This window comes from Pteropus vampyrus, unplaced genomic scaffold (genome assembly GCF_000151845.1).
Source record: "Pteropus vampyrus isolate Shadow unplaced genomic scaffold, Pvam_2.0 Scaffold113, whole genome shotgun sequence".
Lineage (NCBI taxonomy): Eukaryota > Metazoa > Chordata > Mammalia > Chiroptera > Pteropodidae > Pteropus > Pteropus vampyrus.
In genome coordinates, this window is record NW_011888894.1 from 2,261,789 (window position 1) to 2,329,678 (window position 67,890).

At 43.6% G+C, this 67,890-nt stretch overlaps 2 protein-coding genes, 1 long non-coding RNA gene and 1 pseudogene across 5 annotated transcripts in view; 2 read left to right on the forward strand and 2 right to left on the reverse strand.

Moving 5' to 3' along the window:
- LOC105295765 overlaps positions 1-11,443 on the forward strand; it is a 113,069-nt gene extending 101,626 nt beyond the window's left edge. The window contains exons 9-10 of the long non-coding RNA XR_002781678.1: positions 8,656-8,844; positions 9,765-11,443. This is a non-coding gene — a long non-coding RNA (uncharacterized LOC105295765). The remainder of the gene's footprint in view (positions 1-8,655; positions 8,845-9,764) is intronic.
- Positions 11,444-11,666: 223 nt separating this feature from the next.
- ASPRV1 (aspartic peptidase retroviral like 1) lies at positions 11,667-19,945 on the forward strand. Its single transcript, XM_023533854.1, is given in 4 exon segments — positions 11,667-11,696; positions 14,231-14,385; positions 18,936-18,978; positions 18,980-19,945. Coding segments are annotated over 4 exon segments (1,194 nt in total).
- A 14,605-nt stretch (positions 19,946-34,550) lies between these two features.
- On the reverse strand, positions 34,551-34,668 carry LOC111743427 (annotated as a pseudogene).
- A 192-nt stretch (positions 34,669-34,860) lies between these two features.
- On the reverse strand, positions 34,861-60,219 carry MXD1 (MAX dimerization protein 1). 3 transcript variants are annotated; one of them, XM_011365577.2, is made up of 6 exons: positions 59,907-60,219; positions 59,070-59,169; positions 54,416-54,445; positions 41,708-41,822; positions 39,817-39,976; positions 34,861-39,558 (listed from the first exon to the last, which is right to left on the reverse strand). In XM_011365577.2, exons 1-6 carry the CDS (start codon positions 59,977-59,979, stop codon positions 39,371-39,373), a joined length of 666 nt encoding a protein of 221 aa, XP_011363879.1. In that variant the 5' UTR covers positions 59,980-60,219; the 3' UTR covers positions 34,861-39,370. The 3 variants fall into 3 exon arrangements, with proteins under 3 accessions (XP_011363879.1, XP_023389597.1, XP_023389598.1); XM_023533829.1 differs by having other exon boundaries at positions 54,416-54,448; XM_023533830.1 differs by lacking the exon at positions 54,416-54,445.
- Between the last annotated feature and the right edge of the window lie 7,671 nt (positions 60,220-67,890).

A 67,890-nucleotide genomic window follows, 5' to 3' on the forward strand; every position in this document is an offset into this window, starting at 1 on the left:
GGGAAAAGCTTCTGTCTGGTCCTAGAACTCAAAGAGGACAGAGCCAAGACCTTCCTGGAATGGGAAGGAAGGGAAAAATGCAACCATCTAAACACAAATTGATATCTGAGAAAATAATCTGGCCACACAGAAAAATTGGAAGATATGTCCTCTTGTCCAAATACTGTCACAGACCTGCAGGGTGGCCTCAGAAACATCAGCCATTGTCTCTGAGCCTGTTTCCTCAGTTGTGCAATGAGGGGTTGGGTTCCATAACCCCGAAAGCAGCCCTAGACCCTTCTAGTCCTAGAGTTGGCCACTTTAAGATTTTATGTTATTTTGCAGTTCCTGGCCTTTTCCAGTCATGTGACCTGACAGGAAGACAGATTTTTAATGAGGCTTATAGTTGGCTTAATCCATGAGAGTGTTTTTGTAGCTCTGTGTAATCGTCTTGGTAAAGACGAGCGAGCTCTGGTCTGGACTGAGTGAAGCGCTGTCTGTGCATTATCTCCTTTAATCCGCACAACTGCTTGTTGGGTTGATCCTATTGTCTTCATCTGGTGAAGAGGAAAGACAGGCCAGGTAGCTTTTTCACAGCCATGGTAGGTGAGGGGTGAAGCTGGTCTGACTCTGAAGCTGAGCTTTCCAGCCCACCTGGTTGTGTCCCCTCAGAGGATCACAGGGAATTGGAAGGCAAATGTTCTGGGATGAGAATGTGACCATCCTCAGAATCAATTTGGGAAAAGACTCCCAGGTTCTTGTGCCCCTGAGTCCTGAAGAGATGGAGAGAGATTGCTGGGAGGAGCATAAGAACTCTGTGGGGACGAAATTCTCTTGGCGGGTGAGAACAAGCATTTCTCAGAGTTTTTGGGTGACTGCCTGGGTATAAGGCCCAGGATCCTGCCCATATGTCCCCCATGCAGAGAGCTGTCCTCCTTTCTCCATTGGCTAAGACAGGCACGTGGCCAGTTGTGTTCATGCAAAGACGGTCCAAAAGCACCTCAGCCTGCTTCCTGACTGGGAAGCGATGTCTGGTTTTCATCCAGTCTCTGAGCAGACACATGCCACTGTCATCACGTACCACCCAAGGGCTAGGACCCACAGCAGGGGCTTATCACCTGGAGATGGATCCAAGACAGCCTGGGATGGTTCAGCTCAGAGTGATGCCAACAAGCTTCCCCCTCTCAGTGATTCTGTCACACCAGTCCCTCTACCACCCCGGCAGAGTTACTCCTACTTCTATGTTCCACTTCTCTCTCCTTCACCCCAGGGGCTCAAAATTGATTGTGGCAAAAGAAAATTCCAAGACCTTGTGGCCTCCTAAAGATGCAGTCTATCCAACTTTCCTGATGAACTTTTTGAGAAATGGTACCTTACTTATCCAAATCTTAACTAAATCCAGGTTTGGAGTTGTATTGATTTAAAAATCATGTTGGAAAAAGAAAAAATCATGTTGGGCCATTTCTTTCCAATTGTACTTATCAGACATTTCCCAGGCAGTACTGGGCCAGGCCCTGTGAGTACTGTAGAAATCTAAGACAGAAGTTCTAAAGGCCATCCTTCATTTTGTCGTTGGAAACAGGACAGCCCAGAGATGCTAAGGAGTTCGCTCAAGGTCACACAGCAACTTGGGGGCCATTGTGGGTTTAGAACTTGAGGTTCCTGCCTTTCGGCTCTGTGCTCTTTCGACAGCATCTTACACAACTTACAGTATGTTCGGAGGAGCAGGAATGACACCGCTGAAACAATTACAGAACTCTTAGAGGGGGAGCAGGGTTCCCCTCACTGGTGATTTCCCACCAGCAATGGGCTTGCTGCCAGTGTCTTTATGTTGTTTACTTATATATGTTTGTCTGCGAGTTGTAATTTTCTTTTGAGACACTGGAAAATCCCGTAATTAAAAATATATGATTAGGCGAAATTGAATTTTTACATTTTTGCCCAGTTTGTGCTGCATCTGTGTATGTGTGTGTGGCGGGGGGCTTTCTAGCACTTTCTATCCTCAGTTTTACACAGGTTGATCTGGGTTAGGGCTCTCCCCATGTTCTTAGCACGGGGCACAATGACAGAGACAGAGGAGAGTGGGGATGAAGCATGGGGAGGAGGTGACTGGTGCCCATGTGGAGAGGAGACATCATACCATGACTGGGATACTCTGAACCTGGAGGGAGAAGGGGGGTCCACCCTGGTTGACCATGGAGTCCCTGGGTGAAAGGAAAAAGGCTAGAAAAAGGCTTTCTTGACCCAGAAATGTACAGGTTTTGAAGGCTCCTGACTCAGTGTCATTGTCATTCATTCATTCACTCAAATAATTCTGTACAGCATTCAACAAATAATGATCTAAAATCATCTCTAGTTTGGAGCATTTGAGATCTTGCTCCCAGGCATCTGTCATCAGTTTTGGCTCAAGTAAACTCTTACAAAAATTTAAAAATAAATTAATAAATAAAGTCACCTCTGGGCAAGGGCCCTGTGTCAGGTTCCAGGAAGGATGTGTTTTATATCCAGAAGTGTGTCTTTGTGATATCTCTCCTACATAGGAGAGACTCAGTCCCCTTGGGGTCCCATGGCCTGCCTGAAGGCTTCCACTCAAACTCAGGGCTCTGGAGTTGACCTGGGGTGGCCCCCTGTGGTTAGGTGTGGAGTGAAGGCTGCCTGTCCACATTGCTGCCTCACCAAGATCGGATTGGAGTGAGTGAGGCACTGTGGGATTGGACCTGGCTTCCAAGGAAAGCCGCCACCATAAGTCCTCTGAGAAGCTAGTGACTGAGAGCAGGGGCTGGGGGATCATGGGTTTCCACTCCTTCCTTATTTACACCCAACTTTTTGTCAGAGAAGAGGAAAACAACTGAGCTCACCATCCAGAAATGAAACCAGATTTGGATCTCACGAGAGATCAGAATATGGTCTCAAAATGGAAGTCTGGAGACATTAGTGCAAAAGGGGCACAGGCCACAGAGGTCACCCATCCTGGGTTGGGGCCTCCCCAGGCCACCCAGTGGGGAGAAATAGGGCAGGGAGGGGCAATGCTGCAGTTGGGTCACACTTCTAACTCCTGTTTCTTTGGAACTATGAGTCGGACAGATTTTATCTTGCTTGTTTTGACCCTCCATGAAGCAACAGCCAGGGTGTAGGGGAGAGAACACAGAGCAGCAAGCACGCTGGTTCTTCTTTTGGCCCATTTAGCAATTTCCCGTCAATTTTGAGTAAGGACAGGTATTTCCCTTTGTGCCCTGAGGTGTGTAGTCTTCAGCATATGCCTGTGGTCCCAAGGCCATGTAAATTTGCTTTTCGCTCAGCCAGAAAGCAAATTCATCAACTTCATCAACTATGGGGAAAGGGTGGGGGGACATTAAATAGGCATTAAACTTGGCCAGGCCGGGCCTTTACATTCAGCCAACCCTTCATTCTATAAATAGTTTTTGGGCACCTACTTAGTGACTGGCACAGTGAGAGGCATTCTGGCTCGTGTCTCCTTCACGATCCACTCCTTTTCCCTTTGTCACTCAGCAAGGCCTGCATTTTACCAATGAAAACGTGGAATCAGGGAGAACACCATGGACTTGGCCTCTGTCTCTAAGTGTGTGAAGTTGGTAGAAAAAGTTTCTTGGCAAATTCAAATGTACCTGTTGTAAACAATCTTAAATTTTTTTTTTAAATTAGTTTCAGTTGTACAGTACATTGGTTAGATATTTATATAGTTTATGAAGTGATCCCCTGATTAGTCTATCACCCGTCTGGCTCTACACATAACCATTACTATACTATTAACTTTATTCCCTGTCCTGTACTCTATGTCCCCATGACTATTTTGTAACTACTAATTTGTACTTCTTCATTTCTTCACCTTTTTCACCCAGCACCCCAACCTGCTTTCCCTCTGGCAGTTACTAGATTGTCCTCTGTATCTGTGAGTCTGTTTTCATTTAGCTTGCTCCTTTTGTTCCTTAGATTCCACATACAAATGAAATCATATGGTATTTATCTTTCCCTGACTTATTTTACTCAGCATAATAACCTCTAGGCCCATCCGTGTTGTTGCAAATGATAGGATTTCTTTTCTTTTTTTTTTTTATAATTGAGTAATATTCCATTGTATATACGAACTATAACTTCTTTATCCAATTGTCTGTCAATGGGCATTTAGGTCGCTTCCATATCTTGGTTATTGTGAATAGCGCTGCCATGAACATAGGGGTGCATAGATCTTTACAAATTAGTGTTTTGGTTTTCTTTGGATAAATACCCAAAAGTGCAGTTGCTGGTTCATATTTTCATTTTTTTTGAGGAAACTCCAGACTGTTTTCCATAGTGGCTGTACTATTTTGCAATCCCAACAACAGTGCATGAAGGTTCTCTTTTCTCTGCATTCTCGCCAACACTTGTTTTTTGATTTACTGATGATAACCATTCTGACAGGTATGAAGTAATTTCTCATTGTGGTTTTAATTTGCATTTCTCTGATGATTAATGACCTTGAGCATCTTTTCATATGTCTATTGACCATCTGTATTTCCTCTTTGGAGAAGTACCTATTCAGGTCTTCTGCCCATTTTTTAATTGGATTGTTTTTGTTGTTGTTGTTGAGTTGTATGAGTTCTTTATAAATTTTGGATATTAACCCCTTATCAGATGTATCATAGGTAAATATCTTCTCCTATTTGGTTGGTTGTCTTTTCGTTATAAACAATCTTTTCCTCAAGTAATTTTGGGTGCTTTCCACATTTACCCATTTTCTAAAGGATGGGGGAGCTACAAGGCATGTGACCAGGGCCTGCTCTGTGCCCAAGGACCAGCCCTGCCCCCAAGAGTTCTGGGCACCGTCAGACACAGGGATGTAGGACAGCTAGCTGACAGGGGATATGACAGGAATATAAACATGCCATCAGCCCATATCCCCATATCCTGGGAACAGCCAGGCTTTGGCTTGATGGCTCCATGCCCTCCTCAGCCACCAATGTTGTCATTACCCAGAACTGTTCTACTTCTGCTCTAAAACAATTCCTGAATCTCCACTCTCTAATAGCAGCCTTTTCCCTTCCAGAGTTTTCATCTACAATTCTCACCATCCCTACCCTCAACCTCATAGGATTCCCCTGCGCCCTTCCCTTTTCACCTGTCCTCCCTCTCCTGAAGGCCCAGACCCTTTCCCTCACATCAGACACATCTTCCCCAAACCTACCAACCTCTCTCTCCTCTATCATCCCACTGCTCCTGACCAGGCTGGGGCACCCAGCTCTGGGTCAGGTCAACCTCCCGCTGCCCTCATCTCCCCAGTGAGGTGATTGGAGCTCCTACAAACTCCAGGCCTCCAGTCGCAACCAAACAGCCAGTGTTTGCCTCTCCTCTATCCCTAGAATTGTTCTAAACCTTCCCTGTTGTCCTCTACCCTATAACCTCTCCACCATACTTGGGACAAACAACCCAAATCCCATTTCTCTGCTCAGTTCTTCCTGCCAGAGGGAAATTGAGGGTTTGGGGAGAAGCTCACACGCCCCAGCTGCAGCCAGCGGTGATTGGTGATTGAGCGTGGCAGGGGTGGGAGGACCCAGCCACTTCTCCCCAAGTCTGAGGCTCTGCCTGCGCTCTGTTTGAAGGCCTTCTCTGCCTCCTCCTGCTCCCTCCTTCTCTCTTTCACAGGAGTTACCCCCACTAAATCTCTTACACTTCTAACTCCATTAGGCATCTGCTTCCCAGAGAATTTGACTGACACCCGCCTTCCTGGCTAGTTCATCTGAATATTCACCTACCTTGGTTCCACCCTTGTGCCTTCTTGCACATCATGAAAGGCAGTTCTGCTGCCGGCCCAAGGCTAATCCTTTCAGCTGGGCTGTGGATCCGCCCCCTTGTTTGTCTCCCTCGGGACCTGCAGCCCTGGTAGCCATCATCTCAGCTTCCCGACCTTCTCCTTCCCTTTGCTGCCTTGCATTTCACCAGCCACTCTTCTTTCACCCAGTGTCACCAGGGCCACCAATGAACCCCAAATTGCTAAAATCTGGTACTTCTCAATGTTCGCCACACTTGATCTGTACTAAGCGCCCTCTCCTCCCTGAACCACTCTCCTCTCCTGTCTTCTGGGACTCCATTCTGCTCTCTGCCTCCTTCCTCTCTCACTGCCTCTCACCCTCCTCATCCGTGCTGGCCCCTTTAATGACAGTGTTCTACAGGGTTTGTGTAGGATACTCACCGCCTCTCAGTCGGCTCTCTCCCTCCATGGATGCGGGAGATAATTCCCAAATGCTGACTTGCTGATGACTACCAAATTCCATCTTTCAATCAGAAAATTTTCCTGAAGTTCAGATTCCAGCAGCCAACTGGTGATTGGTGATTGAGCGTGGCAGGGGTGGGAGGACCCAGCCACTTCTCCATTGGCTCTACTGTGTGTACCTCAAACCCAGCAAGTCCCAGGATGAACTCATAGTCACTCCAGAGAGTGCCACCATCATCCTGCGAGTCACCCAGGCCAGAAACAAGACAGCCCCTGCAGCCCTCCCTTCCAGGTGGTCACCAGGTGCTACCAGTTCTCCACCTATACTCCCTCCTGATCTGTCTGCCCCTTTCCTCAGCACAGCCACTGAACGTGGCCTTCAGCATTTCTTAACTGCACTGCTGATCTCTCAACCCAGAGTCTCGACTCTCACTCTGTCTCTCTATTATAGTTCTCAAATTGAGCTTTCCAAAAGGCCTGTAATTCGGGACCAGGAAGACTTCTGTTGCTCCCATTGTCTTTACCACTATTAGCATCACCATTTATCAAGCTTTCTCCATGTGCCAATTAAAACACTCTGGATCTGGTCTTGCCTTCCTCTTGACCCTCAAGGGCTAGCCTGATGAATCACCTGACACCTCCTGCAGGATCATGCCTCGGGGCTTTTGAGCCTTCCTCCCTCTGCCTGGAGCACTCTCCCCATTTCCTTTCTTGGCTAACTCCTACCCATCCATCAAACCTCAGATCAAAGGCTACGATCGCCAGGCACCTAAGTAAGGGTATCCCCCTGCCGCTCTTCCCTAGCATCCTCACAAAGCCCTGTCTACCAGGGGACTGATTGCCCTAGTTCTGTTTCCCCCAGTACCTAGCACGGACTCCGGCACATAGCACTAAACAAATATTAGTAATGAAGTAATGTGCGAATGAACAAATAAATGAATTCTGCTTGGGTTGGGTGTGTTCACTAGAGTGCTAATATTTGAGGTGAGTCCAAAAGAATGACTAAGAATTTGTGAAGCAAGAATTTGAATGGACAGTGACTGGCACGTGCAAGGCATGGAGGTTTGGGAGACTGGGGTGTATTAGGGAAACTGTAGCTAGTTCTGCAGCTGGAGCAGAGGTTGAGTGTGTAAGACATGCCAGAGATGGCTCAGGAGAAATGGGACAAGGGACAGCGACTATTGGGCTCTGGGAAGACTGACTTTGCCAAGTATACAACAGGGCAGGACATAATGAGTGCTTTAGATGCCATCAGGATGGCAGGCAGTGCCAGGCCATGGGGAGACTTGGGGAGCAGGTGATGGGGGTGTGAACTTGAGCAGGCCAGGGGACAGAGAGCAGGGGCAGAATTGAGAGGGGTTTAGATGGCAATGACCTGGGGCCAGATGGGATGTGAAGGTTGCAGGATGGTGACGCTGTGGTCTCACTAGGAGTCCCAGGTGGATGGTCAAGCCCTTCATCAAGACAGCAGATGGAGAGGGACAAGTTTGAGAGCAGGAAAATGAGTTCAGTTTTGTTTATAAGATAAGCCCTGAAAAGTGTACATTGGAAAGGGCCATCAGGTTTGAAGAGCCTTTTGAGGGCCCCATTCAAGGCAGAACTAGAGGGAGGGGGTTGGATCCAGGTGTGCTCAGATCACACTAGCTCTTGAGAGCTGATTGTTAAATTTTCAGGAATTTTGTGAGGCAGTAGTTAAGCCTAGCTGTTATTTAAAAAATTAAATTATATAAAATTATAATTAGACAAAGATACATATTCAAAACTCACCACTTCCTAAGAATGTTATAATATTGTATCGTTTATGTTTTTAAGATTGTTTACATGTTATGTCTGTGGAAATACTATATAATATGTTAGTGTGCTTTTCCCACCTCTGAATTCAGTGATATCATATTGATAGATTGAAATTGGCCATAGTGGGAATATTTACATCATGGAAGTTGGCAAACCCCACAAATTGGAGCTTGATTTATTGTTTTGTTGACTGCCTAGACTTAAGAGTTATAGAGAAAAAGTTAATAATGCACATTAAACTTAAATGTATTTGTGCCTGCAGCCATTACATTGTGAATGGCGTGGAAAAATTGAGTATAAGTTCTTCCAGTGTTCAAAAACTATTATCTGGTTGGGTAAAGAAGCTGCTTATATCATTGGCAAATGATATAAATGAGTGAAATTCCAACATTGTATCATCTTTGTTTCACTTTTTCTTACTAGTGGCACAAACAAAAACATCAACCAGCTTTCACGTAGGAACTACACTCATTTGTCAATTATAATTATAGGTTGGTTATGGATTTGGCAGGTTGGTAAAAATCAGCGAAAGCATTTGTAAGACTCAATTTGCTCCATGCAATTTACAATAAAGAGTACCATATATTTTATTATTATTTGTAAATTGCTAAACATCCTGCATGTCAATAAAATTTTAGTACACTTACGTATGCACTATTTTCTCTGCCACATAGGATGCCAGCCATATTCTGAGAGTGAGAGGCAGAGAAGAAGCAAGGAGCTGAGGTGGGTGAGGAGCAAAGAGAAGCGACCTGCGAGAACAAGGCTGAATCGGAAAGACAGGAGACAACAATAGCAGAATCATAACTGTGAGAGCTGGAAGGTGGGGTCAACCAGGTTCTGGCTCTGGGCCCGGCTACGAGGTAAGGATTTGCTTTATTACTCTCCCGGGACAATCCTAGGAGGAAACTGAGGCTTGGAGATGTTAAGTCCTCTATCTTTGGCCACAGCTGAGTCAGGATGCAAACTCAGGCAGCCAGGCTCTGCAGACACAAGGTAGGAGCCTGCAGAGCAGCCCCTTCCTTCTTAGCAAAGCTTCTCAGACTGTGCATATTGGAATTGCTCCAAGACAGAGATTGGCAGGGCACGTGTGGCCACATGTCGAAGACTTGAGGGCATCAAACGGACTGGCAAAGCTGCCTCATGCCTCTAGCTCCGATTCGGTGTCCACCTCCTAATATGTTCCTGCCACCACTCCACAGTGTCTATGGAAGCTAATAATATGAGTCAGGGCTTGCATTTTTAAAAATCTGCCATTATTTTTTCTAATAATTCATTCTTATTGTACTTTTAAAAAGTAAAATACATAACAGATTGGAAATTTATAAAATTGGTGCTTCACCTTAGAACATTTGAGAAGCACTGTCCCAACTCACCCTTCTAATCACATTGCTCCCCTGCTGGAAGCCCTTGGTGATCCCCACGGGCTATAGCAGAGGCTTCAAATGGTAGGTGGGGACCAGTTTGTGATTTGGGAGCTTAATTTACTGTATCATTATCAGCATTAAAAGAAGAAAAAGAAATGAAGTAGAAAATATCAGAGTATATTGCATGTAGTAAATACATTTTGTTTCAGCTATGTATATAAATAAATATACGATATTAAATGTGACATATAATTATTATATATCATATGCTAATATTAAATATATAAATATGTATTATATAATATATTAATATATATACTTTTATTTATTTATAGATAAGTATATATGTTTAATGTTATAATGCACGTGTATACTGGAGTATAATTAAAAAAAAGTCTTTCCTATTATGATCACAGTAAAAAAAAATTCAGATGTCACTGGTCTACCACATAAAGACAGCACTACCAGGCCTGACATTCAAAGCCATTGAGGAGAGAGCGATTGCTCAGGAAGAGCAGGCACTGCTTCCCAGGAAAAGAGCTTGGAGGATGTCCAGGTTATGGATGAGCAGAGGGAACGACATGAGTGAAGAGCTAGAAAGACCACAGCTGTCACGCCTCGATTGTGTCGGTGCTCCAACCCAGAGTGGATCTGGACCTGGCCTCAGGGATTTTTCAGGTGGCATGAAGATTGCAGTCCCTGTGATGACAGCTTATAGGAGGGAGCCCCTTAATTTGCTGGAGAAATCAAAGGAGACTTCCTGGAGGTGGTAACACCTTAGCTGACTTCTGAGGGAAGAGTTGGGGTTCGCCATTGGAACTGGAGTGTGGGGAAGGCTTGCCTGGCCAAGTGAGTGGCTTGTGAAAAGACACAAGAAAAGCCGGTCATGTTTGGGGAACTATGAGCTATTTAGCATAGGTGGAGCGTGAACTAAGGAGGGGGACTTCACGTGCCATCTTGAGAGTCAGGATTTTATTTTGAGATGAGGAGCCACGGAGGAATGTTAAGCAGAAGAATGGCATGAGTAGACTTACATCTCAGGATTCCGGCAGCCCTGAGGAGACTGGATTAATGGGGAGGGGACAGGAGGCAGGGAGACCTGCAGGAAGACTGTTGCAATAGTTGGGCCTGAACTAGGGCAGTGCAGGCAGAGAGGGAAGGCAGGAGGAGGAGCCAACAGAAGGTGGCCACCCATCAATCATAGATTGAAGCAGGAAGAAGAGGCAGTTGGCGAGGGTGACTCCTGTGGTGCTGACTAGGGAACTGGCTAGATGGTGGTGCCTTTTGCCCAGATAAAGAACACAGGAGGCAGAGTGGGTCTAGGGAGAAGATAATGCATTCAGTGCTGAAAGTGACACTTGTAGTTGGACATGGCAGTGGGCAGCTAGAGGAGAGGAGTGAGGTTAGGCCAGGGAGACAGACTGCAGAGAGTGCAGAATGAGAAAGGGCTGTTGAAGGAAGCCCACAAAAGACTGAGTGGAGTGGTCTTTGAGGCACAAGATCCAGAAACTTGGATCACAGGAGCCAACTGGGCTGAAAAGACCTATGAGTAACAGCAGCAATGAAAACGCTTCAGAGAATCAAATTCCTAAAGGGGCCATCGGATGTGGCCGTTGGGAAGCCACCGATGCCCTTGGCAAGGTTGCATTGGAGGGTAGTAGGGCAGGAGCCAGCGGCTTTGGGAGTGAGTGGAGATGACACACTGAGGCAGAGAAGAAGCCAGGCGACACTTAGACCATATGGAACCTTTGTGTGAGTTAGAAAGGGGCGCCTCTTCCTCCAGGCAGATCAGCCCCTCATCATAGCACACTGGCCTGGCGAGAGGGTTGCAGTCTGGCCTTCAGCCCCCTCATGCTCCACAGTGCGGCATCTGCCTGCTATGGCCCTATGAGTGCAGACCAGCCCTTCTGGAAATTGATTGGGAAGGAAGAAGAGAAGTAGTCATTGACCAAGAGGGATACGGGACTGTGAGAGGGGTTTATTTTCTAAGCTGTGAGAGGCTAGTGCATGCTGACTCAGATGAGAGAGGGGAACCCATAAAGAAAAAGAGAGTTGAGGACAGGGAGACCTGCAATGAGAAGCTGAGTGGGAGCCCAGGTGGGAGGGGGCGTACCTCTGGAGCGCTGGGAGCAGGGGCAAGGCTGGTACCACTTCCATGGGTGGTTGGGGGTGGAGGCGGAGGCTTGTGCGCTTACCTGGAGCTGGACCCAGTGTGCAGCCTAGTGCTGCAGGTCACTTAGCTGAGAATCTCTGTGATGGAGCATGGGAATGGACACTGAGCAGGGACATTGAGACGTGGCTGAGACTGCCCGTTCAAGATGACCAGCAGTTCTGGTGCCCAAGAGTGGGTGATAAGCTGACTGCTTGGGCAGCAGGCCTAGAACTGGGCAGGCCAGGTTGGGAGGGTCTTATTATTTTACTATCTACTATGGTAAATTTATAGACTCAAAAGTTGTGGGAAACTCAAATAAATGTTCCTCGTATACCTATCATTTAGCTTTGACAATTATTACTATCGTCGATGTTATTTGATGACATCCCCCTTTAAGTACCTTTTTTGAAAACTTTAAAAATTTTTTAATGGGATTCACTCTTTAGAGCAGTTTTAGGTTCATGGCAAAATTGAGCTGAAGATACAGAGATTTCTCGTATACCTGCAGTTAAAAACTTTTTTATTTGGAAATAACTTTAAGCTTAAAGAAAATTACAAGAACAATTTACTTTTAAATGTTTTTCTGATTAGAGAATATATTCTCAGAGTGTATATAGAAGAAAATCGAGATCATTCATGATTTTCACCACCGAAAAATAAGTACCATCATTGTTTTGGTATATTTCCTTTCGGCTTTTTTTCTATGCTTATATACATATTTTTAATTGGACTGTTTTATCCAGAGACTAACCCCATCCCGCAGAGCCCTCCTGTCTGGTGTGTTCACACAGGCCGTTCCATGACCTCCACCCCTAAATCCCTCCACAGAGAGTCTGCTCTGCAAGCAGCAGTCGGTCCCCGTGTGTGGTTTGTGGGTGTCCTCTTTTCTTGGTTTCAGTGCTAATGCAGGTTTCCCCTTTAACATTTTTTTTTTTCATTTTTGTTTCTCTTGGGCAATATTGACTGACTTCCGGTGGGACAAGTTGCCCCATGCTCCTTTGGGCCACAGTCTTGCCCAAATCTCACATTCATTTCCCTGCGTCTGAGTCTGACTCCCCAACTCACCTGAGCGCTCTGTGAGGGGAGGGCTCAGGGCTGACTCATCACTCAATGTGAGGCAGAGTTGGCCTTAAGAAATATGTATGGAATTGAATCAACCCACTTATTTGGCATTGCCCATCTCTATCTATGCTGCAGGCTTTCGGAGTGACTTACACTAATTTATGGTCACTAGCATGGTTTCTGGCACACAGTGGCTGCTCAATAAATGTTTGTTACTGCTGCTACCAATAATTTGGATATGTGCACACATAGTAGGGCTCAGCTGTTCTCTCTTCTGCCCCTTCCTGCATCCCCCTCCTTCTGGATGGTAACGTGGAGAGAGACCACTTTGACATGCCAGAGGGAAGGTGCCCCCATTTTGTCCCCCATCTTTTATAAGTTAGGAATAAAGCTAAGCTGGCAATAGATTCAAAAGAAACAGTTCCCTGTGCTGAGGCTAGTTTATATGTTTGCATTGCTCACAATACCAGTTATCATTAACAGCAATTAAAACTATTTCAGGACCAGTTCAAAGCTGCCTTTGAGGAATTTTAAGTTGAACAAAAGTCTTCCATGTGTCTAGCTCTGAGCCAAGTTCCCTGGTGTCATTAGAAGCCCACTTGTATTTGGAGTCTGTATATTTTGATTGCCTGGACATTTCATAAATTTCAGAAGTGTTTGTCAGAAGTGGGCTAATGGTGCCACAGCTGTTTGAATTGTCTTACAAGGTTGCACTCTCAGCCTCAGTTAAGTGGAGGGGACCGTGAGATGGGAGAGGAGGAGGGGGATCTGCATAGAGTCTTCCCTTAGAGCCAGTCCCTCTAGCCACACAGAGCACCTAGGCCTCTGTGGCCTGGAGGAAGGGTGGCCGAAACCCGAGTAGAAAGGGATGAGAACTTGGTCTAGGGTGGGGGCATCAGGAATTGGGAAGAAGGTAGGAATCCAATTTGCAGGGCCAGGCTGTGAGGAGGGGAGTAGGGAGGCCTTCAGAACACCTTAAGTAACCTTCAGATTTGATTGAAAGATAAAAACAGAGAAAGAACTGGTCTTGACATATTGGACTGCTCGAGAGTTAGTCAGCAACTTGCTCTGACCAAGTCTTTATTGGCCCTGGCCCTGACCCTGGGCCTGGACAGCTGGTAATGGCTTTGGAGCCCGGGATCACTGTTCCCTAAACACCCCCCGGATCCTCTAGGGCCTCATTTGGCACCAGGCATCGCTGCCTGCTGACGGAGGGGGTCCAGCTGGTGGGTTGAACTGGATGGCTTCCAGGTGGAAGAGTTCTGAACTGGGTGATAAGGAAGGGTGAAGGGTGACCCAAACGGGAGGAAGAGATTCTGGAACAGTGGAGAACCGAGGAATGGCCCTGCCGGCAGGAGTGCCCTGTCCCTCAGTGGCAACACGAACCTGTTCAGCGAGGGCTGCGACAGACCGAGAAGGGGGACCAGTCAAGGCAAAGCTGTCCTGCCCAAGTGTCTTTGGCTGTGACTGACGTGACTGCTGGGTTGTTTCTGTTTGGGAACTGTGCCGTTGGTCATCTGAGGGCTTGTGGTTTGGGAAAAAGGAAACTGCTGCCGCCTTAGGTTCCCCACACGCTTTGCTCAGAGCCCACCCAGACTCCCTAGGACTCTGATCTTCCTCCCCAACTAGATTTTTGTGCACAATTCACCTCTTTGCCCCTTTTTTCAGCTTGAGGTCCTGATGCCATATCCCACTGAAGCAGAATGCTGGAAGCAGCTGTGGCCCCTGCTCCTAGGAGTTGTGCCATCAACCCCACGCAGCCACACACTCACACCAGCTCTGAGACCAGGGCCGCAGGGTGGACTGGGGCTGGAGGTGAGCAGGTAAACAGGACCTTGCTCGTGGCAGCAAGTACTCAGAGGAGGGATGAATGAAGAGAATCATGTCCTTGGCCCCACAGTGTGGACAGGGGACAGAAGGTAGTATGACCCACTTTCATAGCAGCGTGGCTGTGATGGGCTGCTTCAAGTGGTGGGCCTGCACATACACGTTGGTCTTAAACTCTTTCAAAACTGTGTGGTTAAACAGCTGTATCCTGTTTTCATTAGCTTGTAAGCCACGGTGATAGAGACCTACCTAGTTTTCTGAGCCAGCAAGTGTGCCTAGTGGCTAATAAACAGCAGGTGCATCCAATAAATATGATTTTAATACTCAAAGTAAATGTGTGTGCACATAAATACATGAAACGAAAGGTGGGAGCTGAATTCTATATGCCACTTACAGAATTTCTTAGCTGTTTTGAACTGAGAACTATAGTGTGACTGCGTGTATAGTGTGTATTTTACATGTGCACGATGTATGTACAGTGTGTTTTTGCAGAACCTATATATGAGTTGTGTGTGGTAAGGAGAGTGTGTGTCTATGTGTATATGTTTGTGTTGTGTGTGTGTATGTGTGTGTGTGTGAAGGGAAGTCCCCATCAGATTGGTTGGAGAAAAAAAACAGCTACATAATTTACAGAGCCTTGTGCAAAATGAAAGTGTGGGGCCCCTTATTCAAAATTATTGGGAATTTCAAGACGGCAACAGCAGAGCATCAAACCAAGCTCGGGCCTTTCTGAGTGAGAGCCCCTTGTGACTTCGCAGGTCAAAGGCTCATGAAGCCGACCCTCGTTGGAGAAATTGCGCCTCCTGTCCCCTCAATCTTCTTTTGCTGCCTTGAAAAGTCATTGAATCCCCCTTTGCTCCCTCCCCATCCAGCTGCCAGGGTGACCTTGACCTTGGGAGTGTCAGGAGCTTGCAGCCTGAAGAGGAGCTGCCGCAGCTGGCCTGTGTGCTGTGGGGCTGGTCTGCACCTTTCCTGACTCTTTTCAGTCTGAGCCTCACCAGGGCACCCAGATCTATAAGGTGTCTCTCGGCTCTGCTCAAAACTATCTGAGAACCTTCAGATCCCCTCTTAGCCCACCCTTTATCATGGGATTCTGCCCTCTACCCTTAGGACTTGAAGGCTTCAGGCTCCTCCCCAGTGTGATGTGCTCCCAGAAGTCATCAGGCCCCAGAAACAGTACAGAGGAGGAGACACGTGGTTTCCGGTTGCATACCCACTGCTCGCTAAGGGCTTTAGTTCTCAGGGGTCCTAATGGGCCCTGCCCTGGGGAGAAGAAATGGCAAAGGGGAGCTGGGGCCACTTCGGGCTGGCAGAGTTCAGAGCCCCGAAATCTCAGTGAGGGGGTGTGGCGGGTGGGGACTGCCTCAGTCCTTCCTGTTTACTGCCCTGATTTGCCTCCTCTTGGGTTAAGTACCATGTGCCTGCTTTAGAACACACTCAGGAGATGCTAATGGGTAATAATGAGGGTGTTCCCACCCCAATACCTATACTTGTCAATAATTAGCCACGATTTCTGAGGTTCTGGGAGGAGGTACCTGCCCCAGCTGGTTTAGCTCAATTGGTGTACCAATAGCATAGCAGTTTTGAGGTTCCTGAGTGGTTCTGGGATGTTCTGTGTGTGGGCATCTCCCAAAGGTTAAGGGAACTTGAGAACTTGCCTCACCATGTTCCTGATCCTAGCCAGAGACTGGTCCCGAAACTCAATCCCTTCCAGCTCTCCTAGTAACCACCAGAGCTGTGTGTGCTTCAGTCTTAGGGATCCTAGATGGGACTGTGAACAGCTAGCCTGGAGGGCCTCCCTGAGGAGGGCTGCCTGCTTCAAGCCAAAGGACCCACAAGTGTAAAGGTTCTGGGGGAGCATGGGGCACGGCAGGCTACAGAGGGTATTTGGGACAGGTGGTCAGGCAGCGGTGGAGATCGCTATAAACTTGTTAATCATAGGTCATTGGCTTAATTTGCCCCAGAGAGAGTGACCAAGGTCCGCATGCAGGGGTGTGATGATAATTGGGTTTCCAGAGGAAATAAAAGTCCTGATTTAGAATTTTCCAGTTTCTGTGGTGTAAATACTTCCACAAAATCCAATTCCAAGCTACCAGTTGAACAACCAGCTCACAAAATTCTTGAATATTTAACAATCAGCTCTTGCTCACTGCCTATTAGATTGCTGTCCCCATTAGAGGCCACCAATAGCACAAGCCCCCAGGCCCTATCTGTGCACCTCCCTAAGCCCAGTTTGCCCACTCCCTGACTTTATTTGCAAAATGCCCTTCTCCATGCATTGGACAGCTTGGGGCCTGAAGCAAGCCATCCAGCCATTCAAGCTCCTTGTGCTTCAAATCCTAGAGTGGAATGGGCTGGTCTGCCTCGAAGGTTGTCATGATGATCACTGAAGTGATAGATGTGAAATGACTTTGCCAAGTGTATACCAAACCCAATCAAGTGAAGTGCCACCACCCGAGTTCCAGCGACCACCCGTTTCTAGTTCAGAGCAATGGTGAGATCTGACTTCAGTGTCTACCACAGTGGTTCAAAGAGCCACAGCTTGGGGCATCTAGCAGTCCTAGTTTGCCAGCTGATGAGTCACTTTGCCTCTCACCTCCCTCGGTCACATGCCAGCCTCCTCAAGCATTCTCACTTCCAAGGGACCAGGTGTGTGGGGTGATGAATACCAGGGAGCCAGGAAGCCACTAGGTCAGGTTGCTGGGTCACAGAACAAAACCTATCCCAGGGCCGGGAGTCTATCCGCAGAAGTCCACTTGTAGAAGAGGCTTCCCGGTCTTGCGGGTGGCAGGGACAATTCTCTGGGGGCAGGTTTTCTTATTATGCAATCTTCTTGGAGACCCATCTGCCCTTAACACCTTCCCAGTGACTCCATTTCCCCATCCCCTGGGCTCCTGGAATGGTACGATGGCCCCACCTTAGCCTGGCAGCTGTGATGAGAGGTGTTGACCCGGCTGCCTCTCTGCTGGCTCACTGTGTCAGGTGCAAGGGGCTGAGACGGCAGCAGGGACTGAGGGCCTCTTGGCATGGTTGGGGACTTTGGACCGTCCAGAGGGAGGACTGGGGCCAGGGTCTTCTGGGATTCAACCAGGCACTGAATGATGAATGGTACAGGGGGTGAGTGAGGAACAGGCTTTAGGCCAGGAAAAACAGCCCAGAGCCACAGGTGTGCTACCGGTTCTTGCTCTTCTCCTGTCTTAATCTCACCTGTTTGGTGACAGTGCTCAAACAGGCCTGGTGCCCAGCAGAGAGCACCTACCGCCCTCAGTAAGTTTCTATAGGGGCTGGAGACAGTCACGCATGCCTGATATGTGTGAGCTTCATGTCCCGGTTCATCGCAGGAGACAGACTGATGAACAAAGCAGCACAACACACGCAACATGTGCTCGCCTAGGGGTAGGTAGGGTAGAGGGCTCCATGGATGGGGCGACATTTGTATGAAGTCATAAAAGTGGGGCCCCTCCAACAACCCCAGTTTCCCCGCACAGGCCCGAGTCGGGCTCCTGCCCTAGGGCTCACAGATCTGCCTCCTGGGCAACCGTGGGGTGGGCCAGGGCAGCCCCGCATCCCCGTGCCCCAGCAGGAGTTCATACATCCAGCCTCCTCCAGCCAAAGCCTAACAGAACCTCACTGCTGGCTTCACCAACACTGCAGACATTTCCCCCTTTCAGAACCAAAGGGAGTGAAATTTCCTGGATGCTCTTTTCTTAAATGATCAGATGTGTGTGTGGGAGGGAGGGAGGGGGCTGCGGTCCTGGTGAAGGTGCTCTCGGAAGGTTCCTGGAAGGTGAGGGGGGCCATCAGGGGAGGAGACGACACATGTAGAGTGCCCAGAGGTGAAGCTGGAGCTGGCTTCCGGCATCCACTCCCAGTTCGAGTTCTGCACCAGGCCACTTCAGGGCCTTAATGAGGGCACAAGGGCCTAGCCCAGAAAAGTGTTGACTCTGAATTAGGTGTGATCGATGAGGGAAAATTACTGCAGCAGTCGAATTCATGGAAAATGCTTGTGTGTGTATGTCTGTCGTTTAAAACCTTTTCTGTGCATTCTTGATTCTGGGACCTTCCTCTATCTCCCTCTCTGGGGACTCTTATGGGATTCTACACTTGGTTCAGAAGGTAAGAGAAACACCTACCCTGTGCCTCACGCATAGTAGGGGCGCAATAAATATAAGCTCCTTTCTTTAACCACTCGAAGTGGTTAAAGGGGCCGAGGGCAAAGGGCTTCCCCAGTCCAGAGGTTGATGAGCCTCTGGTTCCTACCTTCCCCTTCCTTCTCTAGCTGGTGACAAACACGTGGATGTCATAACATCCTCCATGTCTTTATCTGTTATTCTGGGGCACAAGCTGAGGAGGGTACCTGAGTACGTCCCCTGTGACTGAGGCTGGCTTTTCTTGCAACGTGGGCTTGCCTGTGGCAGTCCCATGGATGGATGCAGAAGGGAGAGGCACTGATCCTGCTCGTTGGGCAGGATGCTGGCAGGAGGGCGGGACTATCAGGGGGTGGAGCTTCCAGAACAAAGGAGAATGGGGAGCCCTGAGGGCCCAGGATAGGCATCAAAAAGGCTCTGCAGAGTGAGCTGGCCACAGCAGCTGCCCGCCTCTGCGCCCAGCAGTTGGTCAGACAACCAACTCCCGCCTGGTCCCTTCTCCCTGCCCCAGGCCGGGTGCATAAGCAACACTCTGCTTCGAGAGGCCCTGCTCTCCAGCGTGATTGCGCCGGCACTGCTCTGTGGCTTTCTCTACTTGGCGTGGGTCGCCGCTGCGGTTCCAGAGAGAAGGATGGCCGGGAGCGGAGCTAGGAGCCAGGAAGGCGGCCGAGAGCATGCCTTCATCCCAGAGCCTTTTGATGGAGCCAATGTAGCCCCCCACCTCTGGCTGCACCGCTTTGAGGTCATCAACGACCTCAACCATTGGGACCACATCACCCAGCTAAGGTTCCTGAAAGAGTCCCTCAGGGGGAATGCCCTGGAGGTTTACGGTGGACTCAGCCCGGAGGACCAGGAGGACTATGGGGCTGTGAAAGAAAGCCTGTTGAAAGCGTTTGGGGTGGCGGGGGCCGCCCACAGCCACCTGCCCAAGGAGATCGTCTTTGCCAACAGCATGGGTAAGGGCTACTATCTCAAGGGGAAAATCGGCAAAGTGCCCGTGAGGTTCCTGGTGGACTCCGGGGCCCAGGTCTCTGTGGTCCACCCGAGCTTGTGGGAGGAGGTCACTGATGGTGACTTGGATACCCTGAGGCCCTTTGAGAATGTGGTAAAAGTGGCCAATGGGGCGGAAATGAAGATCCTGGGCGTCTGGGATACAGTGGTGTCGCTGGGCAAACTGAAGCTCAAGGCAGAGTTCCTAGTGGCCAATGCCAGCGCTGAAGAAGCCATCATTGGTACCGATGTGCTCCAGGACCACAACGCCGTCCTGGACTTCGAGCATCGCACCTGCACCCTGAAAGGGAAGAAGTTCCGTCTTCTGCCTGTTGGAGGGTCCCTGGAAGATGAGTTCGACCTGGAGCTCATCGAGGAGGAGGCCCCGGAGGAGGGCGGGCAGCAGCTCTCCTATTGAAAAGTCCCCATTTCCTTATCCCCCCGCCAAAATTGGCAGAAGACCCATCCCGTGGAGGGGGAAGGCATAGGTCCTGAGGGAGTCACGGGCTTGGCCCAGCCTCTAAAACTAGCTCTTGCCCTCCTCCTCCTCCCTCTGCAGGGGCCTTACTCTGCCCCTGGTGGGGGAGGCTTCCATTTGAAAAGGCACAGGTGAGGGAGAGCAGGCTGGCTTTCTTAGAGGGAGAGAGGGTCCTCATGGTTGTCAAGCTAGCAAAGACTTGAAGGCTGGAAGAAGGTTGCAAGAAGGCTAGAAATGATTGTCTTTGAGAGACGATTAGGGAGCCTCTTTAATCCCCTGAGACATGACTCAGTCACCTTCAGGTCTGTGCAGCCTGAATCAGCGTTGAGTGCTGGCTGCAGAGTCCACACGAGCAAGACCCAGCTCTCTTGGCTGAGGGTCACAGCTACTTGGGGATTCTTCTTTGTTGGGGCTTCCCACCTGCACCATGTATGTTTACTTCTGTCATTTGCTTTGAAACCCATGGAGCTTTGTGCCAATAATTCATTACTTCTAAAATCAATAAAAAATTGACTCATAGCAAAACCATGTAATGTGTTGATTGGAGATGAATAGGATGGATGTGAGAGGGTGAGGAAGACGGAGTAAATGTCAAAGAGAAGGAAGATTCCAATACTTACTGAGTGACTAGCCCAGATATAGGAGGATATATGTATAGACTGCATATCTTAGATTTTATAACAGCCTCGATTTCAAATATTATGACTCTATATTTCCTCTATAATTCCTGCCATTATTTCTAATTCACTCATAATTCCTCTAATCATTTCAAATTACAATATTTTAGCATTCGGATTGCCCCTTACACCCCGAAGTGACCCTAAAGTTATTTGTGAGATGTCTTGATTGGAGATTGAAAAATTATGGATATTGTAAATAAATGGGAAAGTACCTGCTTGGCAAATATGTTCTTACAGCTGCCTGGGAGCCAGGGCTTGGAGGCAGAAAGCGAGGCCAGGGGACAAGTGTTGACCTGCACGGGCCAGTCCAAGGGAGTTCTGCAGGACAGAGGAGGTGGCGGTGGCTGGGGACTCTGCCAGGGACGGATTCTTCCTGGAGGGACTTGAAATGAGCCTGAAACTAGAGAGGCGGGATGGAGTGGGGGGACATTCTCAGATCTGGGAATGGGGTGCCCAGCTCTTTTAGGGTCTTCCTCATATTTGTTTCCAAATGCCTGCCTCTCTCTCTGAAACTCAGCAGGGCCAGGAATCTGAAAACCCCTAACCAAAAGGGGCACTGAGGGTACAAACCTTTAAGAGCTTTTGATAGGAGGTGGGAAGGGCCACCTTCCCATGATGGTGGAACGAGCCTTTTCTGGTTGTTTTGACCTGTACATCCCAGAGGAAGAAACAAACAGCTTGCCGGAAGCCTCTGGGGACTTGCCCCTGGACGTCTCTAAGCTGATCTGTGCCGAGAGCGGCTGCTCCCTCCTTGAATGCCAGTTCTGATTCTCCTGGAACTGAGGCAGCTGCCCGCCACTTAGCCTCCTGATTACTGAAGCCCCAGCCCTGGGCAACCTAACATCTTCACGGGGATTAGCTCATCAGCTCCAGGGAATTTGGGGCAATAGGCGGAGCTAAGTCAGGAGGAAGTCTTTTCCCAAGAAAGTGAGGCCTGGGGAAGAGGTGAGTCCAGCAAGAGGCCTGGCAGTTGAGGTAGGAGAACCAGAGGAGGAGATGGGAGAACTGGGGAAAGAGGTGGTCTCCTTGTGTCCCCCAAGTCTCTCATCCCCCTTTTCAAATGTGGTTTTCAACCCCTTACAAAAGGTGCTTCTCTCCTAGGCCAAACCTTCCTGAGGGGACAACACAGGTGGCACCTCCCCGTGGTCTATTTCCTCTGGATTCTTCACCTAGCCACATACTGGCCTGAAGGCAGGAGGGTGAGGAGCGGGTGAGTGGGCAGGCGGGTAGGGGAACGGGGAATTGGGTGCCAGGCTAGAATTCCAGGACACCACCCAAGTTGTCCCCTCGCTGCCCTTCTCTATGCATAGCAGGCTGGTGAAAAAGAATGGATGACTTGTGTCTCAGCTGTGGTGACCTTTCCTCCCATGTTCTGAGAGAGGAGAGCTGCTCGGAGCCAGCAGGCTCTCAACCAGATCTCCCGGAGGAAAGTGAGCACCCAGGGTGGGCTCCATGAGAGGAGGAGTCTATGACATCTGCAGCACAGGCCCCCATGGAGGAAGAAACTAAATGGTGGTTCTTACCTGGAGCACCTTAAGTCTAAGTCTCACTTACCCAAGTGAGACTTAAGCCAGGTGTTGCATGTGTGTGAGGTTGTTACCAATGCAAATGTGTGGAGGTGGAACCTGGGCTGCAGGATGGAGACCGCTGTTCTCCGTGGGAGCAGAGTATCGAGGGGACTCCTGGAGAGCAGCCAGGGAGTGGGTTGTAGCCACATTGCAGAGGGCTTGATGCCTGAATAAGGAGCTTGCACTTGACTTGCATGCAAGTATTTGAATGGTGGAGGACCAGGAAGATATATCTGGCTTCTAGGCGTAGGATGGAGTAAAGCAGCAGCAGCAGCAGCAAAAGCAAAGAATCCAATTTGAAAGCTATGGCAGATTTAGGGTCTGAGTTTGAGATTGCGGAAAGGAGGTGACAGAGGCAGGCATTGATGTAAAGACCTAATCCTGGCTACATGTTAGAATCACCTGGGAAGATCAATTAAAGCTGGTTCTTCCCGTGTTCCTAACGAGCAGCCAGGCTCAAGAACCCCTGGCCTAAATCCCAGCTGTATTTACCCTGTTGCGACCCAAAGGGTGATCCTCGGAGCAGCCAAAAGGCAGCATGAGTATCAGCTGGGAGCTGGTTAGAAATGCAGAATCTCATCCCTTCCCAGACCTGTGCTAGAATCTGCATTGAACTAGATCTCCAGGTGATTCTCCTGCACAAGAACGTCTGAAAAGCCCTGGCCTAGGACATTCTGATCCCACTAGTTAAGGGGCAACTCATGGTCCCCACAGGACCCCTCTTCTCTAGTAACAACCACCACACAACGCCTACTGGTTTCCTCGACAGTGCTCGATACTGCCTCATGCTTTTGTCAAGCAAACATTTGTTTTTAATCTTTTGTTTTGAATAACTGTGGACTTACAGAAAAGTTGCAAGAGTAATACAGAGAATTTCCATATGTTTTACCTAGTTTCCCCAAATATTAACATTTTATCAATTAACATTATTCAGTCTCACTCTCATTCTCTTTATATGTATCCATATGCACATGAACTGTTTGAAAATTGCAAATATACATTTATTTCTAACTTGTTTATTTACTAAAAAAACAAGAAATTCACTTAGATGAGCACAATATAATGATAAAAATCAGAAAATTAACGTTGGTGTAACACTATTACTATCTAATCTGTAGAATTTTATAGCAAAGAAAACAATTATTTTCTGGTCCAGGATCCAATTCAGCAACACATTGCATTTAGTCGTCATGTCTCTTTCGTCTCCTTTAATCTGAACAAATCCTCAGTCTGTCTTTGTCTTTCATGACCTTGACATTTCAAAAGAGACCTGGTCACTTATTGTGTAGAAAGTGAATCTACATTTGGGTAACTGATATTTTCTTATGATCAGATTCAGGTTAGGCATTTTTGGCAGGAATACCCAGAAGTGATGTGTTCTCAGTACATCATATCAGGCCAATATGTTCCATTACTGGTGATGTTAACTTAATCAACTGGTCAACTTGGTGTCCGCCAGATTTTTCCACTGTAAGCTATTTTTCCCCTGTGTAATTAATGGGTGTCTTCTGGATTGATACTATGAGGAATATAGTATATATTACTTATGATATATATAAATCACCTGTTTCTCAGTAGACTGGCACCCACTAGATCCACTGATGATCCTAAACAAAGGCTTTCCCTTCCTGTTTATTTATTTATTGATATCATTGTAGACTTATAGACTCTTACTTTATTCAATCAGTTATACTCTGTTACTATCGTTGTTTATTTTGATACTCAAATTTTTTTAGGTTTGGCCTCGGGAGCCTCTTCAAACTCGCTCCTGTCCTCTTGGGACATGTCCTGATCATAACCTGAGCCCTTATTTTTTGTCACAAGATGTTCCAGGTTCATCTTGTATCTTCCCTGTGCCAGCCCTAGAATCAGTCATTTCTCCTAGGAGCGCTGGTTCCTTTTGGTGGAGTCTGGTATGCAAAAAACGGGATCTGGGTGTTAGGTGTGCTCATTGCTGCTAGAGTGTCATCCGTATATGTTTCTATATCTATTGCTCTCTATATTAAAATTTTGAGTTCCTACTGATACCTCCTATTTCAGCCCAGCACCATGGGGCTTATTCTAACCCTCCCCCTTTCTATATTTGTAACTTCTTTCTCCAACAATGAGAAACCTGGCTCCAGGTTACTTATTTGCTCAATCTTAGAATACCCAGAAAGTAATTTCAGAATTGCCAACCCATATGCCTATGAAAAACCAACCAAGAAGCAACCAGTTATTAATCACCTACTCAGTGCCAGGTGTGGGTTGTCCTTGGCAGCAAACAAAGATAAATTATGAAATCAGACTGCAGTCATCCTAAAGTTTTTAGGTGCTAGTCTGAAGGTATTGGTTTATCTTGAGGACACAATGTGTCCATCAAGAGAGCAGCTGGAGTCAGAGACCAAACACTACAAGTCTTCTTGTGAAGCCAAGGGAGTGGCCAGCCTCCACGGCCCAGAGAGGTGACCTGGCCTGCCCACCTGGTCTTCAGCTACTGAGGACACACTGAGGCAGCTGTCAGAGCTGACGCCACCACACATTCCAGTCCCATCAGTCACTGTCCTATCCAGAGTCCCCTGTTGCCAAGCAACCCCTGGTAATAAACACAGCTCTCCTGGCTGGGCTGCAAGGAGGGCAAATTCTGGTCAGGCCACTCTGACCATCAACTCCACCCAGCTGTTCTGTCCCTCATTGTGGGTTCATAAATTGGTTCTCAAGTTCTGACTGCTCAGATATTGTGGGCCAGTCTTCCCCAAGCATGAACTGGAGTGAATTCTCCAAGGCATATGTTGCCTATGGGACTTGCCTAGGGCCAGCCTTGCCCTGCCCTGTCTCTCTGAGCCCCCGTTAGAGCGGCTTCCTGCCTGGGAGGTGTGTGAAGTGGGCCCGGCCCTCTGGGGATTTACAGTCTGAAGAGGATGGCAGCCAGGCCCTAGGCCGTGTCCCTTCCCATCTGTGCAGGGGCACAGGGAGTGTCACATGGTGGGGGTCAGGACAGGCTCCACAGAAGAGATCTTTAAGCTGAGCCTTGAAAGACAAGGAGTCTTTTTTTTCAAAGAAGAGGCGGGAGAGAAAGAGAAGAAAGGGAGCAAAGACCAGCAGGGCTGGTGTTGACAGTGGGGTGACTGCGAGGGTGGGGAGACAGAGGGCCAGGTGTGGAGGATCCTGTATGACCTTTGAGGAAACTCCAGAAGGCTAGGGATAGCTGATGTTGCATTTTTTTAACTCTAAGATGCACTCAATTAAAAAGCACATTATAGATTTAAATTTTTTTTTTGGAGAAAAAAATCCTCTAACATAAATGTAAGTACCTATGGTATATCCTGACTTAAACAGTAAAATGTGTAGGGGGTAGTGATGGGTGTGTGTCCTAAAGTAGAGAAAATACTTGCCTTCGTCTCAAGTACCAAGTCAGACCCAGGCAGCTGCTTGGCAGGTGGTTCTGTGAAGGACTCTGGGACTGTGTTCAGACACAGCCAGAAGGATGCCATAGTAGATTAGTGATGTCTGCCCTGGGAGCAGCTTGGAGAGAGAGCGCCTTCTTCCGCTGCTGTGTAATCAGGGCCTTCATCCTTAAGTAATGGGGAGCCGTGGAAGGATCATAGCCTGGGAAGTGATATGGTGACATCTGCATTTGTAACACATCTGAGCCACAGTTCACAGTGAGAAATGTCATTTAAAAATGTTTTTCTGAAATTAAAGTTAATTATGTCCAACTCTGAGTCCTCATTCATCCAGACTGTTGGGACAGTCACTCTTATATTTTGGAGGCACTCCCTGTTCTGGATTAGGGAAAGGTCCCAGAATCTTATATAGCACAAGTGTCGGGGGAAGAGGGAATGTAAGTTATAGGATGCCCATGGGCGCTGTTACCTCAGAGAGGCCCATGTTCCCATCTACATGATCTCTTGAGGCCATGTGGCTGTGCTGCTTTGGGTGGAGGGAGTATTAGAAGCCAGGATCTCAGGTCCTCCCTTCCTAGGGACACCAGGCAGCTCCTCCCTGTGATGTCCTGCTATGTCTTTAGGTTGAGGCCACTGAGTGACATGTGGGTGCCTATTCTCTTCAGGATTGACTACCATCAATCCCATCTCATAGGATCTGTCCTCATCTCCTCTTACACATCCTGGGGCCAAGCCACACCTCCCCGTACAAGGCACTCCAACAGATTCTCATCCATTGTTTTAGGCAAGTACAAAAGGTGGGAAAGAAAGTACCATATAGGCAATACTGGCTTTTGCCCCAGTAACATAAGATAGTCCCTAAAAGGTCAGGCTATTTAACGAATGGAAGAATTGGGAGCAAAAGCAACACATTAGTATTGTCATGCTCCACAGCCCAGGAAGGGGACACAGGGAATAAGACTGGATGGAGGGAACTTGTCTGATGGGGATTCTGTGCTGGCCCAGGTGCAGGCTGAAGAGGCTCCATAGGGAAGGGGAACCAATTTCCTAGATAGCTGGAGGTGAGCAAACAGGACCTGGGGGCATCAGTTATGGGATGTGATAAACAAGTCTAAGGCAGAGGTTCTCACTGGGGGCACTTTTGTCCCCAGGGTACATTTGGGATGTCTAGAGACAATTTCGGTTCTCACAGCTGGGGGTAGGGGGCAGTGTTACTGGCATCTAGTCGGTAGAGGCCAGGGATGCTGCCAACTCTCCCACAATGCACAGGATGGCCCCCCAACACAGAATTCTCCAGCCCCCAATATCAGTAGTACCGAGGCTAAGAAACTGACCTGAGGTGACTCACAGGTTGCCGATTTGGCAATTTCTCACAAAACCCCTGCAATATTGGTATTATCCGCATTTAACAAATAGGGAAACAAACTGGGAAGAAGTTAGCCTGCCCAACAGTCAGTTGCCAAATTGCCAGTGCTGAACCGAGGTTGGAGTTTAAGCCGGCCTGACTTAGAATGTTCAATTCAGTCTGCTGGAGCAGTTTGGATAAAGATTTTGTCAAAATGAATTTAGATTGTTTTCATCTATTATAAATAGAGCAAGGCAAGACAAAGTGGGTAGAAATGAATTTGAAAGGCTGAAGTGTTCAACACATAGGTCTTGGTTAACTAAACAGTGTAAAAAGTATTTATGAAACTCATGAACCTGGAAACATTCATTGTTTTTTGTTTTTTTTTTTTTAGTCAATTTAAAACTAAAAATTCATAAAAATCACCAAACAAGTGGAGGAGATATAATTGGCTGAAAATAAACTGGGAGGACAAAAATCTCCTAAAACCTCCACAAAATTCTAGATCTTTTTCTTTGATCGTTACTTATTATTGCTTGGTTAATTTTTTCATCGTTTAAATCCCTTTTAGTGCTTTGCTGTTTTTATTTTTCCTACAAAAGCAATGAGTGCTCATTATGTGAAAACCAGAAAACGAGGTCAATCCAAAAAAATATATAGAGGAACTTCATGCGGAACCTTGTACCCACTCACCCTCCTTAGGTCACACATGGCATATTTTTCCAGATCTTTCTCTTTAGACATTTATACGAATGTATTTTCCTTTATTCTTTCTCTCATCCTCATTTTTTCTTCCTTTTCTTTTTAAAAAAAAATTTACTTTCTGTTTTGTAAACATCCATACTTGATTGAACCAATCCCCTATTTTCGGACATTCAGATTATTTCCACCATTTAACTGTTAGAAACCTCACAGTACAGTAATGAAAAGGAATGTTCTGCAGCCACGTACAACACACACAAATCTCACAGTTGTGTTGAGAGTAGCCAGCCAGACACAGACATGTGCAGTGTGATTCCATTTATATAATATTCTAAAACAAATAGACAAAACTAAACCACAGTGCATAGAAATGTACATTTAGGAGGTAAAATTATGAAGACAAGAAAGAGAGTGGTTATGGCAGAAGCAGGGCAGCCGAGGTGTTGTGTTAAGAAGGGCATTTGGGGATACCTGGGGGCCAGCAGTGTCTTCATTCTAGATGGTGTGGTTTATGTGGGTTTTTGTAATAATTCACTAAGCAGCACATTTATGTACTTTTAACTATGTGCATAACATTTCACAATAAATTTTAAAGAAATGAACAGAATTAAAATAGACTGACTATTGACTAGAAACTTAAAGCAGAGGGTAAAACCATTCTGAAATTTAAGTAAAATACTTAAAAAGGTGCAAACGATGCACTTCACTTTCATGCTACATTAAAATCCCAATTTTTGAAAAATAATGTGGAGTATACTTTTAGACCAAATTGTCCTTTTGGCTGAATTGTTTTTCCCCAAACTGTTCTCAACCAGGTTGTTTTCTATCAAATTTCTTTTGTTTTTGAGCAAGTCATCTGGATTATGTTAAAACCCCAGTATTTCATGTGGCTCTCACTGAGCTGTCTTTGTACAGTTCTGATGGTGATGAAGTTCTTAATTTGCAGTTAAAACCTCACCCTCTGTGGTTCACCATCTGCCCTTGGGGCATGTGACATTGGAAGGGCAGATGACTATTGTCCTGCCTCAGCTCTGAGCCTGAAGTTTGTCTCTGTCTCTCACCCACCCATCCACCCACCCACCCATCTACCTACCTACCTACCTACCTGTCCACTCACCCACCCACAAGTGTGTATCTCTGAGCACCTGCTGTGTACCGGGCACTGTTCTAGGTGCTGGGATAGAGCCACAGTGAAGAGTTCTGTCTCTGCTCTGGCAGAGCCCTATTTTTACATCAGACAGACAAAACTATGTCATCTGTAATAAGACATAAATCAGGGTAAGGGAGATAGTGAATAGAAAGTGATGAGGAATGTGCAGTGTTATACAAAAGAGGTTGTGGTGACCTTTGTGCAGAGACCTGAGTGAAGTGAAGGAACGAGCCACGAAGGTGTCGGGAAGGGCATTCCGTGCAGAAGGAGTAATGAGTACAGAGACCCTGGGTGTTCTGGAACAGCCCACGGGCCCGGGCAGGTGGGGCAGAGTGCATGAGGGGTAGGGCAGTAGGACATGACATCAATGAGCAAGGGCGGCCAAGGCCAGATCAGATGGGGACTTGCCACTGAAGAGACGTGGATGTTCAGCTCAGTGGGATGAAGTTCCACAGGAAGGTTTTCGCATCCTTGAAAAAGGCTGAGACCTGATGTCTGTTTTAAAAGGAACTTGGGGAGTGTGGGGAGAGCCGTGGAGTGGTGTAGGGGAAGCAGAACCAGGGAGAAAACAGGGAGACCAGCTCCGGCTTTGCCGAGCCCTCTCTGGCGGCCCTTCCTTAGCTCTGGTTTGCTCTCTGGTCTCTGCATGTGACCAAGAGGCCTCACACTGTGGGCCTTCACTCTGGAGACTGGGCATTGAGCCCCCTTTTCTCTTTGACCCGCCGGTGGTATACAGTGCTCCCCTCTATGACTGGCACGTTCATGGCCAAGTACAGGAGGCTGCACTTATCTCTTAAAACGCATCTTGTTCAAGACACTCCCTCACTTCAGCCTTTCAAACACGTTTTGGGTTCTGATTCTGTCAGGCAAACTGGGTGCCACATTGCTACCTCAGGGTCACCCCAGATCTGGGGAATATGCCATCCATACCCGACTCCAAATTATTGTATTCATGTCAAATGGGACAGGGCTGGGGACAGTGTGAATGGGTTCACACCACTGGACACCTTCTTGCAGGTGGAACTGCATCTACTAATTTAACTTCATTGGGGTCATGGGTAATTTGTTAACCAAAGACTGAGATTTGCAAGTCATTAAAAAAAAAAATGCAACAGAGCAGATTCTAGGCTAGACCTGTAAAAAACATTATTCTCATTTACTTGCAATTTAGTGAACTTTCCTGAGTTGAGAAAGGGTGATGTTCCTTTTGCTTTTGACAGGTGACTCAGACCCAGGTCTACTCTGTGGCTGCCTCCGGCCTCCGTGGAAAACAGCAGGGAGCCCCAGTTCCTCTAGACCAGTCAGGGTTACCTTTAGCCCTGAGGCAGCTCCCTTCTATTCTTTGGCAAGTTTATTTCCAGTACTTAAAAAAAAAAAAAAAACCCACACTCATCTTCCTTCTCCACACATTCTGCTCCATTAACCTTACTCTTGCTTAGTCAACCTCACTTCCCTCTGCAAAAGAAGAGAACATTTTTTATTATACACAGGCAGCGCTCTTATACAACCATATTTTCCTCATTCTCTACAAAGGTGGATTTGAAATGACTTCCTGAATTATATATATTAAAGTAGGAAAAAATTTAAATAAAAATCAAAGTCAGGGAAAAGACTAGGGGGAATTTAGGACACAAATATACAAATCACAGGGTCTCACGTAATTACTGAAAGTGAGGTGTGACATAGGTTCTGAGCTTCCTGGCAGCCAAAGCAAGAAAAGAAAGATGATCCATTTAATGATTCACTGTTTCCTGAGGAAACACACACCCATTCTTCAGCGAAAGCCGTGGGATTCCTGACTGAATTCTGAAAGGTGGTTGTCTGAGCCACCCCTACACTGCCTGGTTCCTCCTGAGAGTCTCTGAGCTGCCCTGCAGGGCTGGAGGGGTTTTAGGGTTCATTTTGACTTTCTGAACAGACCTAGGTGAGGTACCACCTGAAACATGCCCCTACTCCCCACCGTTGGCCACATTCTGTCCCTGAGTCACCCTCTCCTCTGCTCCCCCTTTCAGTTTAACCACTTCCTGCCCACTATTTGTTGTCTAAATAGCACAGTCAGAATGACATTTTAATACTCCCCTACCATCATCTAATGTAATTTTCCCTTCCGAGTTGATTTTTCTGAATGTTGAAATTTTGTCTTCTGAAAATCTAAGTTACTTCTCTGACAGTGCTCCAGCTTTTCTCTTGGTTAGTAAAATAATCATAATTGCTCATATGGACTGATGCTTTCTGAATGTCAGGCACTAGGGTAGGCTCTTTTTAATTCTTTATCTCACTGAATCCCCCCAAAAGCCCTGAGAAGTAAGTACCATTAGCCCTCCTTGTCTGTGGGTTTTACATACATCAACTTAACTGATACAAAAAATATTCTAAAAAAAAAAAAAATCCTAAGTTCTATGAAGCAAAACTTAAATTTGCCACATGCTGAGCATTACACGGTATCCACACAAAGTGATGTGTAGGCATACCCTGTTGTCGCCTATACGCAAATACTGTGTCATTTTACATAAGAAACTTGGGCATTCTTGGATTTTAGTGTCGGGAGGAAGTGTCCTGGAACCTATCCTCCTGCGATACTGAGGGACAACTGTGCTATCCTCACTTTACAGACCGGGAAAATAGAGGCCAAGACACTTGCCCAGGCTACCTGAGTGCAAAGGGTCCTTGGATCCATTTGACTAGAGTCTGTGCGCTAGACCATCACCCAGGACCCCCTTCCCAGGTATCTAAGGAGCGTGGCAAGCATGGCCATCACCCACCCCAGCATCTCACATTCCACTTGGCCAGCTCGCTCATCTTTGTTGGTCAGATCAGAATGAGCTCTGGTGCTTTATAGCAATAGCATATTCTACCTTCTGGGTGATGGGAATATCAGGCATGCTAGTCAAGAGTTTGTCAGATATGCGATTTTTAACTAAATGGCCTTTATAATAGATGTATCAATTGGATCTCCCATCCCCACTGGCCACTGTGCAGGACTGGGGACTGCCCCCAGGTATTACCCAGCCTGGCCATCTGGGTGACCAACAGGGTTAGTGGGGCTGATGTGCTTCTCCCTGGGCCCTCTCAGGTGTGTTCTCTCCTAGGCCCATGGATTCCATGAAGGTAGATGTATTCCTGACACAGAGCTCCCTACCTTGACTGTCATCACTCACCTCTGCCTTTAGGCACAGTCAGGAACATCCTATAAAAGGCTCTTGCCCCGGGGCCTCAGTGAACCTCTCCAGACCCCCAGTTCTGTCCTGACCTTGAGGCCACGCCCTCTGCTTCTGTGCTGGCTCTTGCCTCAGTTGTCCCACTAAACCCTGAGCCTGTCTGCATCAGAGATGCTGCCTTCATGCAAATGGAGGGAGGCCCCCAGACGCTGCAGCCTGGCAGAGCCTGCCCTCCATTCTGCTGAAAAGAGTCTCTCTCTCCCTGCATTCAGCTTCCTTTTCCTCTGGGCACTATGGTCACCCCTAGTCAGCAGTCAGCAGACCCATCTACCTTGTCTGGTCTCACAAGAACATTCCAGAAATTCCCCGTGGGACTGAGTGGGCAGAGAGCTTCCATCCAATCAGTGCCAAGCCCTGAACAATGCTTCCTGTGGAGCGCTTGCCCGTGGGGGCCTCAGCCACTGGGAGCTGAATGTCCCTAACTAATGGGAAGGCCCAAGAGAGCAATGAGAACAAGGAGCTGATAGTCTGGAGTCTCTTGGCAAAGAGCCTTGGTAAGTCCTTCCTTGTCTAGGTCACAGTGACGTTTAAGAGGTCAACCAAGGTGGCACTTGATAACGGGGAATCCAAGGCCTAGGAGGAAGTTGTGTTTAGTAAATACTGAATACATTGAAAAAGTAAAATGATGTCATGGAGTTCACCACCAAAAAGATGGTATAGAAAGAATATCTTCAAGTCTTGGATGGGATGTCTTCCTCCAGCAGCATGCTGGGTGATTGCCACAAGACCCCCAGGTGGTTCAGGAGTTGATGTTACTCCTCATGACAGGTGGAAAGGGAAGTAAAGATGGAGGGGAGCGTGGCAACTTGGCAGTGATGATCCACAACTGTCTTGTGCATTCCCAATTTCTACACCTAAGGCACCTCCACGGAAAATGGGTAGCTGCATTCCGAGATTTAAAAAGAAGAGTTGCTTTATGTGGAAAATTGATTACAGTTGGACACAGCTCTTGTAAAAATGGAGGCAAGGGAGTGGAGCTCTGGAGTCAGCTCACTAGCTCTGTGGACGTGGAACAGAATGCCTTGCCTCTCCCTGCTTCCTCATCTGTGGCGTGGGGATCATGACGGCACTCACCTCCCAGGGCCAATGAGAGAGGTCACGGAGGCAACAGGAGGCAACATAGCAGAGCACTCAGTGCTTAGTAAGCACTCAGTACATGTGAGGTGACCATTATTGTGACATGGACTCACATAGCATAACAAAGGACAATTTTCATCAGGCTACTGTGGACAAACAAAGTCAGGAAACCTTGGAAATAAGATTTGTCATCTTGTGGGGGAGGCTATCTCTATGTGAGAGCTGTCTTCATAGTTATCTGCAGGTCAAAGCTTCCTCTCCTCAGCCACAGTAAACAGGGACCCTGACACTGTGGTAGAATATAGCTTTCTTCAGTGCTGCCGACAATCCACTTTTTGGTGGGTTCAATTTAAAGCCTGTCCAGAGAGATGGATCCTAGAATCACACATCCTAGACAGGCCCAGCACGCGGCCCCTGTTTTTTGGAGAAAGCAGGGGCAGCGTGCCGGGCTGACTGCAGACTGCATGCCATCATGGTTAACTCTGAGGGCAACATAAAAAACTTTCAAAAATTTTAGGTTTTTAGAGTAAGAAATAACTAGTCAAGGAGATAGACACTTTTCCTTCCTCTTGACTCTGAACAAATGCTCTCTTGGAGGCAGAGCGAGAAGCTGGTCAGGACGGTACACTCAGCTCAGCAAGCTTGCCAGTCCAAGAACTGGAGCTCCAAAGGCAGTCACACTAGAAAGGCAGCTCCAGGGGGCAGGGTTTTGTGTTTTGTTCATTGGTGTGTCTTCAGCTCTGTGACAGAGCCCAACACAGAGCAGGTGTGCAATTCCTATTTGTTAAAAGAATGAATAAATGTAAACTTACCAAATGGGTTAATATGTAAAATCACTAACCTAAACAAGGTGCCCTTCCTCCTCTCAGTGACTTGTGCAATACATGAGGTCTTTCACAGTATGGCATCCTCCCTGCACGTGTCCCATCACCTGCCATGTGCTCCCAGCCTCCAGGCCATAACTGAGCCCCATGGAGTTATTCCCTTCCCCAAACACCTGCCTCATTGCAATGGATGTCCTCTTTCCTTGCAAGGCGCCTTTTCTAGCAAACATCCACTCTTTCTCCAGGGCCCAACTTGAATGCCACCACCTCGGTGATTTCTCATAGCACATCCACGTACAACTTTATTCCACAACTAACTACACCGGCATTATTTTTCCCACCAGCCCATGGGCTACTGGAAAGATGAGGAAGTCTTGTTTGTCGTGCAATCCCAGCATGCCGCCTGCATCAGAGGTGTCTCAATGAAGAGAGAGCCAAGAGCAAGTACGAAGGCAGGCGAAATGGGTAAGCGGAGCAGCCGGCGCTCTTACTAATTCTTTTATTTTTTTATTTTTTAGGCGTGGCAACCCTTGGTTGACCACACAGATTGCAAGGACCTTGTCAGCTTACAATCCCTTATTTTTTAATTTTTTTACGCCTACAGCACCTGGTCTTCCTAGGTGGCCTCCCATCCGAGTACTAACCAGGCCCCACCCTGCTTAGCTTCCGAGATCAGACGGGTCAAGCTTGTTCAGGGTAGCATGGCCGTAGACTTTTACTAATTCTGATTAAAAAAATGGGCTCAACCGGGGCCACACAATGGAAACTCTAAGGGCTTAAAACTTTTAGCCAGTGAATTTTCCACAAAATTAAAAGAAAATAAAATGGATTAACTCGGTTTTGTAAGTAAAAACCATGAGAGAGGTTAAACTGGGGTACAAAACATCAGGAAAGACGGAGATTCATTTAATAATGAAATAATTTATTATTTGTTAAATGGTTGAACAATACAGAAGTTTACATATACACAGCAAAGATTCTCTAAAACATGTAGTCATTCTAAAAATGCATGTGCTAACTGTAGTAAAAAGCACCATTCTCTATATCTTGACACAGGATTTACATTGGCGTTGTATTTACATAAAGAAACATCTGGAAACAGAATTGCATACTCTCTCATCTGCTCTCCCTGTTTAGGCCGTGTTTACCATTAGGAAGGTGGCCCCAACGTTGATGGGTCACAGCAACATTCCCAGAGCACCAATTCTAGGTACAAGGGGTAAAGGCAAGTTTGGTTCTCAGGTAAAAGCTAAAATGAAGAATGCCCCCTTGAGCCCCCAGCACTCCCTAGAGAGAATGAGAAATCAAAATAAAAAATCTGGATGAATCTTAGAATTGGGTGCCTTACTAATTCTCACTTTATGATTTTTGAGAGAAGATAAAGATACTCTTAATTTCTTCAGCCATTCAATAGCTGACTCTAGCAGTGCCAGACAATAATTTCTTCTTTCAGAAGAATAAAGTATAAGAAAATCACCCATGTAATATTAATGAAAAAAGTCATGATAAGTCATATATTGGACCCTGCCCCCTTCCCCCCCACCCCCAATCCTCAGTTATCTTCAAAAACAGAGATCTGATCATGTAGAGTGAGAAACACCACCTCATCTAAAGGGTGCCTTCTCCCAGGAAGGATTTTTTACATCAGGAGTAGCCAGCTACCTAAATATACTGCATCTAAGAGTTAGACAAAGAAAAATAATAGATTGCCATGCAGGAAATTGCCTTGCAGCCTTTGACTTCCTGGTGCTCAACACACAGGGCAGGTAAAGCGGGAAGACAAAGAAACTTGGGGGAAACAAGTAAAGACTGAGGTTTGGGGGAATAAATAGATTATAAAGCACAATGAAAGTGGTATTCTTGCCAATACAGTATGGTGTAAAACCCTAAATAATAATGTGTATGTATATGCTTTGCAAAAATAAGGTTTCTCTTTAAAGGATGGAGAAGAGGCAAGAAAAAAGCCCATAAAAAATCCATTAGCAAGCTCCAAGATATTGCCAGACAGTTATTTTGAGCATCACAATCCTACGTACTTTACACTTTTTTTTTTTTTTTACACCCTAGAATTTGCTTTTGGCCACTTCAGGGATGGAGACGAGAGGCCCATTGGGAACCCAGGTAAGGTCCCTTTTCTTTCTTTTGAAGAAAGTAAAGGTTAAAGGAAAACGTCTACCTTAAAAAAAGCCCAAACCACCCAAGTGGCTGGTCTTAGGGTCAGGGCCTGCTCAGTTCTCAGTTCTGAATGGACACTGAAATGGTTTTAGTCTTGGGTGGACAGAAAGAAGAATCTAGGTCCTGCTCAAAAATGTGATGCTCTTTGAATCACTAACTAGCACTAATTGGGTCTGGGACTAGAGAAAGGTGTCAGCAGTCGCTATCAGCACCTTGAATTTAAGATCTCAGCTTAGCAAAAGAAAACCCAAACAAAACTACCCTGGGTGCTCGGCCCACCATTCTAAACCAACAGGCATGGACAACTACGTTTTCTGGGATGTTAACAGAAGCACACACATAAATGTTCTCACTGCATAAAATTAAATTGGACTACATACTCTTATTTTCCCATTTGCATTGCAATGGTAGCTATGAGTGTAGCTTAGATTTAGTTTTTTAAAATCAATTTTCACATAAAAATATGCACGTGCCTATATTTATACACATCTCTATTTACGTACAATTGTCAAAGTCTTAAAGGCTGGGGTTTATATCTTCGCCTATCCCCTCCCCACAACAACCCTAATAGAAAGGTTTTTCATTTTGCTTTAAAAAACCCAAAACAACCCAAAAGACTATATAGCTCTGAAGTCACGCTGGTGGATCAGTGAATGAGGACAGATTGGCAAATCAGGGCTGCCGATTAGCCACGTGGGGAAGGGGATTAGCTGCCTTGGGCTGAGTTTGCTGGTCCTGAAGGTTACAGTTTTGGTCAGAGAGACGCCTGGCTAGCATGCTGATTCGGTTTACCTTGAGCTTTGAAAGTAATATTTAACCCTGGTGTCAGTTTATCACAAGTGAACTGAAAATACAGCGATCTATCAAGTTCCACATTTCTATGCAGTCAAATTGAAAAGGACCAGACAAACAGTGCAAAGGTCAAATAATTACTGTTTTATATTGGGACAGTACATTTCATATTTCAACCAAAAGACAAAAATGCAGTTTAACTCAAAGGCACAACAATTAAAACACAGAAAATGGCATCTCGCAGATGCCTATTTCTAAATTAAATACACAGATTTCGTTCCCTTCCCTCCCCCAATGCAAGCCCACAAGCTTTTCCCAAAGTCTTGAGTTTTCGATGCCATCCAGCATCGTGGACTTGAGGCGCTTGAACGTAGCAATTAAACAAAATGCTTGCGAGGTCGAGCGAATGGCATTCGAAAGGGACCTCAAAGTGCAGATATATCTTTTTCAAACATGTTACAGGCTGAGCTGGCTCTTTGAACACTATCACTCTGCTTAAATTCAGGAAGCAGGCTTTAAAAATGCAAAAGGCATACAAGTTGTATTTCAGTGCAAATCTTCAGCTGGTAATTGGAAAAGATTCCAATAATAATAAAAAAAAAATCCTTTGTGTCATCTGCCCCTCCCCCCCCACCCAAAGCTGAAATGAAGGAAAAACCAGAACAAATCAAAAACAAGAGTTACACATGACTTTAGGATCATTTAGCAATCCACTACTTCCAATTAAAAATTTAAAAAATACATTAAAGAATCGTTAAAAAGAAAAACAAAAGTAATCTTGCTTTGTTTACACTGCTCTTCACGTCTGGAATGAGCTTCCGTGTAGAGTGCGTTGGAACGTGTGGTTGTGTGGAAGGTGGTGGCGTCGAGCGGAGGCTGTGGCGTGCGAGACCGCAGGCCAGCCGGGAGCAGGGGCGGCAGCCCGCCACCGGCTCAGCCGTTGAGCCCTTAGGTTGCAGTGCGTCTGTGGATTTTAGGAATGTTCTCATCACTTTGTGACACACACTCTGTTTCAGCGTCACAGATTTTACAAATGGTTCAAATTCAATGAAAAAGATTTGCCAGAGGCTGAAAACACCAAGACCTCAAAAATATGAATGCAAAAATATTAAGGGGAATGAACCAGTTTGGTAGGTACCTACATACAAAGTTTCTAGAACATCTATAAAAGCACAAAGTCATAAGAATTTATTTTCCATTACATTAGTTTATATAAAATGAATAAATAGTATTTATAGATTTAATGTGTCTTATGTACATATACATGTGCTCTGTTTTAGCTTAAATAAAAATGCTACAAAGTGGGAGACCACTTAAGGGAGAAATAACCAAAAAAGAAAAATCAGCCTTTTAAACTATCAACCCAAAAGTCTCCATAAAGAAGTTTCTGGGTGTGTCCAAAAATAATGAGAGGAATTCTAGTAACACTGTACCATCCCCTCCTGTTCACCTGCGACATAGAGTAGAAATATGGATTTTTCCTTTCACTGATGATGGACACTAGCTCAACTAGTGCCAAAGCTCAGTTATTGCTGAAAGTTAAATAGGAAAATAGATTAGAATTGGACCAAATGTCACTTATTCGGGGGGAAAAAGGCATAATCACTGTGTTAAGTGGGAAATGGAGATCTCATTTATCTCTGAGGTAGGAAAAAAAAATGTTCCAGAGACAAGTAGCATAACAAACTTTGAGGGGACATGTGCCTTGGGGGTAGCAGTACACAGTGCGGTCCCAAGAACAGCACACAAAAACAGATTGTGCCGTTTTGTTTGTGAGAACAAACAATATCAGAACTTTTATGAGCTGTGCAACCCCAAAGACATGCTCTCCAGGTGTCCGCTTTAGAGTGAGAAATACTGCTCCCATCCACACGCGGGTCGGGGGGTGAGCGCGGGGTGTGTGTGGGGGTGCTTTCTGGAGGTATTTCGGGCTCCTCACTGCCGTGAGGTCCATGGTGAAGTGCTCTTAAATGCTGCTTTCAAAGCTTACTTTGGAGTTCTGAGATCAGGATCTCAACTTCAGAAGTTTGTTTCCTTCAGTTTCCTAAGCACAAGACACAGTCGTACATTTCTGCTAGGCAAGTAACACAGTAAGCCAGAAAACTTTAAGAAAGGTCTGGTAGGCTACATAGGGACAGTAAATAAGAGGGCAAAATTGCTGAGATGTGAAAGTTGCTTATTCCGTCTAAGGATTCTTGGGTGCTTCAAATTGATTGGAATGTACAGTCTCTCAGAGACGAATTTTTATGGAGAGAAAGAGAAGCTAGTAGATGCAATCAGAAACCCACAATCCTAAGCACTTCCTTGAAAACGTTTACAAAGCTGATTTTGGTGAAGGTGGTACACTGAAATTTACGTGCAAGGGAATTGTGGGCAGGTCCAATACACTACCTAATCAGATCCGACAGGGAGAACCATCCGGGGGGCAGCCGAAGCGACCGCTCTCTCTTATAGACCAAGACACGTCTTGTGATTGTCCTGGAGCTTTATTCTCTTGATGCTGGAGCTGGAGTAGCCCTCGTCACTGCCGAGGCTCTGCATGCTTCCCCGCTCGTCAGAATCACTCACGCTGCTGCTGCTCCAGTCCAACTCACCCGTGAGATAGTCTGTGCTTTCAACGTCCACATCGATTTCTTCTGTGGGAGGACGAGAGAGAGGCAGTGGTGAAGGCATGCATTAGAAAACTCAGGCTGGAAGTCAAAACGACTCCAGTCAAGCCCTTCTTTGGAGGCTGGTGCCTAACTGCTAAAAAGAAAGAGGGACTGGTTACTGGAGGTCATACTATTCGACTTCTCTAAATCACAAGCAGGTTCCTAGTTCCCTCTCTGCTCTGCCTCTGGCAGGTGGGAGGAAAAGGGGTAGGGGTGGTTGAGGACGCAGGGAGAGGAGCTCACCCCTGTCGGAGTCTGAGCGCTCCGAGGAGACCGTGGAGCCGATGCTGTCCATCCGTATCCTCTCGATGCCCAGTTTCTCCAGCTGCCTCTTCAGGTGTCGCTGCTCTCGCTGAAGCTGGTCTATTTGGTGAATGGCTTTTCTGTCACAATCTTCAAGTTTCTGTAAGTCAGAGGGGTAACTGTTGGAGCTAGCAGGCAGATTTCAAAGTTGGCAATGACCCTGTATCTTCCTCTAGCAGTGAAATGTGCCAGTACTCCTCAGAAGCCATCTGGCGTGTCACTTGTCTAGCTTCTCACAGAGACAGGAAGTTGACTGGCCAGTGATTCCTGTCTTGGCCTAGTGCCTTCAGCATTAACCATGCGGAGAACACCTGTACTGTCACAGGGATTCTAGGGGTGAGCTCTGACACTTCAGCGTCCTGATACCCCTCAATTTTGATCCTGAAAAGAATGCAGGCAGGAACCCCCAACCTGGTCTCCCTTGTCCACGATGCTACCCTGAACTAATCTCTGAACTAGCGCACTGCATGTGATGGGAGCTTAAGAAACAGACTTCCATTAAACGTGTGTTTATTCAAGTATATGTCCCAGTTACACAAGTACTTTTTTCTGTCATGCCAAATCTCAACTTCTGTTTGTTAGGAGCAAGTAACAGTTCCCCCCTTTGAAGTTTGGATTCTAAATTGTTCAGCGTAAGAGCTTAAAAACATTTCCATAGACCACTTCTTTTTACAAATCTGTCCTCTAGCCTGTCATATTCTTCAGATAATTAAGAAGTTTAATTTTGGTTGTTTTGCTCTAAACAGAGATTCTCTTTCTCCCAGAATTTTCACGTATGCAGGCTACTAACCATAATTAAAGTGACATTTATCCAATCACGACTATAAAAACATACTGCACAGTGATTTGGGCTGTGGTTTTCAGGAATCTGAATACAACTTGCTCCGCCTTTGCTATTCAAACTACATACCGAGGCTGACTCTGTGCCAGACCCTGCAAGAGGTGCTGGGGATACAAGGTGAACACAAAGACCTAGTCTCCTCCGTTGCGGATTCTACATTTGAAGGATGGAGACAACCAAATAGTCACATAAACCACTGTTGGATGTTAACTGTGACAAGTGCTGAGAAAGACAGAGACACCCAGTTATAGGACACCCGTCACAGGAAGGTTTCCCTGAGCCAGTGCTTTCTGAGGCTGAGATCTGAAGGATGACAAGCAGTTAACTAGGTGAAGAAAGGAAGGGAAAGCATATCAAGCAGAGGAAACACCACGTGCAAAGACCCTGCGGTCAGAGAGCATGACAAGTGCTAGGGACTGAAAGAAGGGCTGGAGCAGAGAGGGTAATGTCATGGCACAAGAAGACGCTGAACACAGGTGAGGGGTAGGTCAGGCGGAGCATGGGGTGGGCCTGGTGATAGTATATCCGAAGCCACAGAAGAGTTCTAAACAAGGTGACATGTTGATTTGAGCTTTGGAAGCACTGTTTTTGGGAAGCATGGAAATCAGCTCAGGGAGAAGTCGTGAGTTTATAGTAGATGATGATGAGGTGAAAATGGAAGGAGACAAGGCTATGAAATGTTTAGGTCTTGGAGACTTAGGTATATATAGCTAAAGAGCAAGAGCTAACAAGGGTGACCCTGAGTTTCTGGCTTGTATAATCAGATGGGCAGTTGGATGGACCGCTTAACTTCTGGTGCCTAGGGGTGAGAAATACTCAGTTGGGTCTGGACATGTTGAGTTTGGGATGCCTGGGATTCATCCCTGAGGCAAAATGAGAGAGCTCACAGGGGAGGACTATCCTGGAGATATACATTTGCTGTCCTCATAACAACAAAGAGACCGTTATTGGACAGGTAAAGATAAAAAGGCATCTCAAGCATACACTTACCTTTATGTGCAATTTGGCTTTTGTTAATAAACTCAGTGTAGTGTGTCGATTTGATTCGGGCCCAAGCGGCACTAGCCCCTTCAGCTTCTCCAGGCACAAGCGAAGATGGGCCCGTCTACAAAAGCAAGATCACAGTAGCATTTGAGAATTTCATGGTGGGCCAGAAAGCACCCCTAAAGAACAAGTTCTAAAAGAGTATGAAGTTGCCCAGGCCCACTGAGGGCAAATGCCACCAATGACCACTTGCCAAATAAACATCTTTTGAAACCAGACAACTCTGGTGAAAACCAAAGAGAAGCAAAATCCAAGATTTTCTACAGTTAAGTCTATTTATAAGTGTCAGAGTAGGGACAAATATCTGCTATTATTAGGCACACTTATCAGGTTATATTTAGATTTCTGGGTAATGATGTGACCCACAGAGAAAATCCAAATTCAGAAAATAATGACATGCCAGGGTGAGAATCCTTTTAAACCGTACTTTCCCCATTCAGGACCACTAAATCACTATCTCATTGCTGTAGATAGTATTTACACATGAGAATGACACGTGTACGGTTATTCATTACAGCTTTATTTGAAATAGCAAAGGCTGAAATAACCCAAATGACCATCAGTAGGGACCTGGTTAAATAGATTATACTATATCCACACAGTGGAGTACTATGCAGCTATGAGAAGAGAATGTGCCCTATGTGCTATTAGGAAAGAACTTTCAGATATAAAGTAAAGAAAAGCAAGACATTGAACTGCATATAACATGCTATCTTTGGGTAAAAATGGAGGAAAAACTATATTTGTGTTTTCTTGTATGGACATAAAGTCTAGAGTGATACATCGGAAATCAGTAACAGCAGCTGGTCAGAGGGAAGTCAAGGAATAGTCAGACTGGGACAAAAGAAGGGGGGCAATTTTTACTGAATAATTTTTTTATGCTTTTTGGTTTTCCAATGATGTAAAGAATTGCTATTCAAAAAGTTAAATATATATATGTTTTTAAATGAAAAAGGACATCATTGGTATTGCTACACTAACAAGAATGATGAACAGCTGGGGATAACCATGTGCATGTCCTGGAGCATGGCAGAACACTGCAATGGGACAGAGTGGGAGAGAGAGGCTGGATGAGGTAGAAGCCAGTGACCTACTGAAGGGAGAGCCCTTAGTCACAGACTGACCAGGGCGCAAGAGTTCTTAAAATTTTGGAAAACGATTTACTACTTCATTGAAACCTTGGTTTTGGGGCTTTATTCTAGAACCTAGCAGATCCTATGAATGTGAGAAACGGCCAAGATTCAAAGTTTTTGCTCGGCCTACCACCTCCTTAATGCCTTCACAGGTCATTCCAGCCCATAGTGATGCCTCCATTTTCTGAGTACTTATTTGTTTATATTATTCACTGGGAAGCTGACTGACTGTTCTTCCTGAATTGTTTGGCATTGTTACTTAATCATTCACTGCAAACAAACTCCTTAGAATGTTGGGACTATAGCTTAATCATTGCTGTGTTGCCACAGTGCCTCCCACATGCTTAATAAATGTTTGCTGAATAGATTATGCCATCTAATCAACTAGACTTTAAGCTTCTTGAGGACAGAGTCTCTCTCTACTACATCTTTGCACCTTCAGCAGTGCTCAAGGTCCTGGGGTTTTAGACACAGGCCACTCTCCACACACAACAACCTGGAGCAGAGCTCCTGCGAGCCTGGAAGGCTACCTTCAGCTGAACTGAGAGAAAATCTTAAAGCTTAGTTTGTCCTTTTTCTCTCTCTTAAAATTTTTTACTGCATTAATAAAAGTTGGGAATGCAGACCAAAAGAAAAAAAACTGCTTCAGAAAGCTCTAAGACAGGTCACTATGCATGGTATTGACCAAGGAAGTGAATTCATACCCTTGTATCAAGACTTTGGGATGTTCCCCCAAGGCAGATCTAACAGGTGGTGCATTAGACACCCTTCTGAGCCCCTGCCTCGTCTGCTTCTCAGCCTTCTTCCTCATCTGGATCTGGAAGGCACTGTTCTAGACTCTCCAAAGGCACTCTAAGCCTCGACAAGCTCGAGGAGAACAACATTCATTCCTGAGCTAGGAAGATTTTATGGTACAAATGCCTCACTACTTTATAAGATTTCTACTTGACCTGAAAACATGTCCATGTGTTGACTCACATTAGAGGTTTGTTCTTTCCAATATTGCATGGGGGGTGGGGAAAGAAAAGGGGAACTTGTACAATATACTTGTTCACCTTGGATGATGATATTCTTTGAAAAGAGCTATGAAAACGGATCATGTACTAGAAACACCATGAGAAAGTATAATCCACTCACTCATACAGTTATCCAACTTATTTCATACTACAAAGTTTATAGACTAACTGTAGAGTTAGGAAAAACACTCAAAAATTACAATTAGACATTTTTAAGCCTGCTTGTTAATTGCAAAGACTGCATGATTCAGAACAGTGTCATATTGGTTTTTTATTATGTGGGTTTATCTACAGATGAGTATGTAAATTTTTCAGGAAGTTTGTCTACTGATAAAAATATAAAGTCATCTTTCTCTGCATCGTCATTTTTAGTTATACAGGGAGTCTAACCCAGAAAGTACGGTTTTCACTACCCAAATGTGGGTTTCCAAAGAACACTCCCAGTTGTGAGACTGGAAATAAGCGATTGACTAATTCGAGCTGAGGATAATCCATGTTCACTCAGTGTTTTCTGGCCTCATTCTGTGAAAATAGCACTGAAACGCTTTCTGGATTTCGTAGAGATCCAGAGCCAGCCTCTGTCTTTGGCAGTGCCAGCCGTGGCCTTCTCCAGCACCTCACTGTTCCCGCCTGATGGCTGCTCTGCCCACCTGCACACATGTCCCCAGGTCCGTGCCCAGGCTAACCACAAGAAGGGATGAGGTATATGAAGCAGGCTCAGTTCCATCACACAGTAATGAAATTCAATTCCTGAACCAGATGCAAAAGCAAATAGACCTCTCAGTGACAGCTCCCACTGAGGATCCTCAACTTGGAGACACCCAGACACACACACACTCCACGCTGGGATCTGAACCACTTTGGCTAGCCCAAGCACCCATGGAGCTCCCAGATCCAAAACAAGCAGAACAGGCACTGGTCTCAGCTCTCCCTCCTTAGTCCTGACTAGTACCTTGCCAAGGCTCTGATCTTCTAGGAGGGGCCTAGTGTCCCATTTTCAACCAGGTCCCATTTTGAACGTGGCCACTCCCCTTTGGGGAACTAGCGGGGGTTTTGCCAATATCCTCAACAGGAAGCCACTTGATACCTTGATCTGACTCGTCCTTGGATCTCCTCCCATCATATCTTCTTCAGACAGTCCTCCTTCTGTTGCCAAGAGCTGCCTCCCAGCTCCCCACCCCCGCAGAAAAGGGTTGTGTCAAACCCTGGCTCCCTCCTGTCCTTGACTGTCTTCTTTTTGCAGTGATCCAACTACTTTGTACCTAGGTTATGAACTTTGATACACTTCACCTGCTGACTCTTCAGAAATGTCAATTTAGTTATTCTGAATGGGCTTTATATACCTTTGGGCTACAGTAGCATAATATAACCAATCTTTGAGCTATCATCGGTAATGCTCAGAATCGAGCATGACCTATAAATTAGATACAAGCTATAGCTCCTCTTCAATAAGTTTTTAAAGTATCTCAGATTTTCTTTCTGTTTTTAATTTTAATTCTGAATCTGGCACTCACTGTGCAACCAAATATTATTGTTGTGATTAAGAGTAAAAATTTGGGATCCTAGCTTTGCCACTTACTCCCTGTGTGACCTGGAGCAAATTTCTTAACTCCGCGTAGCATCCATGTTTCCTCAGCAGTAGGAGGAGGATGACAACGCCTACACGAGGGCCACTGTATTACTGAGAAAAGGTAAAGAAGCACCTGGGCCAGGGTCTGATATGGAGTGCTCCATATATGGTAGCAGTTATTCTTTCAATCCTAGCTTCCTTTGTAGAAGGATAATTACTGGGAGCAAACAGAGATAATTATAGCACTATAATATTCCTTTTAAATCAGTAGAGAACTCCAAGTATCTCACTAGGTAAATAGAGGCTATCTGGTAAAATCCAATTCAATAAACTCTTCCTTAAAGAAAACAGGCATCTTTTGTCATTAAAAGATTTCATGAAAAATCTAATCCATTTTCTATAGAAACACAGGTCTTGCTTACACTAAAGGTACTATTTTTTACATTTAAAAATTAGCAAGGATTTTATAAAGCTATTTCATGCAAAAGGAAAAGACTCCGTGGCCACCCATATCATATAAAGGCAGGGGAAGAAGGAAGTCCAAGGTTGGGAGGAAAGCATCTGAAATGCCCTGGGCCTGCTTCCTACATCTCTACTGTGATGGCCAAAGGAAAATAAAAATTGGGACAAAAAGTACTGATCTTGGAAATCCAAGCACATCTCTGGATGTGTAGCCATGTCCAGAAACTCTAAACTATTTCATCTACAATAGCAAGAAGAAAAGATAGCATATTTAAAAACAAACTTAAAACAGTTTGGGAAGGATTTCTAAGAAAACTATAAAACTTTGCTGAGAGACATAAGAAAATCTAAATAAATGGAAAGAATAGCACATTCCCGTATACGAACCCTCAAAATAAAAATGGCAATGTTACTAAGTTTGTCTACAAATTTAACATAATTCCCCTTCCCCACCAAAAAAATCCAACAGTAGTCTTTTTAATGCTGGGAAATGAGTCTAAACTTCATCTAGAAAAATAAACGTATGCCAACATTTTTGAAAAAGAATGAAGAGAACTGTTCTGTACTGGATATTGTGTTATAAAGCTTCAATAATTAAAAACAGTGTATATTAATATAGAAATAGACACAAATCAAGTGAACAGAATAAAAAATTCATAGGAATTTAGCATATAATGGAGATAACACTGCAAATTCTTGGGCGAAAGAATGGAAGTCAGAAAATGGCAGGGAAGTGGGTAGATTAACATTAAAATAAATACCAAATGTGTTAAAGATTTAAATATAAAATACATTTGGATGCCACACAGTTCTGTTGTTAGTTTTCCTTAATTCTAGTCATCCATGAATTATAGAAAACTAAATATGCAAGTGAAGGAAGTCATTAATAAAGAGGCTCTGGGCTGTTTGAGGCGCTACCTCCTACCAGAGCTTTGGCACTGACAGAAGGCCCCTGGACTAACCAGCATGCTCTCAGACAATTCTGAATGCTGCTCTTTTTATTTCTGCCTCCAGACTCAAGCTTCCTTGATTCTATCCACGTCTCTCTCTCTCTCTCTCTCTCTCTCAGGCCAGCAGATTTGTAAATTGGGGAATAGATGCAACAAAAAAAGTAGGACTAGAGGTAGATTATGCTGTCTGCAGACAATGCTCCTGAATTTACTGTGTTACCTCTAAAGTTATTCCTGACTTGGATGCAGTCAAGACCAGGAATGGGATCAAATCAGGTGGGTGTATGTGTCTGTGTCATGAGGGAGGCATTGTTATTAGAGATTACTCTTCTTTCTTTCTTTCTCTCTTTCTCTCTCTCTTTCACCCTCTCTTTTCTTTTTTCTTTTTTTCTTTCGTTCTCTTTCTTTTCTTTCTTAATTTTTTTTACTCTTTATTAAAGGTGTAACTGAACTATCTCTGTCAGATTTTCAGAGAAAAGTGAAAAAAGACACAAGAAAGAATTATAAGGTTAGGGCAGAGTGAAGAAGATGGCAGCCAGTGAAGAGGGTAGGTAAATAATTAGGTTCATTGGTGGAAATCTTGAAACAAACACTTGGCTCTTTCATTCATTTATTCCACTAGCATTTCTCAAAGGATTACTAGGCACTGCAGGGGATAAATGTTAAGACCAAGTCTCTGACCTGGAGGTACTTAAAATCTAGTTGGAGTCATCAAACATGTAACAAATTATTGCAGAATTATTTATCTGAGTGACCTTCAGACCATGACAAATATCAGCTCCCACCGAAAGTTCTAAAATGAGCTCCCTGCTGCCTTTTACCAAACATATTCCTTCATTTCCCTCACCCATATCTTGTTTGACTTAACTTGTCCATAAAGGTTTTCAAGCTTTCGTAGCCTATCGTAAGCTTTTTTTTCTTTACCAAATAGATCACCTTCATTTATTCATTCGTTCATGTGCCACATATCTATGTATCTGTTGTTTCTTTCATTACCAAATAACAAGAGACTTCTATTTTGTGTTAACTTCTTAGAGCCTAGAAATAATGTATCTGCTGATGTTGACCTAAGAGTAGAATCTGATGTCTTTAGTAATCCATGTTCCTTCTCTTTGAGGAAAAGCTCTACTTAACGAACAAGATACACTGGACCTCACTGAGTACTAGTTTTCATTAAAATTGGGCTTAAGATTATTAACCAGAGAAGAAAAAAAGAGTTACATAAACGATTGCCTACCTAACTAAGGTTTCACCATTTTATCTTCTACCTTTGTGTGGACACAGACTTAGCCAATTAAATAGCTTCATAAATCCTATAGGATAATTGGAAGTGAATAAAAATAATTTCAGATATGGGTATATGTGAGATGTATAGTGAGAAAAAGAGGTTATTTAGTATAAAGTAAGAAGAAACAAATCTTCTTAAGGGGTCAAAAATTACTTCCTAAAAATAATTATAGGTCACAAGAGATCCTAACCTTCAGATTTGGAGCTGAGAACAAAGCCTTCCTGAGTTAAACAAAAAATCCAGATGAAGACAAGTCATGCTTTGAGGGAAAAAAGTATTCTCCTTTTACTCAAATGATCCCTTTGTAAAAAAATTGCCAAATGCATCTTTATTACCAATTTAATTAAAACTTTGAAAGGTTTTCAAGATTCTTCATAATTGTGATAGTAATCTTTGTAAAAAAAAATATGAAGGTAGTTATATATGTGAGCTGTAGGGGAACATGGCACTCAGTGAACAAACAGCAATTCAAGGCAGCTACATTTTGAAGTTATAAAATCACTTCTCTCTTAAAAGTATGAAATACATAAATATGCCTCATTAATGTTTCCTTTCTAGAGCCCAGTTAAAAAAATACAAAATATATGAGATAATTAGTACTTGGCTAGCTCTATTTTACGCTTTATTAATGTCTATGACAAAAAGTCGGGGAGTGCCCCCAGTGCTCCAGGTAGGGGATTGGGAATTGGTTGAATAACTAGCATGTCTCTTTCTCCAAGTTCTTCCAAGGGCAAAAGCCATCTACTCAAGAGGTATAGTTTAGGAAATATGGCTTCTGGTGGTACAAATCTGAGTGTTCCTCCACACCAGCAACATAGACCAGATTTGCACACTGATACTTATCACCTTCCTTTGTAGTAACCAGGCCCTGCCCTTAACTCATGTGGCAACAGAGCAATGTGAACTTGTTACAACATCCTACAGTGAAATCCGAATGTGGTCAAGGGAGTTCAGAAGCGGTAAGAGTGGTGCAATGCATACTGCAACAGGCCCAATGCAAAAGTCAGGCCCCTACCCCTTTGACATATGGAGTTTGGCCATTTGAGAAGCCAAAACCACAAAGAAACTACTATAGGGACCTGCAATGAATTAGAATACCCTGACTGAAATGGTTTCACATGCCAGACCAGATGCCACTGAAATACTGTATCATATCCTCAGAGTGGAGTCCTGATGAATACCAATTATTCAGAATCTCTAAAGTGCCACCAAATGAAAATAACAGCTTAGATCAGGTGGCTGAGTCCTCCCCGCGGAGTTCAGACAAAAATCTTCTGTCATGGGGTTGAGAAGACTCTGGCAGAGGTAATCTCTCTCTAGACCAGCTGCCTAATTCCAGCAAGGCCTGCATATGTACCATTCTAGAAAAACAAGTGTCTACTATTGAAGGAGATGCTAGAGCCTTCTTCTGAAAAAAAGTCCATTCTAGCACCTGACTCCTGACCCACTGGCTGCAGCTTATATGCATTCACTCAGTCTCCATTAGCCGAAGGGTGTATTGAAAGGCATTCAAACCAGAAGAATTCCCAGATAAGAGAAGGAAACAACAGAATTAACAATTAGAGGCATATAACAAAAATAAAAAGATTTTCTATATTCCAATAATAAATAATTACAATGGGACACCAACAGCGATTTTAAAAATATATAAACCCAAGAATACCTCTTACAATAAATGTGCAGGATCACATGGAAACACTATAAAACTTAAGAGACAGAAAAGAGATCTGAATGAAGACACACCAAATCCTGGATAGAAAGATCTAATATGTAAATATGAGCTAAAGTTATATTGGAGTTATTTAATTTTGATTCTAAAAATCCCAAAAGTATTTGGAGGAATTGGTGAATCAATTATAAAAATTATCAGGAAGGAGAAACTGATGAAAATAGCTAAAAACATGGTAAAATAAAAAAAGAAGGGAGGAAGAGTAGAGATTTGCTTTACCAGATTCCAAAGCGCATGATAAAACCTCAATGATTAAAACAATGTATACTGGCACAGGAAGAGCTGGATCGGTGAAACAGAAGAACAAGTCTAGAAACAGACTCAGCCATAAACAAAAATTTAGTATACGACAGAGACAGCAACTTCAAACAGTGAGAGGAGACTGATTCTGTAAAGGTAAATGATTAACTTCGCAAGTTATATGATACACAAAGGGGCAGTCTTTTTCATATATATCCTTTATGTTATAGAATCTTTTCAAAATAAAAACTTCTCAATAGAAAATTGGGCAAAAGTTTAACAGGCAATTCTCTCTCTCACATACGCATACAGAGTTAAAGATATGGAAATTGTTAAATTGCTAGGAATATAAGAAATACAAATTAAAACAAATTGTGTTTTTGCTTTTTCTTTTTTTTTTTTACTAATCAAATTCATGAAAGTCTTAAATTATAAGCGTGTGAAGGTACAGGAAAAATATAGCCTATAACCTGCCTGGTGGGCAAGCCAGCAGTCAACATCAAAACCCAAAACAAGGTGTATAACATTAATTTCACAACTATAAATCTACCCTAAGAAAATAATTATGATGTTGGACAGAGATTTATCTACAAAGTAGATTAAGGAACCATGGTTTATATTAGCAAAACACTGGGAAGAACTTAAAATAGGGGATTAGTTATATGAATTATAGCATAGCCATATGATGTAATACTGGGTATCTATTAAAAGTAATGTTAGAAAAGGTGATTTAACATTGGAAAAGTTCATAATGTAGCTTAAAAAGTAGATATAAATTATTTACTATGATCCCATATTGATTTTAAAAAGTCTAGGTGGATATAGAACTTAGCGGGAACATTAGCAGTTGTTACTGCTGAAGGTCTATTACAGCTGATTTTTATATTCTTTGTGCTTTTCTGAATTTTCCAATTTTCTTAACTATATTTTTAAAGTTGTTTTCCAAAAACAATTGGAAAGAAACAATTCAAAGTTCCATTGGTTTCCTCTGGCTGCTAGAATTACGGATGATTTAATTTTTTGTATGATTTTCTATATTTCTCGTTTTTCTACAAGATTATTTTAAAGAAAAAAACACACACCACACATTCACCAAGAGTGTCTCCTTAGGAGGCTAGACCCACAAAATGAATTAAAATGCAGAGAAGCCAAGTCCAAGCGACAGACTCTGGTATCTACAGTGATACTGAACCGAGCCCTCCACCCCAGGGCTGGGTCTTTACTGGGCTCCATTCCCAGCACCTACTACATGGCACCTTCGGTGGTCACAGACACCTAGTCTACTGAATGGAAGATACCATTGCCACCACCATCTCCCACCTCCACCATACAGGAAGCCTTTTCTTTCCCCACCAATGCAGCACTGTTGGGTATAATATCCTCAGAGTGGAGTCTTGATGAACACCAATTATTCAAAATCTCGAAAGTGCCACAGAAAAGGTTTCTGTGTAAAAAAAAAAAAACCTAAGTAAAATCAACTCTGCAATATCAAAGAGAAAAAAAAATCCCACAGTTAGAAGTTTTTAAGTTGCTACTTTTTTTTGGCTAGTAGTAGAGGGGAGCCATGCCGATCTTTTTATGTGATGTTAAGGTAGAAAATGGCTAAGGAGTAGTAGCATTTAGCAAAGAGGTTTTCATCTATGGCATTTGGCTACTAAAACCAGGGAGGCTCAAAGAGTAACTGTTCAGTTGACCTCAAAACCCTAAAATCTTAAGCATCCACATCAATTAGGAAGAAGAGCCTGACAAGGCTGACCTCCTGCCCTGGACTGAGCAACTAATGCTTGGTTAAATTAAGTGAATTTGAGTCCTTCCTTCCTTCTCTTCTGATTACATGCTCTAGACTAAAAGAATTATCAAGACCTTAAAGGACCAAATTTGAAAAAAAAAAAAAGACAATAAGGAAAGTAGATAAGAAACCCTTCAACAGGCAAAAGTTGACTAGTCATACATGAGCAGTCAGAATTATAAGCAGCTTGTCCACAGTCTTCTAGACTCTTTGCCTCCACAATCGCCTGCGCACACCTCAGTCCTAGCCCTTAGTGTATTAACTGAACTTGTCTCTCCAGCTTTCTCTTTAGACAAACTACATTTCTCTTGATGGGGACCATGCTGATTTAATACCCCAATAGGAACTCATTTAATACTCAGTGCTGAGCAAAAGTTCTTGGGATAGTGTAGGCAGAAAATACATTTTTGAACTGCTAAAATAAATAATTAAATTGACATTCTGTGGCATTCTTGCACAAAGCTGTAGTAAGCCTAAGAGCCCTTCTCTGAAGGGATGAAATTTTAATAATTAAAATAAATGCCTAAGTAAAATGTTAGAGGGGAGGAGAACTAGAAGACCTTTCAGCTGAAAAACTCCCAGTTCACCCCACTCACCCCAAAGTCAGGAAGATGGAAGAAAATCTAAAGATGAAAAAGAGAAGCCATATTTGACTCTCTTTCCACCTTCAGAAGAGATACTTTTGAATTTCCAGTTCATGATATATAAATCCCTAAAGCATAAAGGAAGCTCTGATATAAAACACAGCTAGTCACAATCACAGAGAAATTAAAAGGGAAGAAAGGATGGGGAGAAGCACATGTGCAGTGTGACACACTTGCGTGCGCGCGCTCACGCTCTCTCTCTCTCTCTCTCTCTCTCTCTCACACACACACACACACACACACACACATTCCACACTGGAGTAATATTAAATGCCCTGTTCCAAGATTCGTCTTCCTAGTAAAGATCTGGTGTGCCCTTTCACTGACAAAACGTCATGCAGATCCTGACTTTCAGGGTCAGGCTCTCTAAAGAGGGTTTGAATGGTATAATCACTTGTATTTACAGAACCATATAACACATCATCTCATTCATGCAGGATACCAAGAAAGCCATTCAATCTGGATGGGTAGCCATATTTCAAGCTGAAGGGAGCTCAGAGACCAGGATGCGCCTGTTCAATGGTTCTCAGCTTGGATGCACATGAGAACCACCTGGGGAGCTTTTAAAAAATACTTGTGCAGAGTCTAAACCGAAACCAATTAAATTAGAATTGCTAGGGGTGAGGTCTGGGTATTGTTTTTTGGTTTTTCTTTTAAAGTGCCACAACAATTATCATGGTTAAAGAAAGTGGTATTTTTAATTTGTAAAAAATCTTTATTAGAGATAGAAGATTTGCTTTAAAAATATCCCATGGCGGGTAGCTCCATAGTGGTTAGCACATCTGCTTTACATGCAGAAAGTCCTGGGTTCGTGCCCCAGGTGGAGCCACGGACCATACCCTGGGTGCGCCAGGCCCTGGGTCAACGCCGTGAGCGTGTGGGAGAAGACGCCCATCCCTGGGTCAGGGGTGGAAATGGTGCGGGGCGGAAATTAAAGAGGGGAAAAAAATATATATAGATCCCATGGACGGGGTGGTTTTAATTATATAAGATTGGTAAAATGCTGATAATTGTTGAAGCTGGGTGATGGATACAAGAGAGTTGATTGCATTATTCACTCTACTTTTTTATATTTGAAAAATTCTATAATAAAAAGTTATTTTATAAAATTAGCACAAATAAAATGTGTTCTCTTCCTCGCAAATGGATAAGTGTATATACATAATGTATTTACCATTAAAAATATTTTTAAAAATTGCAATAAAAACTTTGAAACTGATCCTAATGTGTAACCAGAGCTGTGAACCACCAGGCTATATCATTGAAGGAGAAGCAAATGTGATTTGGAAAATAAAGATTTAAAGAAGCAGCAAGAGGCAATCTAGGTGAGAGAGATCAACTTAGGCTTGTGGCAAGAAGGAGCCAAATGAGGCCGGCTGGCCAATTTCTGCTATGCATATTATTTGCCTGAATTTTAGGAATCTTTATTCACAAGTAAACTCTAAATGTACACACACGTATATGTATGTGTACATATCTGTGTGCACATGATTTAAGACAGCACTGCAAATTATATTCAGTAGCATGTAATTTTTTAAAAACATCATTGTGGAAACACTGCCTAGGACCTAAAATGCTCTGACTTGTAGAACAGTCACACAGTAAGGCATCCCTTGGGAGGCAGAGGGTACAGGGGTGAGGGTGGGGTATGGTCTTTGGAACTTGCAAGCCCTTCAGCTACCTAAGTGATTTCTGGGCAGTACTGCTTAGAGGGCCCAGAGCGAGCTTTTAAATCAGGTGCCACTTATGGGAGGAGTCAAGAAGAACAAATGAGTCTCAATATAAAATGCATCAAAACTGCCCCCCACTGCAGCCCCCAAATCCCCAACTCACCTATTTTTTTCCATTTCATTGTGAGTTGATCTGAAAGAGGAAACAATAAGAAAAGAGTAAAATTATTTTTGTCTTAAAGGACTACTTCAACACCAACAATTATTTTAACTTCTTTCTCTCCAAAGTTGGTAGGAGAGAAGACAGAGAAAGTGAGAAAAACTCTGTGGGCTCTACTAAAGAAATTACTCCCTGTGGAGAGTTAGATAAAAGTATATGTATAAAATAGAGTGCAAGGAGAAATGACAAACTGAGAGGCATACAATCCCTAGTGGAAAAGTAATCCATTTTAAGAAAGGAAATAAAAGGGGTCTATTTATACAAACAAAAAAAGCTGCACAATGCAATGTGAATTTGAGTCATATAATCCCGCAAAGCTTTCTTTAGGCTGAGGGTACAACAGTGCAGGTGGCACCCCCACCTCAGCCCCGCAGTTTTTTCTAGGTATAGTATACACCAAAGTTTTATGCTAAGTTGTTTCATTATAGGATACAGTTTTCACTAGTTTTAAATGGATAAAAATAACACCTCTTCTCTCAATCTTTCTAATCCCTGAAGTAACTTTTTTATCATGTACAACTTCCTGAAAGACGTTACTATTGAATAGCTACCAAATGATTTTAGGATGGGGCTTTCAAAACTCAGCTCAACATAGAGATGATAGACTGGTTAAAGCAGCAGTTAGGGTGAAATTTGAAGTCCACCTTTGCCACTGACTGATACTGTGAAAGAAATAAAAATGTTTTAACCATTCTGTCCTTGATTAACCCCTCTGTAAAGTGGGAATAAAACTTATTTTCAATTTTCTACTGAACAAGTGTGGATCAATGAGGTAGCAACTGTAAAAGCGATTAGAGAGCCTTGGATGAAAGCTGTGGTGGATGTGAAATCATATTATTAGTTATTTATACCTGACCTCGAATATAAGGCTTAGTCTAAGAATTTATGGACAGATTTCCACAAAAGTCACAAGAAGTCAATGTGGCCACTTTAGCATCCTCGTCACACAATTCCTCCCTGACTAGTTATAAATAACTTGAGGAACTTCACCCTCCCAGTGTTATAAAGACACTGAATCTTGATCTTTCTTATGGAAATTCTCTGGTATCTAACCAGTTCAGGAGATTAAACCCTTGCTCTGATTATGAAATTTTTGGAGCTATAATCAGAACTTTACTGGTCCTAGGAGATAAATTCTCACAGTAATCATGGAAGGTCACTACTTCCATGAACGCTCAGCACTCCTGTACATCAGGGGGCATCACCAGGTTCACTCACCAGTAACCAGGGCTGGCATGAGTGCGTGAGTGCGTGAGTGCGTGAGTGCGTGAGTGCGTGAGTGCGTGAGTGCGTGAGTGCGTGAGTGCGTGAGTGCGTGAGTGCGTGAGAGAGAGAGAGAGAGAGAGAGAGAGAGTGAGTGTGTGAGTGTGTGTGTGTGTATGGGAAATATCGAATCTGGCACTAAAACTTCTCTTCCACAAGGCTCTTGGGATACCAAGTTTTATTCATGAGGAAAGACAATATTTGTTTTCTAGATAAAGGATATACGAACCTCAAAACTGGTTAACTTAAAAGCTTTAAATTGATTCACCTGGCTATCTCTCAGCATTCATTCTTCAGTAATATTTTTCTGATGGTTTACTTCCTGCAATGGCCAGCAGGATACCATAGTTAACAAGACTCTGGCCTGCAACTGCAAACCTTTGGCTTTAAAGCACGTGGCATTTTAGTTTTAACAGGGAATAACAAGTTCAAAGTCTGACAGATTTTTTAAATGGATGAAAGTATATAACAGCTGGTCAAGATTTCCCTGTTTCACTGTAGGCAAGGACCATCCTCAGAAGGTGGAGGACGGTGGATATTTGAAAAGAACATGATCTCTGATTAGAGAAATAACAGCACACAGGGCACTCTTACCAAAAAATTCTGCATTCTTTGAAGATACATATAAAAAATTTGGAATCCTCAAGATAAACTTTTAAACAAATTCCAAAGGAAGCACAACTCCTTCCAAACTTTGAACAGAGTTTTAGAAACTGCGGATCTTATTTGATTACTTAAGGGTGAACACATGGTGATTTTTACAAGGGGTTTTATACCTAATGGCTAGGGCATTACTGAAGTGCATTTGGTTTACTGAAACCGAGTTTGTTTTTAATAAAAAGCAGACCTTTCAAAAATGATCAGTTCGGAGATTTCCTGCCAACTCTGTTGATGGGTAAACACTTATATAATTAAAGCATTACAAAAATATATAGCTACCTCGTGTGGAAATTATTTTCCATGTGATTACTAAAAAGATTTGATTACTCTGCAATCACCAATGGTCAAATGTCACCATTGAAAAATACATTCTAACAAAAAGATAACTAAGCCAAACTATTGAGTATCTGAGAATAGGAAAAGTCTACGGGTTCAAAAAAACTCCCCATGTCAGGTCAGCTATATAGCCACTGTCTCATAAAAGAACTGGATGGCAAGTCCTAAACTTCCTCTTTTACATGAGTGCCAAAGTCTGCTTTACCAATTAAAAAAAAAAAAAAAAAAAAAACACTTTTAAAAACTCTGGATTTCATTTCTAAATAGTAACTTTTCAAAAATCAGTAGGAAAGGAAAAATAAAAAAGCCTATCTCCCTGTTTTCTAGTAGTTCTCTGGATAATTCCAAAACAATATTCATAATTTGTTGTTTTTGTTTTTTTAACAAGCGACTAGAGAAACTTAGGATCAGTTCCCAAGAAGTTTGATATGCAACTAAATCTTATTTTTTATTGGCCAAGGAAAAGTACCACCAAGATTCCACAAGCAAAGAGCATAGCATTTCAACTTAACAAAAATAAACTGTTACCTACTGGTTATATAAACCAGCAGTAGTCTCTCCATAGCCCCTACCTCAATTCAAAATCATGACCATACATAGCCTTGGATACAAGTCTAATTCAAATCAAGGGGTCAAACTGCATTCTCTGGGGAGACATCTCACTAGTCAGGTAAGGGTCATTCCAAATAGGTCATGAAGGAAGTGATTTAAACAAAAAACAACTTGCCCTTGCTTCATATGATTGCTTGGTGCCATCTCCAGGTTTAATCATGGTCTCTCAGAGATCCTGGCATCACCGAAGATATTGTACTAATTCATTATAGTCAAGAATAGGAACAACTGTTATAGCCTCATGTCTCTAACCAGGGAAGGCAAACCAGAATAGAGCTTTTCTAAAACTCAGGAGCTGTAGCCATTTTTCATATTATAGAGAAGAGAAAGAACCTGTTTCTTGGCTTGAAATTCTCAACTATAATTATTTTTCTTTCCTAATCACCTTCTGGGACCGAGCCTCTTCTCTTCAACCACATCTCCTTTTCCTCTCCCTACCACTGAATATCCCCCAACTTTCCTGTGAAACTCAGGAAAAATAAAGTGCTAGGGATTAAGCCTTGGCTATTATTGTGGACAACTCCTCTCAAATCATGAGTGGACAAGAACAAAAGCACTAAATGGGCTTTCTTTTTCCAGAAAAATAAACCGAAAGGCTTCAAAGATTTTCCAAACAAAAATTTAAAAATTAATGCTGTAACGATATGTAACACAGCTAAATTGTTTTATACCACTGCATAATCCAAATCAGTATTAACATCCTTCTTAAAGGCCCAAGGTACCCAAGCACAGATCTATTGGCTGTCACCTTTAGGTAATGCTAAAGATGGGAGAGAATGGAAAAACCACCAGGTAATTATCTGGTTCATCCTTCATGTGCCTTCCTATTCAAGAGCTCAGCACATGTGTGCTGCTCACATCCTGTGGTTCTACCAGCTCTAAGGACAATGGGGTGAATCAAGGACAAAAGAGGCAGCAAGAACAAGTGAGTTTTAGGTTTAAGTAGGAGCCTTCTGGTTTTTGGTGGTCTGTTATGCTGCAGAAACTAACCAAATACAGTTACTTGCAAGGAATTATTCATGAGGATAAGAAAGGGATAAGAATTCTAAATCAGTGATGAAAATATCAATGATTTTAGTAGAATGAAAGATATAATTGAATGGGTCTAATAAAACAGATTTCCTAACTTATATTTTAAGAGCAAAGAGGGAAAAAAAGGCAATGGCATTAATGGAGTACTCATATGGACCAGGAACTATGTTCAAGCCTTTAATATGTGATTCCCTGACCATTAACCAAACACTTCCTAGTGAGATTCAGACTGTAAGAACTATAAGGCTAACATAAAAAGGCTGTAGCATACTAATATTTTACTACATGTTCCTCTATCACCAAAAAGGCAGATTTTACCCTTGCTCATTCCTCTTTGCCATTATGAAAGATATGACAAATTATATGATCAGACAAACCACTACATTTAATTTACATGTCATATAAGAAATCCTACCACCTATGCCAAATCTGATACTTTAACGTGTTTATAAAATTCTCACTATGAAAAGTAAAAAAAAGAAAAAGGAATAATGTTCATTTCTCTTTTCTTTTCAACCCTCTCAACCAAAACAGAAGAGCTGCTTCCTCCAATGGCTTAAGACCATGTGTGCATTACTGAATCATGATCGCCACTTAATTTACTGGGTTGTAATCACAACAGATAACTTCCATTCTGCAGCTGTGTCATCTGCAGTATAATCTAAAAAGGAAAGAGAAATATTTACCAAATTACCTGCTGCTGCTGTTATTCTTCTTGGATTTGCTCCTCCGTTTTAAGGCATCTCTGTCCTTGTTATTGTATGGTAACATGGAGGCATAACCATGTTCAGCTTCTAGAAAACCGGAGGATCCAGTTAATGAATGAGCCTAGAACATCCAATACTCTCCCCGTCAATAGTATTTTCTTTTAAAAATTTACTTATTTTTCGTTAAAATAATATTGTGGAAATAATTAAACGGAGCAAGATGGAATTCTTAGAACAATGATTGTTTTTTAAATTGTGTGAATACCCTCAGTTCGGAGCAAGTGTGAGGAGCATTCCAGCTGCTCATTGTTGAGAAAGACCCAGCAAGTCGGTAAGCGCATGGAGCCTGGGTTTCCCATTGGCAACGTCCAGCAGGTGTGTTAAGTGGGACCAGCCTCAGGCGAAGGTGCGAGGCAAACACCGGGAGGAGGGGGTGAAGAGACAGGGGAGGCGCTGCTCCTCCGGTTGGGAGATGGGGCGTCAGGCCCACTTGGGAGCCGGCTGGGTCGAACCCCGGTGAGGTAAACCAAGGGCCTGGAGGAGGGGGCTCCGGGCACCCCATTCTCGACGGTTTGGGGAGAGGGCGACACTCGAGACCTCGGGGTGCAGCAGCTCCTTTTCCACCCCTATTCATTGCCTTTGGGGGCAGCGGGCGGCCTCACTTCGGACCGCGAGTGGGGAGAGCTGGAGGGGTTGGGAGCGCTCGCGATCGCGCTCTCCGCGCCTCCAACCACCCCCGGAGCGGCTGGGCGCTGGGACCCGCAGCCGGGCCCCTCAGAGACCCTGGCCCTGGCTCAGGTCGGACCCCTCCTGTCCCCGTGCACCTCTCTCCCGCCGCTCCAGGTAGTCGGCCGCCTCCAGCAGCATCTGGATGTTCATCCGAACCGCCGCCGCCATTCTGCACCGGGGGCCGGAGCCACGGGACCAACCCCCACTGCCCACGGGCTCGCAGCCGACGCCGGACACCCAAGCCCTGCTGTGGACCGGCAAAGCAGAGTTGAGAGAGCCCCTCTGGAGACCACGCTCGCAGGAAGGGGGAGGGGGCCGGTGAGCTGGGCACCACCAACACCGTGACAGAACCCGAAGAGCAGCAGCAGCCGCCACCGCCGCGGAGTGTTTATCCCCGACTCACCATCCCCCCGCCCCCAGTCCCTTCTCTTGACAGGCCCGCTTCAACTGCGTTCCTCATTGGGCACCCCAAAGACTGCCCCGCCCCTGGCTATGTCCGATTGGGGGAGAGCATGACGGCCCTACCCCGCGGAGTCCGCTCCTCTCGCTGATTGGTCACACTTGACAAGGCCCAGGCTCCACCCCCTCTTTCCAATTGGGAACAGGATTCTCAACTCCGCCTCGTGCTCCTTCCCTGTTTTCCATTGGTTCTATACCGACAACCGGGCCCCCTTTTGCTTTGTTAGTATTGGCCCAGAGCTACAGAAAGCAAGCTACTTCGCCTGTCTCCTATTGGTGAAACCTTCCAAAACCTCCCGGCTACGATGACGTCACCCTTCTCCAGGTCGGGCAATCCCTGAGTAGCTGGTGGTCAGCGGCTCTGCTACTCCTCCCCGGATCTGGCATCCGCTGGGAGGGCGACCCGGGCGCCGGGCTGAGGTGATTCACCCGCCGTCGCGGCGGAACTCGGCTCCACCCTGTCCCTCCCAACCTCGCCTCGGACCTGTTGCCGTGACCTGTCCCCAGGGACAAGTTTCGGGCACCTGCTGGGCGTCCCTCGATTGTAAAGCTGGAACCGCGCCTTGCCTGGGCCTGGGCAGACTTCCGGGTCCGAGCCCTGGATCGCTTGGCGGCCGCGGCTTTGCAGGTTCCAGAGGGCACGGCAGCGAATCCCTCAGAAGGGAGAGCGATGCTGGCAGCCTGGCAAGTGGCGGGTGGGCTCCCGGCTCCGGCAGGCGACACGTGGCTGTGGGTTTGGAGGGAGAAAAGCCTGGCTTTTGTTAAATGGTCGCCTCCCAGGGTTTTTTCTTCTTTCAGAAAGCGCTAGAATCGGGCGTCTGTATATACAGTACTGAGCTCCTCTCCAAACGCACTCCCCACCACCCTCACTCGAGTGGGTTTTGAAAGCTTGGAAACTTCTGTATCTACTGAATTACGTTGAATCCCGAGATTCTTTGACCTAAATCTCTTTTAGGGTCTTTCCTTCCCTTTTAATTTTAGATGAAAACGTTCAAAAGAATAATTCCTTTTCAAGACAGCTATAAATGGTGTGTTTGTGTGTGTGTTGGGGGGGGGTGTTTAATATAAATGTATTTAGAACTAAAAAGTTTATTTACGAATTGTTTCCTAAGCCTGTCAAGATTTCTGAGATGAAAGTTATCTCGAGACCCAAATTACATTGTTAACATACTGACATTTCCATTTTAAAAAGCAGAAATAAAATTTAGTACGTTGAGAGTCCTAAATATAGGAATGAGTGAGGCATGAAAATACTTCACAAAGTTTTAAAAAAAGTTTAATGTTGCTAATATATGAAAATAATAGCTTACTTTGTCAGGTAGTTTGCATACATTTTCTCTATTCCTTAATATCACCCCCATTAGGTAGGAACTGAACCTATACCTGTTTCCCCCAGAGCCCATGCTATCATTGCTGCTATTGGTAGTTCTAAAGACAAGACAGTTAAATAGATTTCTAGACTGAGTCACTGACACTCAAACACTGGGGGAAAAGAAAATATTTAAAGATAATTATGATGGGAAATTTTAAAAGGGTCCTTTTCAATGGTTGACAAATCGACAGAATTAGTAAGTAGAATTAATGCAGTCAAGCATTCCTGACATACAGGAAACACTTTCTGGTTTTAATGGTTAATTGGATCTAAAAGCTAATTCTTTATGAAAACATTAGTAGATACATATATTGAAGGTAAGGTTTTCAAGAAAGCACAAAAAATTGGAAATGAGAATGGGGATATAACCATTTTAAGGAGTATTTTTAAATAGCAAATTACTTGTAAAACGAATTTGAAAATCATAATGAAATGAATACAATTCTACTAAAGTACAAAAACTGACGCTGGTAAAAATGCTTTGATTTCATTATCTTAATCTGGGGTTTTGTATACTTGTATATCTTCTCTTTGATTTTATTATGAATACTCAGCACATCTCTTTATTCTTTCTCTTACCTTCAACTTTTTAAAACCCAGTCTTATTTCAATATCATGATCCTTCCCTTAGAATCACCCTGATTGAAAATCACATTTATAAAAAATTTAAAAAGGAGAAAGGTTGAAATCTGAGTCAAATAGAAAATCAATAATTTAAATGCCTACAGGTATATCTTAAATTCCAAACAAAAATACAAAGTTATATAACAGAGAATCAGATGAAAGAATGGACCCTGGTGGTGGTGGAAAAATGATTAGCCAGCAACACCAACTAGGAATTAGTATCATGAACTTCAGAGGGTATTTGGTGCCCTCTACTGGAAATCCAGTAGTAAGTATAAAACAAAGGTTTTTTGTTTTTCTAGATTTCACACAAATGTATATAATGATCAGTTAAATAAGATAATCCGAAGGTACATGTCTTGAAGAAAGAACTGAAAATTCTAAAACAAAGTAGAAGTGGTGATCCCCCAGCACCTAGCACCTCAAAGGCGTTACATAAGCATTGTATGGTAGACATAACCTCAAAACTAAAAATTGGAAATTCTAGAACGTTTGAATCTGAATTTTATGACCAGGATTCTAAACAAAAACTATGTGTAATAGCATAAACATGAGATTACAATAGTTTATGCTATTTTGAACAGGCATCAAGATCACCTAACAGAATTGGGAAATAAAAAATGTTGAAATGGAAAACACAAACACAAACTATTATACCTGTCAGGTAATTTTTACTGCACCTTTTAGAAAGCTAAGACTCAGTCTGCTGCCTTTGAGGGGCTTATACTCCACGTGAGCATAGGAGAGTACATGGATGCCAATGATGAGTGACAAGCAGGTTCATAAAATGCCATGAGTTTCGACAGAGAGATGCCTATTCAGTGAGTACCTCAGAGTGGCAGGGAAAAGACAACTGGTGCCTTATAATCCCTAAATTTCTAAGTTTCCAAAACTAGAATTAAAGTACCTTATTTATAACTGAGTTTGATATCTCCTAACCATTGATATTAAAATGAGTTTTGTTTAAGTTTTTGAGGAATTTATTTTGTTCTTCAAAGTATAAAACTCAGGAATGGAATTTCCTGTTTCAATAATATTAATTTTCCTTGTAGCTACTTTGGACACTCCAGTATCATATTAAGTTTTTAAAAATCTTTAAAAACACTGCTTTGCAAAAATTAGTAACTCCATAAATATTTGTGATTTTAAAAACAACAATGGTTAAACAAAATGGTATATATATTACAAAAAACACTATGTAGCAATTAAAAAAAGGTAGAGGTACATATAACAGCATGAAAAGAGCTCTAAGTCAGTGTCAACTAAATAATTAGTTGTAAAATGATCCCCACAGTATATTATTTATGTTTAAAAAAAAACAAACCCAAACTGTATTTTTATTTCCAACTCTGTCACATGCATGCGTAGGCAAAGGTCTGGAAGGACACAGTGCAAAGGAGTCTCAGTAAGGAAGGTGCAATAGGACCAGGATTATGGGGTACTGTTCAAAAGGGATTTAGCTTCATCATAATGTTTTAAAATTTTTACAGGAAAAATGTGTCCATTTATTACTTGGGTAACTAAAGGTTAACATAAAAAGAGAAGCAGCTAAGTGCAAAAAGGTCACTGAAATATATTCACAAATTCAACAGATATTTACTGAGCGCCTTACTCTGTGCCAATTTCTTCTTGTCTAGTGGAAAAACTAGAAAGTAGTAAATGATTAGAGAGTGTGTCAGGCAGTGATAAGCTATAAGTAAAAGGAAACTTTACAGAGAATGAGAAAAAACTGGAATCCTCATACATTGCTGGCTGGAATGTATGAGTGCAGCTGCTTTGGAAAACAGTTTGACAGTACCTCAAAAAGTTAAACACAGAGTTTCTATATCACCCTGTAATTCCACTTCTAGTTACATACTCAAGAGAACTGAAAACATGTTCATACAAAAAAAACCCTGTAAACTAATGATCATACCAGCATTATTCATAATAGCCAAGAAGTAGAACAATCCAAATGTCCATCAAGTGATGAATTATAAATAAAAAATGTAGTATGTCCATAGAATAGAATATCATTTTACCATAAAAAGGAATGAAGTACTGATCATGTTACAACATGGATGAACCTTGAAACATTATGCTAAGTGAAACAAGTCAGACACAAAAGACTACATATTGTGATTCCATTTACACGAAACATCCATTTATATGAAAATGTCCAAAATAGACACATCTTTAGAGACAAAGTACATTAGTGGTTTCTGGGTGGAGAGGGATGAGGAGTGATTGTTAACAAGTACAGAGTTTAATTTTGGGGTGATGAAATGTTTTAGAATTAATGGTGATGGATGCAAAACTGTAAATATACTAAAAACCACTGAGATAGTGTACTTTGAAAGGGTGAATTGTATGGTATGTGAATTTTATCTCAATTTTTAAAATCTTTTTTAAAAAAGAGGTAAAGGAATAGAGAGGGAAAGGGGTTTGATATTTTGGATAAGGTGTTCAGGAATCTTATTTTGAGCAGACCTGAACAACATAAAGAAGCTGTCCATGCAAAACTGGGAAGTGGAGGGTGGAGAGAAGGAACAGTCCAGGAGGAAGACTCTTGAAGTGGAAACATAGCTGTTCTCAGGGAATGACAAGGAGGCCGGCAGGGTGGGGTGAGGCTGTGAGATGCCAGGGGGCCAGACCGTTCAGGCTTGTGTGCCACAGTAAGGACCGGACTGTATTCTATATAGAACACCACCAGAGCCAGAGCAATTTTAAAAGGTTCATCTCTGCTGCTGGATGGAGAATAAACTATGGCAGTAAGAGGAAGAAGGAGGCTACTGCAATTGGCCAGGCAAGAGCGATGGTATAGTGATAGGTTAGTACAGGTGGTGAAAAGTGGTCAGATTCAACATATATCAAATCACTACAATGTATATATACTTGACGTATCTTATAATTTTGTGTCAACTATACCTCAGTAAATCTTACTATCAGGTTAGAGCCAAAAGATTTTGCCAATGAATCAGATATGGGGCATGGGAGAAGGAGAGGAGTCAAGGATGACCTTGAGGATTTTGGTCTGAGCAAAGGAACAAGTGGAGGGGCCGTTTACTGAGATGGGGAAGCCTCAGAAAAGACTGGGCAGGGAAATGAGAGTTCAGTCAACCTTAAATTTTAGGTGCCTGATAATCTAGGTGCATACATAAGCCTGGAATTCAGTAAAACGGTCAGGCTGGAAATATAAATTTGAGAGCTATGACAGATGTTTGAAGTCCCTCGAATGGGTGACTCACCAGGGGAGATTGGGGAGCCCAGGGACTGAGCTCTGGAGCACTAAAACGTTTAGATGCTTAGAAACAGAAGATTTGGCATAACTTCTGCTGACTGACAAGACGACAAAGATGTTCCTTCCATCTTCATTATTCTTATAGAATCAGATGATCTGATGCATGTTTCTTCAGACCAAGACTTAGGATCAGAGGTGTCTTATCTCTGGATTTTTGAACACTTCCTCCTTTTCCATTCCTTTGGTATTAGCTTACGAAGAGGAAACCTACTGATCTACTAGGTATTCTCAAATTATTTCTTTACAAAGTATGCTGCCTTAAGGATCTCAGGTCAAATTTCTACTAATCCAAACACTAAGATGACAATCCAAAGACTTGTAATTTGGTTTGGGATATATTGTTTTATCCAGAATTTTTCGTTTCCCTATTAAAACAACAATTGGGTCTGCCTTCCTTAGGTATGTACAAATGTGGTCAGAAACAGTCCTTAGCATGGATAATTTATAGATACACAAGTATTTTGGTGAGTGGGGATATGGGAGTCTATTTAGCTCAGCTGGCAAAAAGTCCAAGCAAAATAATCCACTGCTTGGGGCAGTGACACTTATGCAATGCGTAGTACAAGTTGTGTAACGGATGTAGCATATTCAAATATTTAAGCACGGAAGCCAGCAGGTAGTCTCAATACCAGTAATTTCTGCCTTTATGTCTGATGAGCTTCAGCTTTCTCTTCTGGGAAACGGAGATAATAATACCTGCTCTAACACATAGGGATTAAGTGAACCAAGGTGTTCTGTACACTGTATTATGCAATGCAGTCAGACTACCACTATCTTCTTTATAGAAAATACTTGCCAGGAAAACTTTTAAAGAACTATAATAGGTGGTCAAATTTCAGATGCAATAAAGAATTAAAAAATCCAGCTAAAGACACTTATGTACCTATAAGAATAGTGATTATAAAATTTTTTTAATAGTAAAAGATTAGAACAACTTGAATGTCCATCAATGGGGAATTAGTTCAATTTAATTATAGTCCATCATACAATGGACTATAATTGCTGCCCTTAAAAAAAGGGCAATAGTACATGTACTAATAAGAAACAATCTTAAATGTACAAGTAACTGAAAAAAGGCTAGATGCAAAATAGTGTGTAAAGTTTGCTTCCACTTGAATAAGAGATAGATATATGTTTGTGTATATATGGAATATCTCTGAAAAAATATACTATCAGCTCATCACGGTATACCCTTTGTACTGTCTCAATTGTGTTTCATGTGTATTAGTTACTCAAATAAAAAATCCTCATATTTAAAATTGAACCAGAGCCTCAAATATCAGTGAGATGTAAAATAGAATGGGCAATGGTTATTATCTTCAATATAAACAAGACTTCCTTCAAATAAGAAAACGAAAAGCTTGCCAAAAGACAAATGGATCCAAGATTTGGAATTAGCATTTCACAAAAGAAATATATATGGCTAACATGTTTTTAAAATGTTCATCCTCCCTAGAAATAAAACAAATTAAATACCACGATTTTATCCATCAGATTGGACACTCCTAAAAATTACACCAAAATATCGGTATATATGTATGAAATGGGAATGCTCATATTTTACTAGTCAGTTGTTACCTTTCTAGTCATAAGTTATGTGTGTATGTGTGTATACGTATATATATATATCTCGAAAGCCCTCAAACACGCACACACTCCCCTGTATCTCACTCAGCAATAATACATCTAAGAAGTGAACCTGAGAAAATACTGCAACAAGTACAAAAATATACATGTAACAGGGATACTACTCATAGCAAGTTATGGGCGGGAAGCCAATGTTCATCAATAAAGAATTAGTTAATAAATTATGGTACAACCAAGTATCTACTAAAAGCTAAGTTTCCAAAGAATGTGTAAGAAATTATTTTAAAAAATTCACAGCAGATGTGAGAAAAAGGATTAGCAAAAGAGAACAGTATATACATTCTGATCTCATGGGTGGGAGCGAGAAATATATACCCATAGGAACCTGGAAAGATATATAACAAAATATTAACCTTAATTATTTCCAGGGGTAAATTATAGGTGATTTGGCTTTTATTTTACTTTTTGGTTTCTTCTAAGGTTTTTTTTTTCTTTTTTAACAATAATCATGTATTGCTTTTAAAATGAGAAAGTAATCAATAGAATACCAACAGAAGATTCAAAAATCCGGTATACTTTTTCCTTCTTCTAACTTTTAAACTACTAAGAATCATGATATCTAAATCTATGTATGAAAAAAGGAAATGTGTAGGGAGATAAATTTTTATACAAGAATAAAATATTTATCAAATACAAAGGGGTAGAAATATTGCTTTATTTGAGAAACTTACATCCAAATTACTTTTATGTGTTTTAA

Excerpts from the sequence above, each read along its gene's own strand:
- MXD1 (XM_023533829.1), bottom strand. The coding sequence starts at position 59,979 with ATGGCGGCGGCGGTTCGGATGAACATCCAGATGCTGCTGGAGGCGGCC. Across the intron at positions 54,449-59,069 it reads AAGAATAACAGCAGCAGCAG|CAGATCAACTCACAATGAAA; the intron begins GTAATTTGGTAA and ends TGTTTCCTCTTT. Across the intron at positions 41,823-54,415 it reads AATGAAATGGAAAAAAATAG|ACGGGCCCATCTTCGCTTGT; the intron begins GTGAGTTGGGGA and ends TTGCTTTTGTAG.